The sequence below is a fragment of the Tachyglossus aculeatus genome, chromosome 5 (genome assembly GCF_015852505.1).
Source record: "Tachyglossus aculeatus isolate mTacAcu1 chromosome 5, mTacAcu1.pri, whole genome shotgun sequence".
Lineage (NCBI taxonomy): Eukaryota > Metazoa > Chordata > Mammalia > Monotremata > Tachyglossidae > Tachyglossus > Tachyglossus aculeatus.
The window spans coordinates 59,036,500-59,107,316 of NC_052070.1; the positions used below are offsets into that span (position 1 = coordinate 59,036,500).

The 70,817-nt window shown below is 46.8% G+C and overlaps 3 protein-coding genes and 1 non-coding gene across 4 annotated transcripts in view; 1 reads left to right on the plus strand and 3 right to left on the minus strand.

Moving 5' to 3' along the window:
* Nucleotides 1–1,270: 1,270 nt before the first annotated feature.
* On the minus strand, nucleotides 1,271–11,961 carry LOC119928614 (phospholipase A2 homolog sphenotoxin basic subunit B-like). Its single transcript, XM_038747022.1, has 4 exons — nucleotides 11,905–11,961; nucleotides 8,561–8,705; nucleotides 5,256–5,365; nucleotides 1,271–1,440 (listed from the first exon to the last, which is right to left on the minus strand). Exons 1-4 carry the CDS (start codon nucleotides 11,945–11,947, stop codon nucleotides 1,271–1,273), a joined length of 468 nt encoding a protein of 155 aa, XP_038602950.1. The 5' UTR covers nucleotides 11,948–11,961.
* A 4,709-nt stretch (nucleotides 11,962–16,670) lies between these two features.
* On the minus strand, nucleotides 16,671–27,663 carry LOC119928708 (phospholipase A2 homolog sphenotoxin basic subunit B-like). The gene is made up of 4 exons (XM_038747204.1): nucleotides 27,624–27,663; nucleotides 26,384–26,528; nucleotides 21,050–21,156; nucleotides 16,671–16,813 (listed from the first exon to the last, which is right to left on the minus strand). Exons 1-4 carry the CDS (start codon nucleotides 27,661–27,663, stop codon nucleotides 16,671–16,673), a joined length of 435 nt encoding a protein of 144 aa, XP_038603132.1.
* A 3,922-nt stretch (nucleotides 27,664–31,585) lies between these two features.
* LOC119928970 lies at nucleotides 31,586–31,723 on the minus strand. Its single transcript, XR_005451115.1, has one exon. It is a non-coding gene; the product is annotated as a small nucleolar RNA SNORA7 (small nucleolar RNA).
* Nucleotides 31,724–58,309: 26,586 nt separating this feature from the next.
* PLA2G2F (phospholipase A2 group IIF) overlaps nucleotides 58,310–70,817 on the plus strand; it is a 17,255-nt gene continuing 4,747 nt past the window's right edge. The window contains 3 exon segments of the mRNA XM_038747535.1: nucleotides 58,310–58,443; nucleotides 58,859–58,911; nucleotides 70,234–70,378. Coding sequence (XP_038603463.1) covers nucleotides 58,310–58,443; nucleotides 58,859–58,911; nucleotides 70,234–70,378 — 332 coding nt within the window.

Sequence of the window (70,817 nt, forward strand, 5' to 3'; positions counted from 1 at the left end):
GTGGGAATCGGACAAGGTCCCTGGCCTTCAAGGGGCTCAGGATCTGAGAAAGGAGAAAGCCAGGGTTAAAAAAAAAAGTCTCGGTTTATTAGCAGCCGAACTCCCAGGCAGGTTTCCCTGTTTCTGAAAGCTGATGGAAGATGATTTTTCAAGGACCAAGAGCAAAACTGTGTCATAACGGGAGGACTTGAGAGTCACAGGAAATAGGTTACTTACAGTCAGGGAGGAGAGAATGGAGAATTGGTGGGTTTGGGACCGAACGAAGTAGGAGGTAGACTTTGGTTTCCCCTCTAGTGGCTGAACACTCATTTTTGCAACTGAATAATAATGATCATCATCATAATAATAACAATAATAATATTTGTGGTATTTGTTAAGCACTTACTGGGTGCCGGACACTGTACTGAGCACTGGGGTGGATACAAGCAAATATATATATGTGTGTGTGTGTGTGTGTGTGTGTGTGTGTGTGTGTGTGTGTGTGTGTGTGTGTGTGTATACATATACATATACTATATATATGTGTGTGTATATATATATGTGTGTGTGTGCATATATGTATATATACATATACATATATTATATATGTGTGTGTGTGTGTGTGTGTATATATATATATATATATATGTATGTTTTTCCAAGACAAGATATCTATATATCGTGAAAGAACACAGTGCCCCTAAAACCCCTACCACTGCCCCCTGCCCAACACACACACACACTCTTTCCTCTTCCAAAGGTCTTTTGACATCAAATTCCTTTCCCAGAAATATATTTGCAGTTGGCGATCTGCCCTGTAGCTCATGACAAATAGGGGGGGAAATAAATACACACATCTGTGTTCTGCTGATAAGGACCAGTTTATTGTGAAACCAAGGAAATTCAGAGAAGGCTGGCAAGTGAAATGGAGAAATGGATAGTCCAGAAGGCTTCAGGGATGGGGCCCTGCTGGATAAGAGAAACGGAGACAGTCAGGAAGCTCTAGGCAAAGAGCGATAAAGACTGATGAACTTATAGAGGGGTATACAGAGTTAGACGGATCGATGGAGTCAGATGAACGGCATAGGGAGACAGGAGGACAGGTTGGCATTGCAGCCCAGTACCACCCTGGTCCTCCATAAGGGTGGGGACGCGGGCGGAAGAAGGCACGGCTTGCATTCTCTCTGCAGCTCCTCTGCCAGGTTGTTGCTCTTCGGGGAGAAGGAGGAAGAAGCTGAGTTCCCGGAGTCCGTCCTTTGGCCCCCTGGTCAGAGCCGTTGCCTGGTCTGGCTCAGTGCCGCACGGACTTTCTGGGGCCGAGGCAGGATGGCGTGTCGCCCCGGCAGCCAGGCTTCCAGTGGAAGCGGTATCGCCCGCTGTAGGAGTCCAAGTGGCGACGGAAACAGAGGGAGGCATCCCTGTCACACCGGCAGATCTGGGTTTCACACCAGTTTCCCAGACCTGCTCGTCCATGGAGAGAAACGCAGGGTTCAGCTTCCATTCTATTGGACTCTCCCAAGCGCTTAGTACAGTGCTCTGCACGCAGTAAGCACTCAATAAATACCATTGACTGACAGAAGATTCCGGCTTCTCGGCTACCTCTGTCTGACAAAAATTGGCTTGGAAGTTGGTTCTCCACAAATCCCCTCTTCATTGGCCCCAACTGCCACTCTGTTCCCACTTCCCCTTCCCATTCACTTTTTCGGCAGTGTTGAGCCCCCACGGAACCGGTCTGCTTTTTCCCTTCTGACCTCTTTGGGCAGTGGGAGGTATCAAAATAATAAAAAAAATTAACAATAATAATAATTACTGTGGTATTTGTTAAGCACTTACTATGTGCAGGCACTATACTAAGCACAGCTGCCGATTCAAGTTTCTCCAGTTGAACACAGTCCCTGTCCCACATGAGGCTCACAGTCTCAATCCTCATTTTACAGCTGAGGTAACTGAGGCCTAGAGAAGTAAAGTGACTTGCCTAAGGTCACACAGCAGACAGTGGCAGAGCCCGGATTAGAACCCATCACCTTCTGATTCCCAGGCCCATATCTGATCCACTACCATGCTGCTTCTCATAATAATAATAATAATTGTAATATGTGTTTGTTATTTATTATGCACCAAGGACTGTACTAAACGTTGGGGTAGGTATGAGATAATCAGGTCAGAGACCCTCTATTCTGTAAACTCATTGGGGGCAGGGACCGTGCCTACCAACTCTGTTGTATTATCTTCTCCCAAGTGCTTAGTACAGTGCTCTGCACACAGTAAGTGCTCAATTAATACAATTGATTGATTGAGACAGTCCCTGTCCCATAGAGAAGCAGCGTGGCTCAGTGGAAAGAGCACAGGCTTTGGAGTCAGTCGTCATGGGTTCAAATCCCGGCTCCGCCAAGTGTCAGCTGTGTGACTTTGGGCAAGTCACTTCACTTCTCTGGGCCTCAGTGACCTCATCTGTAAAATGGGGATTAAGACTGTGAGCTCCCCGTGGAACAACCTGATCACCTTGTAACCTCCCCAGCGCTTAGAACAGTGCTTTGCACATAGTAAGCACTTAATAAATGCCATCATTATCATTATATGGGGCTTGCAGAGCAGTGGAAACAGGTCTCAGCCTTGAGTTATAGAAGGAGAAGCGAGTCAGTGAATGACAAGGTCAACACAGGAACCAGAACTCCAGCCCCAAAACCCTTCAGATGGGGTAACATTGTGTCACTCTAAAGGATAACAACACAACCACAGTAATAATAATGGTATTTGTTAAGCGCTTACTGTGTTCCAGGCACTGTACTAAGCTCTAACCATCTGAAGAAACAGTGGCACCTAGCAATTACCCCGATGCTGGCTGGAGGTGCCTCTTTCCAACTTTCACTGTGATGAGAGTGTAACTTAGTGTCAAGAGCACAGGCTTGGAAATCAGGTCATGGGTTCTAATCGCAGCTCTGCCACTGATCAGCTGTGTGACTTTGGGCAAGTCACTTGACTTCTCTGTGCCTCAGTCACCTCACCTGCAAAATGAGGATTAAGACTATAAACCCCACGTGGGACAACCTGATTACCTTGTATCTACCCCAGCGCTTAGAACAGTGCTCAGCACGTAGTAAGCTCTTAACAAATGCCATCATTATTATTATTGTTATTATGAGAGCTCAGCTGAAAAGTCAATAATTACAATAATATAATGATAATAATCATTATAATATTATGAGCACCATGTGGGATAGGAACTCTGTCCAACCTGATAAATTTGTATCTACTCCAGGGTTTGTGGAACGGTCCTTGACAGGAAGCATTTAACACTAATAATTATGTAAAGTGCTTACTATGTGCCAACCACTGTAATAATAATAATAATGATGGCATTTATTAAGCGCTTACTATGTGCAAAGCACTGTTCTAAGCGCTGGGGACGTTACAAAGTGATCCGGTTGTCCCGTGGGGGCTCACAGTCTTAATCCCCAGTTTACAGATGAGGAACTGTAAAATGCCCAAGGTCACACAGCTGACAATTGGCGGAGCCGGAATTTGAACCCAAGACCTCTGACTCCAAAGCCCACATTCTTTCCACTGAGCCAAGCTGCTTCTCATGCTTCTCAGGTACTGAGTGCTCGGCTAGATAAAAGATAATCAAGAGACTCTGGATTCTGTTTTTGTTCTGCTTGTGTTTCAGACTTGGAGCAGGGGCGGTGGGGAAGTCCCCCTGCTTCTCCTCTAGACGAGGGAATGAATGTGTCTGTCAACTCTGTTATACTGTACTCTCCCAAGCACTTAGTACAGTGCTCTGCACACAGTAAGCACTCGGTAAATATGATTGATTGATTGATTGTTTCCCAACTACGGGATAATGCTAGGAGAGCTAATCAGTCTTAACCAATGCCTGCTGATTCATTCATTCATTCACTCAATCGTATTTATTGAGAGCTTACTGTGTGCAGAGCACTGTACTAAGCGCTTGGGAAGTATAAGTTGGCAACATATAGAGACGGTCCCTACCCAACAACGGACTCACAGTCTAGCCTTCCCATTGAAGCTCCGGTCCGGCACAATGGAGTTGGGAGGAAGTGAAGCCCTAGCCCCCTACCTGTCCTTCAGAGCCCTATCGAAGGCCCTCTCCTCCAAGAAGCCTTCCCCGACTAAGCCCCCCTTTCCTCTTCTCCCACTCCCCTCTACTTAGCCATGACTCGCTCCCTTTATTCATCCCCCCATCAGCCCCACAGCACTCTGCACATATCTGTTTTTTATTTCTGTATATTAATGTCTGTCTCCCCCTCTAGACTGTAAGCTCATTGAGGGCAGGGAATGTAAATGTGTATCGTTACATTGTACTCTCCCAAGCGCTTAGTCCAGTGCTCTGCACATAGTAAGCACTCAATAAATAGGACTGACTGACTGAATGAATGAGACCAACTCACCACAGTGGAACGACTAAGGCCCCCTTTCCTCTTCTCCCACTCCCCTCTACTTAGCCATGACTCGCTCCCTTTATTCATCCCTCCTTCAGCCCCACAGCACTCTGCACATATCTGTTTTTTATTTCTGTATATTAATGTCTGTCTCCCCCTCTAGACTGTAAGCTCATTGAGGGCAGGGAATGTAAATGATTATCATTACATTGTACTCTCCCAAGCGCTTAGTCCAGTGCTCTGCACATAGTAAGCACTCAATAAATAGGACTGACTGAATGAATGAGACCAACCCACCACAGTGGAACGACTAAGCCCCCTTTCCTCTTCTCCCACTCCCCTCTACTTAGCCATGACTCACTCCCTTTATTCATCCCCCCTTCAGCCCCACAGCACTCTGTACTTATCTGTTTTTTATTTCTGTATATTAATGTCTGTCTCCCCATCTAGACTGTAAGCTCATTGAGGACAGGGAATGTAAACGCTTATCATTACATTGTACTCTCCCAAGCGCTTAGTCCAGTGCTCTGCACATAGTAAGCACTCAATAAATAGGACTGACTGAATGAATGAGACCAACCCACCACAGTGGAACGACTAAGCCCCCCTTTCCTCTTCTCCCACTCCCCTCTACTTAGCCATGACTCGCTCCCTTTCTTCATCCCCCCTTCAGCCCCACAGCACTCTGTAAATATCTGTTTTTTATTTCTGTATATTAATGTCGGTCTCCCCCTCTAGACTGTAAGCTCATTGAGGGCAGGGAATGTAAATGCGTATCGTTACATTGTACTCTCCCAAGCACTTAGTCTGGTGCTCTGCACATAGTAAGCACTCAATAAATAGGGCTGACTAACTGAATGAATGAGACCAACTCACCACAGTGGAACTTCCCCTCCACAAAGCTGTAGTTGTACTTGTTAAATTTTGCGGAACACTGGTGGTGAACCCCCAACCTCCAGTAACAACAGTCATGTTTGTGGCAGCACCTGAGGGGAGGAAGGAAGATGGAGGTACTCACTTTACCTCGATCTTGTCTATCACACTGCTGACACCTCACCCACATACTCCCTCTGACCAGAAACTTCCTCCCCCTTCAGAGCCAAAAGACGATCGCTCTCACCACCTTCAAAGCCTTATTAAAATCACATTTCTAAGATCTCTTCCTTGACTAACCCCTCAAATCCCCTACTCCCTCGCCCTTCTGCATCGCCTTTGCACTTGGATCTTTAACCTTGAAACACTTGTTATTCACCCCACCTTCAGCCCCAAAGCACTCAAGTCCATCTCCAAAATATAGTTTGACATCTGCCTCCCCCTCTAGACTGTAAGCTCTTTGTGGGCAGGGAACGTGCTACCAATTTAGTTGTTTTATATTCTTCAAAGCGCTTAGTACAGCGCTCTGCGCACAATAAGTGCTCAATAAAAACCATTGATTAATTAATGATGGTATTTGTTAAGCGCTTACTATGTGCGAGGCACTGTTCTCAGCGCTGGGGAGGCTACAAGGTGATCAGGTTGTCCCAAGGGGGCTCACAGTTTTAATCCCCATTTTACATATGAGGTAACTGAGGCACAGAGAAGTGACTTGCCGAAAGTCACACAGCTGACAGTTGGCAGAGCCGGGATTTGAACCATTGACCTCTGAATCCAAAGCCCGGGCTCTTTCCACTGAGACACGACTGATTGACTGATGGAGACAGGACAGTAAGGGGAAAGCCCACCTTCCTTCTGCCTTGCTCTTCCCATAGAGAAGAGGAGCTCACAAGGGGATCCGGAGTTCTGCAGTTGTCTGGAGGCTGAACTTAGAAAAGCAGCATGGACTAGAGAAAAGAGCACAGGCCCGAGAGTCAGAAGGATCTGGATTCTAATCCTGGCTCAGCCACTTGTCTGCTGTGTGACCTTGGACCAGTCACTTCATTTCCCTGGGCCTCAGCTTCCTCATCTGTAAAATGGGGATCGAAACTTGGAGCCCCACATGGAACAGGGGCTGTGTCCATCATGATTTATTTGGACCTACCCTATTGCTTAGTGCGTGCCTGGAACACAGTAAGCGCTTAACAAATACCATTAAAAAAACCCAACAAGCTAAAAAGACATACAACACCAAGGGCAGCCTTGCTGAGACCCTACCTGTAATTTGTTTTAGTGCCCCTCTCCCCTGCTGGATTGTAAGCTCCTCGAGGACAGGAAGCCTGCCTACTCTATTCAGTCAATAAATCAAACAGTGGTATTTGTTGATTTATTTGGACCTACCCTATTGCTTCGTGCATGCCTGGAACACAGTAAGCGCTTAACAAATACCATTAAAAAAACCCAACAAGCTAAAAAGACATACAACACCAAGGACGGCCTTGCTGAGATCCTACCTGTAATTTGTTTTAGTGCCCCTCTCCCCTGCTGGATTGTAAGCTCCTCGAGGACAGGAAGCCTGCCTACTCTATTCAGTCAATAAATCAAACGGTGGTATTTGTTGATTTATTTGGACCTACCCTATTGCTTAGTGCATGTCTGGAACACAGTAAGCGCTTAACAAATACCATTAAAAAAACCCAACAAGCTAAAAAGACATACAACACCAAGGGCAGCCTTGCTGAGACCCTACCTGTAATTTGTTTTAGTGCCCCTCTCCCCTGCTGGATTGTAAGCTCCTCGAGGACAGGAAGCTTGCCCACTCTATTCAGTCAATAAATCAAACAGTGGTATTTGTTGACTACATACTAATTGCACCAAACCTTGTACTAAACGCTTGGGAGAGTGCAATACAGGAGAGGTGGTAGACATGTTCCCCGCCCTCAAGGAATTTACTCCTAGAGCTTAGTGCTCTGAACAGCGTAAGCGCTCAATAAATATTATTGATCAATCGACACACTTCCTTACCTAGAACAAGAGCAAATTCCACCCAGGTTGATGGGCTGGGTGGTGATTATTACTATTGTGGTACTTGTTAAGTTCTTATTGTGAGACAGATGGTGGACTAAGAACTGGGATAATTACAAATTAATCAAGTCAGACACAGTCCCTATCCCACATGGGGCTCACAGTCTAAATAGACGGGAGAGCAGATATTGAATCCCCAGTTTCAAGTGAGGAAATGGAGGCACAGAGAAGTTAATAATAATAATGATGGTATATGTTAAGCACTTACTATGTGCCAAGCACTGTTCTAAACGCTGGTGTAGATACAAGTTAATCAAGTTGGACAAAGTCCTTGTCCCAAATGTGGCTCACTGTATTAATCCCCATTTTACAGATGAGGTAACTAAGACACAGAGAACTGAAGTGACTTGCCCAAGGTTACAGAGCAGACAAGTGGCATAGCTGGGATTAGAACCCAGGTCCTCTGACTCCCGGATCTATGTTTTTTCATAGATCTAGGCCATGCTGCTTCATACTTTTTTAAAAAACGGTATTTGTTAAATAATAAGTTAATAATAAGTTAATTAGAGAAGTTAATAATAATAATAATAGTATTTGTTAAGCACTTACTATGTGTCAAGCACTGTTAATAATAATAATAATAATAATAATGATGATGGCATTTATTAAGCACTTACTATGTAGAAAGCACTGTTCTAAGCGCTGGGGAGGTTACAGAGTGATCAGGTTGTCCCACGGCGGGCTCACAGTCTTAATCCCCATTTTACAGACGAGGTAACTGAGGCCCAGAGAAGTTAAGTGACTTGCCCAAAGTCACACAGCTGACAATTGGCGGAGCCGGGATTTGACCCCATGACCTCTGACTCCAAAGCCCGCGCTCATTCCATTGAGCCACGCTGCTTCTCTTCTGTTCTAAACACTAGGGTAGATACAAGCTAATCTGGTTGGGCAAAATCCCTGTCCCATAAGGGACTCGCAGTTTTAATCCCCATTTTACAGATGAGGGAACTGAGGCACAGAGAAGGTAAGTGCCTTGCCCAAGGTCACGCGGCAGACAACTGGCAGAGCCGGGATTAGAATCCGGGTCCTTCTGATTCCCAGGCTCGCGCTGTATCCACTAGGCCATGCCGTTTCTCCAAGCAGTGGAATCCCACCGCGGCTGATATCATTTATTTGATTCCCCTCCCGTGAGGCAGGACGGTCAAACCTTCCCGGTGCTTGGTCAAGTGTTCATTATTCCACCCCGATGTGCCAAGTTGGGGTGCAACTGCCCCCTCTGCCCCTTCCCCTGAAGAGACTGTTACCTGTCCGTGGCGTCTACGGGCTGGCCTCGGCCTCCCCAACCACAGTGGCAGCCGTAGGCGAAGTAATGGGGGAAGGCCCCTCTCCCGGTGGCTTGTTTGATCATTTTCTGGAACTCGTAGAGGCTGCCCCCGGCCCGGATCACACCTGTGGGCCAGCAGAGCCCAGTGAGCGGAAAACAAGTCACAGTGTCCGCCGAAGCCCCTCACCCGCCACTCAGTGAGGGTCCCAACCCCCCTCCACATCCTCCACCCAACCCCTGGCACCCCTCATTCCCTCCCTACGGTCCCCATGGTCTCTTCTGTTGCCAAACTGTACTTTCCCAGCACTTAGTACAGTGCTCTGCACATGGTAAGCGCTCAATAAATACGATCTTCTAGTCTGTGAGCCCACTGTTGGGTAGGGACCATCTCTATATGTTGCCAACTTGTACTTCCTGAGCACTTAGTACAGTGCTCTGCACACAGTAAGCGCTCAATAAATACGAGTGATTGATTGATTGCTAAGTGCCTACTATGTGCCAAGCACTGTTCTAAGCACTGGGGTAATGCACGGTAATGTGCACATGGTAAGCGCTCAATAAATATGATTGAATGAATGAATGGTCATAATAATATGTAATAATAATAATTAAGAGGAATTGTTAAGCACCTACTATGTGCCAAGCACTGTTCTAAGCACTGGGGTAATGCGAGGAAATCTGCACATGGTAAGTGCTCAATAAATACGATTGAATGAATGAATGGTCATAATAACATTTAATAATAATAATTAAGAGGAATTGCTAAGCGCTTTCTATGTGCCAAGCACTGTTCTAAGCACTGGGGTAATGCAAGGTAATCTTCACCCGGTAAGTGCTCAATAAATATGATTGAATGAATGAATGGTCATAATAATATTTAATAATGATAATAAAGAGTAATTGCTAAGCACCTACTATGTGCCAAGCACTGTTCTAAGCACTGGGGTAATACAAGGTAATATGCACCCGGTAAGCGCTCAATAAATACGATTGAATGAATGAATTGTCATAATAATATTTAATAATAATAATTAAGAGGAATTGCTAAGCGCCTACTATGTGCCAAGCATGGTTCTAAGCACTGGGGTAATGCAAGGTAATCTGCACATGGTAAGCGCTCAATAAATATGATTGAATGAATGAATGGTCATAATAATATTTAATAATAATAATTGAATAATTGTTAAGTGTCTACTATGTGCCAAGCACAGTTCTAAGCACTGGGGTAATGCAAGGTAATCTGCACATGGTGAGCGCTCAATAAATACAATTGAATGAATGAATGGCCATAACAATATTTAATAATAATAATTAAGAGTAATTGCTAAGAGCCTACTATGTGCCAAGCACTGTTCTAAGCACTGGGGTAATGCAAGGTAATCTGCACATGGTAAGCGTTCAATAAATACGATTGAATGAATGAATGGTCATAATAATATTTAATAATAATAATTAAGAGGAATTGCTAAGCACCTACAATGTGCCAAGCACTGTTCTAAGCACTGGGGTAATGCAAGGTAATCTGCACAAGGTGAGCGCTCAATAAATATGACTAAATGAACAAATGATCATAATAGTAATTAATAATAACAACAATTATAGTAATTGTTGAGCACCTACAATGTGCCAAGCACTGTTCTAAGCACTGGGGTAATGCAAGGTAATCAGGCTGTTCCACGTGGGACTCATCATCATATAGGGCACATACGCTTAATATCCATTTTACAGATGAGGTAACTGAGGCACAGAGAAGTGAAGCGGATTGATCAAGGCCACCCAGCAGACAAGTGGCGGAGCTGGGATTAGAACCCATATTCTCTCACTCCCAAGACTGCGCTCTTTCCACTAAACCATGCTGCTTCGCTGGTAATTATCAGTGGCAACAGCCCGGGCTTGGGATTCAGAGGTTGTGAGTTCTAATCCCCGCTTCATTCATTCACTCATTCAATCGTATTTATTGAGCGCTTACTGTGTGCAGAGCACTGTACTAAGCGCTTGGGAAGTACAAATTGGCTTGTCAGCTGTGTGACTTTGGGCAAGTCACTTCACTTCTCTGTGCCTCAGTTACCTCATCTGTAAAATGGGGATTAAGACTGGGAGCCCCACGTGGGACAATCTGATCACCTTGTATCCCTCCCCTTAGTGCTTAGAACAGTGCTTCACACATATTAAGCGCTTAACTAATACCATCATCATCATTATTATTATTATACTCGTTAAGTGCTTACTAAGTGCCAAGCACTGTTCTAAGTGCTGGGGTAGACTACAGACTAATCAGGTTGGACACAGCCCCTGTCCCACATGGGGCTCACACTCTTAATCCCCATTTTTTATCAATCAATCAATCGTATTTATTGAGCTCTAACTGTGTGCACAGCACTGTACTAAGTGCTTGGGAAGTACAAGTTGGCAACATACAGAGACGGTCCCTACCCAACAGTGGGCTCACAGTCTAGAAGGGGGAGACAGAGAACAAAACCAAACATATTAACAAAATAAAATAAATACAATAGGTAAGTACAAGTAAAATAAATAAATAAATAGAGTAATGAATATGTACAAACATCTATACATATATACAGGTGCTGTGGGGAAGGGAAGGAGGTAAGGCAGGGGGGATGGAGGGGGGACGAGGGGGAGAGGAAGGAGGGGGCTCAGTCTGGGAAGGCCTCCTGGAGGATGTGAGCTCTCAGTAGGGCCTTTTTACAGGTGAGGTAACGAGGCGGGAGAGGTGAGATGACTTGCCCAAGGTCACGCCGCCTACAAGTGGCAAAGCCAGGCTTAGGTCTTCTGACTTTGTGGTCAGAACTGACCATCCCACCAGGGGTATCACCGTCAGTCTTCTTGGGCCCAGCCTTCCCGGGCCTCTTTTAGACTGTGAGCCCACTGTTGGGTAGGGACTGTCTCTATATGTTCCCAACTTGTACTTCCCAAGCACTTAGTACAGTGCTCTGCACACAGGAAGCGCTCAATAAATACGATTGATTGATTGCTTCTGGGGCTCCCCCATCCCAGGGAGACCTGACCAGGCTGGATTGGGGCCTGTGGGGCTGGCATCCCCTTTGAAGCCTGACCTTTAGCCCCAAGACTCCCTTCAGACTGGGCCCAGCTGACTGCAGAGAAGCAGAATCAATCAATCAATCATATTTATTGAGCGCTTACTGTGTGCAGAGCACTGTACTAAGCGCTTAGGAAGTACAAGTTGGCAGCATATAGAGACAGTCCCTACCCAACAGTGGGCTCACAGTCTGGAGGTGGTCAAACTGGGCCACCTTCCCCCAGACCCCCAAGCCCCCCACTCCCCACCCTACTCCCCACACTCACAGCAGCAGGCCATCAGCACCGCCAACGCCCACTGCCACCTCATTTTGGGACTGGACCTGGGAGAAGAACCCAATGCAGAGCAGTTGGGATCCCACTCAAAGTCCAGGCTGTCCTGGGGCACAGGGGACAGGAAGGAAGGGAGAGAGGGGAGGAGAGGGGAGGGATGGAGAGAGGGAAGGAAGGGGAGGAGAGGGGAGGAAGGGGAGGAGAGGGGAGGGTCTGAGCAGCTTCAGTGCTAGCGGGCCCGGGACAATGAACCTCTCTCGGAGTCGCTTTAATAATAATAATAATAATAATAATAATAATAATAATAATAATAATAATAATAATAATAATATTGATTAAGCGCTTACTATGTGCAAAGCACTGTTCTAAGCGCTGGGGAGGTTACAAGTTGATCAGGTTGTCCCACGGGGGGCTCACAGTCTTAATCCCCATTTTAAAGAAGAGGGAACTGAGGCACAGTTAAGTGACTTGCCCAAAGTCACCCAGCTGACAATTGGCGGAGCTAGGATTCGAACCCATGACCTCGGACTCCAAAGCCAGTGCTGTTTCCACTGAGCCACGCTGCTTCTCTGGTCCTTTGGTCCTTGATGGCTTTTGTGGCCAAGGGGGATGGGGTGGGATGGACGTTGTATCTGCAGGGTTGGGCCCTTCAGGGGAAGAGATCCAGTCCTGCTTTCCCTCCAGCGGGGGTCCCACCCTGCTCTCCCACCGGAGGGGGGTCCTAACACTGCTCTCCCACTTGCGGGGGTCCCACCCTGCTCTCCCACCGGAGGGGATCCTAACCCTGATCTCCTTCTTGAGGGGGTCCCAACCCTGCTCTCCCTCCAGCGGGGGTCCCAACCTTGCTCTCCCTCCGGAGGGGGTCCCAACCTTGCTTTCCTTCGGGAGGGGGTCCCAACCCTCCTCTCCCTCCGGCGGGAGCCCTCTCATTTCCCGGAGTTTTTGGCCCCAGGAGTCCGGTCGGGTTTGCAGAGAGGAGAAAAGCAGCCCAAGCAGCGGAGCCCCCAATTCACCCCCTCTCGGATCTAACAGGATCCCAGCCTCATTCCCCTGGAGAGAGAAAGAGACAGAGAGAGACCCCCCATTCCCTGCAGCGTGGTCGCGGATCTGACAGCGTCCGGCCTGGGGGTCGCGTAACAAAGACACATGACGAGGCAGGGGTTTCCGAGAAGGAGGGATCCTGGGTTCGAAGAATCTCTTGAGCAACTGAGATAGGAGGCTTGTAGTAAAACCTCACCCAGGCCTCCCTCCCTCCTCTCCCCACCCAGGCTGCTGAGACCCCCGCCCAAAACTTCAAATTTCAGCCTGGCCACCTTCCCTAGACATTGGCAAAGTGCTCAGCAGTCAGCGATCCCCTCCCCATCCCCCCCGCCTTACCTCCATCCCCTCTCCACAGCACCTGTATATATGTATATATGTTTGTACGGATTTATTACTCTATTTCTTTATTTCATTTGTACGTATTCATTCTATCGATTTTATTTTGTTAATATGTTTTGTTTTGTTCTCTGTCTCCCCCTTCTAGACTGTGAGCCCACTTTTGGGTAGGGTCCGTCTCTATATGTTGCCAACTTCTACTTCCCAAGTAAGCGCTCAATAAATACGATTGAATGAATGAATGAATGAATGAGGCGAGTTAGAACTTTGATGCCTCTCCCCTGTCCCTGCCCCCAGCTACTAACCCATTCTCAGCCCAGGGAGTCAATCGATCAATCAATCAATCGATGGTATTTATTCAGTGCTCATTATGCACTGTACGAAGCACCCGGGAGAGTACAGTACCACAGAATTAGCAGACACGTTCCCTGCCTCTAACAATGTGGAATCTTGAGGTTTCCAAGGAAGGAACAGGGCGGCCCAGCCAAGCCCAGAGGCAGCATCACCCAGTGGAAAGAGCAAAGGCCTTAAAGTCAGAAGATCTGGGTTCTAATCATGCCTCAGCACCACACCAGGAGCCCCATGCGGGACAGGAACTGTCCAACCTGATGATTTTATATCTACCCCAGCACTCAGTTCAGTGCACTTAATATTAAATATTATTATTGTTGTTATCAAATACCAAAATTATTTAGAATAGAAGTGACAGGGAGACTGGAAAACTAGGACTGATGATTTGAAAAGTTGGAGGAGAAAGAAGTGCAGGAAGATGGAGAAGGGGAGGGGAGTGAGTCATCTTTGGAGGTGGTAACTTATTGGGGGTGATAAACTCCAAGAAAAGATTTAGTGTTTCCTAATTCAAATTTCACCCACTTTGAGCAAAGATAGGACAAGGTAAGCAGGTGAAACGCCCAGGGGAGAGATAATCCTCCATTGTCTGGTGAGGGATGTTTCCCCCTTCCCCCTGAAGTGGAAGGGAGGGGGCTATCTAGGTGTTGTCTACAGAGCCAGAGACTGGGGCTGGGGCTACTGACCGAGCTCCTGTGGGGTAAGGCTAAGCCCAAATCCAGTGGGCTAGAGGTGGTCTGACTCCTGGAACTCTCCTTCCTCCCACCACCCCCAGGCTGTACAACCCTGAACATCTTGGAACTCAGACCCTCAGCTCTCCTCCAGGGCATGAGACCTGCTTCTCTTCCCTTACCACTCCCCACCACCCCACAACATCCACAATCCTCCTCTGCCCCTGCCAATGCCAATCCTCCCCTGGACTCGGGCATCATCTAGATGGGAAGCTGAGGGAAGCTGACAGAGATGCTAACCTGCCCTGCTCCCACCCCCATTTCGCCCTCTTCTCTCAAAGAAAACTCCACCCCACTGAAACCAGTTGAAACCAGACTCAGAGCAACTTGGATTTTGCTATTTTTATTTGGAATTCATAGAAAGAGGCAATTGGTAAATGTGAGGCACTTGGAAATATTCTGTTTTCCCAACACGTCATGGAAAGAGGGCTTGGAATCTCCTTCCTTGGCCAGCCTTGTGATGATGATGATGATGACTGTGGAATTTGTTAAGTGCTTACTGTGTGTCAAGTACTGTCCTAAGCGTTGGGGAAGATGCAAGATGATCAGGTCCGAAACAATCCCTGTCCCACCCAGGACTCGTAGTCTAAGCTGGAGGTGGAACAGGTATTGAATTCCCAGTTTACAGATGATGGAACCGAGGCACAGAGAAGTTAGGTGACAGCAGGTATGTGTTGGGATTAGAACCCAGGTCCTCTGAGTCCCAGGCCTGGCTCTTTCCACTAGGCCATGCTGTTCCTCATGACTAACCTTATGACTAGGAAAGAACTTGCCCCCTATCTGTCCGGGTACCCACGTCCTCCCCCTCGGCCCATGTTCTCCCCCTGGCCTGAAATGCCCTCCCTCCGCATATCCACCAAGCTAGCTCTCTTCCTCCCTTCAGAGCCCTACTGAGAGCTCACCTCCTCCAGGAGGTCTTCCCAAACTGAGCCCCCTCCTTCCTCTCCCCTTCTCCATCCCCCCACCCTACCTCTTTCCCCTCCCCACAGCACCTGTATATATGCTTGTACAGATTTATTACTCTATTTATTTTAGTTGTACATATATCCTATTCTATTTATTTTATTTTGTGGATATGTTTTGTTTTGTTGTCTGTCTCCCCCTTCTAGACTGCAAGCCGGTTGTTAGGTAGGGACCATCTCTATATGTTACCCACTTATACTTCCCAAGCGCTTAGTACAGTGCTCTGCACACACTAAGCGCTCAATAAATACTATTGAATGAAAGCATGAATGAGGCAGGGCATTAGACATGATGATCTCCAAGATTGGTTTGATGATATTGAGGGGAACAATAGTCCCGAACTTCACAGACAACCTCAGGCTCAGCTCAGCCTGTTCAGGTCGGATAGAAGCACAGTGGAGATTCCTGGTTTTGTAGCTTGTCTACTGTGTGACCTTGGGCAAGTCACTTAACTTTTCTGGGCCTCGGTTAGCTCATCTGTAAAATGATTTAGGACAGAGACTGTATTCAACCCAATTGGCTTGTATCTACCCCAACCCTTAGCAAAGTGCCTGACACTTAGTAAACGCTTAGCAGATACCATACAAAAAGGGAGAATAACAGAGAAGCAGCATAGCCTAATGGAAAGACCATGGGCCTGGAAGTGGGAGAACATGGGTTCTAATCCCAGCTTCACCAATTGCTTGCTGTGTGACCTTGGGCAGGTCACTTAACTTCTCTGTGCCTTAGGTCTCCTCTTCTCCTGTACTTTGACTGTGAGCCCCATGCGGGGCAGGCACTGTGTCCAACCTAATTAACTTGTATCTGCTCCAGTGTTTAGAACAGTGTTCGCCACATAGTAAGCACTTAACAAAGGTAATTTAAAAATAGCATTTCTGCTCTGAGCTCCTGGATCCTGCAGATCTCCTGCTTAATCATTTAATCAATCAATCAATCAGTGGTATTTATTGAACACTTAACTGTGTGCAGAGCACTGTAGCAAGAGTCAGTCAATCAGTCAATCATATTTATTTAGTGCTTACTGTGGGCAGAGAACTGTATTAAGTGTTTGGGAGGAGACAATGCAACAATAAAGACATTCCCCGCCCACAACAATCTTACAGTCTAGAATAAAGCTTAGGGTCTACAGTAAGAGCTTGGGCAGACTTGGTAGACATGTTCCCTGTCTAAACCGAATTTACAGTCTATTCCAGGTGTCACCATGAAACGGGAGTGGAGGAGAGGGAGAAACAAGCTGCCCGAAGAGTGGTGTTCCCAATGCAGAACTGGTTTCTGGATCAGATTCTTTTTCCTGCAGGTGTGGAGCAGTAAATGTGCAGGATGGGGAGGGAAAGCCTTCCCTTAGCAATTCATAGTCCTTCCTTTGCAAGAGAGCGACCAGTAGAAGCGTAATTTTGGCTGGTAAGTATGGAGGTTACGCTGCAGGCAGAGAGCCAAAGCCTTGTCACACTCACAGAGGTTTTTCTCACACCAGCTCCCAGGACCTACCCACGCAAAGAGAAAAGTCCCCAGACAGGTCAGTGAGTGACACACAGCTAAGATTCCTCAGAGAAGCTGTCTGTCACGGCCTCTCTCTCCCCTTTCCCTTCAGAACCCAGAGCATGGTGGCTAGAGCTCGGACCTGGGATACCGAAGGCCATGGGTTCATTCATTCATTCAATCATATTTATTGAGCGCTTACTGTGTGCAGAGCACTGTACTAAGCACTTGGGAAGTCCAAGTTGGCAACATATAGAGACGGTCTCTACCCAACAATAGGCTCACAGTCTAGAAGGGGGAGACAGAGAACAAAACAAAACATATTAACAAAATAAAATAAATAGAATAAATATGTACAAATAACAGCTCCTCCACCTGTCTACTTTGTGACCCTGGGCAGTGTGATCTCACTTCACTTCTCTGTGCCTCAGTTACTCATCTGTAAAATGAGGATTGAGATGGTGAGCCCCATATAGGACAGGGACTGTGTCCAACCTGATTTGCTTCTATCCACCCCAGTGCCTGACATATAATAAGCACTTAACAAGTCCCAGCCTGAGCCCCCTTTTTCCTCTCCTCCTCCCCATCCCCCCACCCTACCTCCTTCCCCTCCTCAAAGCACCTGCATATATGTTTGTACAGATTTATTACTCTATTTGTTTTACTTGTACATATTTACTATTCCATTTATTTTGTTAATGATGGGTATCTAGCTTTATTTCTATTTGTTCTGATAACTTGACACCTGTCAACATGTTTTGTTTTGTTGTCTGTCTCCCCCTTCTAGACTGTGAGCCCGTTGTTGGGTAGGGACCGTCTCTATATGTTGCCAACTTGTACTTCCCAAGCGCTTAGTACAGTGCTCTGCACATAGTAAGTGCTTAATAAATGCGATCAATTTTTTTAATGGTATTTGCTAAGCACTTACTTCGAGCCAAGCACTATTCTAAGCACTGGGATGGATATGAGCTGATCAGGATGGGCACAGTCCCTGTCCCGCATAGGGTTCTTAATTCCCATTTTACAGATGAGGTAATTGAGGCACATAAAAATGACGTGACGACCCAGGTCACATGGTAGACAAATGGAGGAGCCAGAATTAGAACCCAGATCCTTCTGAATCCCAGGTCCGTGCTCTATCCACTAGACCACACTGCTTCTCCAAGCGGTGAAATCCCACCTCCTCCAACAGGCCTTCCCAGGTCACATCCATCCAGGAGCCTCTACTAGCAGTTATATATTTGCACAACTATCAGAAGTGCTTTTGCATATTCTTGATTTACATGAACTAAAACTTATTCATCTTTTTATCCTTCCATATATCTGCGATCAACGACTGTAGTGTTGTCTCCTTCTACTCCATCTATTTGCGAGTGTCCCGTGTCTGTCTGGCTCTTTGATTGCAAGCTTCTTCAGAGCAGAGAGAAGCAGCATCATCACGTAGAAAAGGCAATGGCTTTGGAGTCTGAGGACCTGGATTCTAATTCCACCTCTGCCCTTTGCTTTCTGTGTGACCTTAGGCAAAGCACTTAATTTCTCTGTGTCTCGGTTTACCCAACTGTAAAATGGGTATTAAAAAGCTGTCCTCCCTCCAGTTAAGACTGTGAGCCCTAAATAGGATGTGGACTGTGTCCAATCTGATTGCCTTGTATCCGCCATAGTACTTAGAACGGTGTTTGACACTTAGTAAGGGTGAAACAAATATAATAATAGTAATAATAAAAATGTAGTCCTCCAAGTTCCATAATACAATTCTCTTTAGCCGCAAGCCCTCAATTAATACCATTGATTTATTCATTCATTCATTCAATTGTATTTATTGAGTGCTGACTGTGTGCAAAGCACTGTACTAAGTGCTTGGGAGAGTACAATACAACATCAGGCACATTCCCTCTCCACAGTGAGCTCACAATCTAGATTATTCACGTATTTATCTGTAGCTCCATGAAAATCTCAGAGCACTCCAAGGACATTCCCTCCAAAATATTCTTCCCTCTGCACCTTAATCAACAGGTGACTTGGTAAAGATCAGTCTTTCATGCGTCAGTTGGGAAAACTGAAGTACAGAAAGGTTAAGAGATTTATCCAATAATAATAATAATAATAATGGCATTTATTAAGCGCTTATTATGTGCAAAGCACTGTTCTAAGCGCTGGGGAGGTTACAAAGTGATGCGGTTGTCCCACGGGAGGCTCACAGTCTTAATCCCCATTTTACAGATGAGGGAACTGAGGCCCACAGAAGTGAAGTGACTTGCCCAAAGTCACACAGCTGACAATAGGCGGGGCCGGAATTTGAACCCATGACCTCTGACTCCAAAGCCCAGGCTCTTTCCACTGAGCCAAGCTGCTTCTCAACCCAAGGCCACACAGCAGGTCAGCAATAATCAAACAGTAGCATTCCCATCCCTGTACTAAGTGATTGGGCGAGCAATCATAGAGTCTCCATCCTTCAGGAACCAGAAACTGCATAAGGAGCAGTATGACCAAGTGGAAGGAGCTCGGGCCTGGGATTTAGAAGGATTTAGGTTCAAATCCCAGCTCTGCCACTTGTCTGCTGTGTGACCTTGGGCAAGACACTTCACTTCTCTGTGCCTCAGTTACTTGTAAAATGGGGATGAAGACTGTGAGAACCACGTGGGATAGGAACTGTATCCGACCTGATTGGCTTGATTCTACCCCAGCACTTAGTACAGTGCTTTGCACATAGTAAGCGCTTAATAAATGCCATCATTATTATTATTATTATTATTATTATTATTACAGTGCCTTCGCACTTAACTATCATAAAAAAAATTTGTCTGTGCTTTCACATGCCTTCTGTGTGACCTTAGCTGAGTCACTTCATTTCCCCGACCTCATTTTCCTCAGCCGTCAAATGAGGATTCAAAACCTGGTCTCCATCCTACTTAAAATCTGAGCCCAAGGTGTGCCGGAGACTGTGTCTGACCTGATGATCTTGTATCTACACCAGAGCTTTGTACAGAGCTTGGCACATAGCAAGCACTTAACAAATGCCATGATTATTATTTCATTATTAGAAACTGTGTCTCCTGATTCTCAGAGCCGCGCTTTTTTTCTGCTACACAGTATGGTCTAGTGGATAGAGCACAGTCCTAGGAATCAGAAGGATCTGGGTTCTAACCCTGGCTCCGCCACTTGCCTGCTGTGCGACCTTGGGCAAGTCCCTCCACTTTTCTGTGCCTCAGTTACCCCATCTGTAAAACGGGGATTGAAACTGTGTGCCCCATGCGGGACTCGGACTACTATGTGCAAAGCACTGTTCTAAGCGCTGGGGAGGTGACAAGACGATCAGGTTGTCCCACGGGGGGCTCACAGTCTTCAACCCCATTTCACAGATGAGGTAACTAAGGCCCAGAGAAGTGAAGTGACTTGCCCAAAGTCACACAGCTAAGTGGCGGAGCAGGGATTTGAACCCATGACCTTGGACTCCAAAGCCCGTGCCCTTTCCACTGATCCATGCTGCTTCGCTGCTAATCATCTTGGACATAGCCCACATCCCATACGGGGCTCGTGGTCTTAATCCCCATTTTACAGATGAGGTTACTGAGTCCCAGAGAGGTGAGTGACTTGACGAAAGTCACCCAGAGGACAAGTGAGGGATTCATTCACTCATTCAATTATATTTATTGAGCGCTTACTGTTTTCAGAGCTCAGTACTAAGCGCTTGGGAGGCTACAATGTAACAATAAAAGGACACCTTCCCTGCCCACAGTAAGGTTACAGTCTAGAGGATTAGGACCCAGTTTCGAGAACTAGCCCCAGCCCGCCTCTGCAGCCCTCCCAGAAACAAGTTCCTGTAGTTCGGGATTTTCACCGTGGGTGGAAGTTGAGGTTGACCCCCCAGGGAGACCTTTAAAAGGGGAGGGGGGTGATGATCAGGGAAGCCAGAGAATCCGGGAGGAGGGAGGAAAGGGGCTGCAGGGGGGTAGTGGAGAGATGGGCCGGGGTTACCAGTGAGCCCACTGATGGGTAGGGACTGTATATGTTGCCAATTTGTACTTCCCAAGCGCTTAGTACAGTGCTCTGCGCACAGTAAGCGCTCAATAAATACGATTGATTGATTGGCAAGTCCAAGTTGGCAACATATACGGACGGTACCTACCCAACGGCAGGCTCACAGCCTAGAAGGGGGAGACAGACAACAGAAGAAAACATGTTAAAAAAATAAAATTAATAGAATAGTAATTCCTGGCCAGGAAGATAGGAAGGCGACTCACCGCAACGAATCACCCCGAAAGTGTGGCTATATCTGTAGCGGTCCCAGGTGGTCCAGCAGCGATGCGAGGTGAGTCCAGCGTAACAGCAGTCGTGGATCTGGCAGCACCTATTGGGGGGGTCAGGGCAGAGGGGAGATGGCATCACGGGGAGACCTGCAGGCTCCCAGCCTGCTGCTCCACAATTAAATAATGATGATAATGATGGTCTTTAATTATAATGACAATGATGATGGTATTTGTTAAGCACTTACTATGTGCCAAGCACTGTTCTAAGCACTGGGGGTAATAATAATAATAATGGCATTTATTAAGCACTTACTATGTGCAAAGCACTGTTCTAAGCGCTGGGGAGGTTACAAGGTTTGTCCCACGGGGGGCTCACAGTCTTAATCCCCACTTTACAGATGAGGTAACTGAGGCCCAGAGAAGTTGTGACTTGCCCAAATCAATCAATCACTCAATCAATCATATTTATTGAGTGCTTACTGTGTGCAGAGCACTGTACTAAGCGGTTGGGAAGTACAAGTTGGCAACATATAGAGACAGTCCCTACCCAACAGTGGGCTCACAGTCTAGAAGTCCCAAAGTCACACAGCCGACAATTGCTGGAGCCGGAATTTGAACCCATGACCTCTGAAGCCCGTGTTCTTTCCACTGAGGCATGCTGCTTCAGGTTGTCCCACATCGGGCTCATAATCTTAATCCCCATTTTACAGTTGAGGCAACTGAGGCTCAGAGAAGTTAAGTGGCTTGCCCAAAGTCACACAGCTGACAAGTGGCCGAGGCAGGATTAGAACCCACGACCTCTGACTCTCCAGCCCATGCTCTTTCCACTAAGCCACACTGCTTCTCTATTTGTTACGCACTTATTATGTGCCAAGCACTGTTCTAAGCACTGGGGTATATACAAAGTAATCAGGTTGTCCCACGTGGGGCTCAGTCTCAAGTCCCCATTTTACAGGTGAGGCGACTGAGGCACAGAGAAGGGAAGTGATTTGCCCAGGGTCACACAGCAGGTAAGTGGTGGAGCCGGGGTTAGAACTCCCGTCCTCTGACTCCTGAGCCCGAGGCCAAGCTGCTTGTCCAAAAATTTTGCCTCCCCCTCGGGGAATTGAACCCCAGTCCCGTGCGTGACAGGCGGGGATACTAACCATTCATTCAATCATATTTATTGAGTGCTTACTGTGTGCAGAGCACTGTACTAAGCGCTTGGGAAGTACAAGTTGGCAACATATAGAGACAGTCCTTACCCAACAGCGGGCTGACAGTCTAGAAGGGGGAGACAGACAACAAAACAAAACACGTTAACAAAATAAAATAAATAGAATAAATATGTACAAATAAAATAGAGTAATAAATACATACAAACATATATACAGGTGCTGTGGAGAGGGGAAGGAGGTAAGGCAGCGGGGATGGGGAGGGGGAGACTGTACTAAGCGCTTGGAAAGTACAATTCAGCAACAGATAGAGACCATCTAGACTGTGAGCCCACTGTTGGGTAGGGACCTGAACCACTGTACTAGGGAGAAGATGCAGAGCCCTGGTGTCAGAAGGGAGGGGGCCGAAACCCGACGCTGAAGAAGGAGCCTCCTTGGGTTTGCCCATTCATTCATTCAGTCGTATTTATTGAGCGCTTACTGTGTGTAGGGCACTGTGCTAAGCGCTTGGGAAGTACAAGTTGGCAACATATACAGACGGTCCCTACCCAACAGCAGGCTCACAGTCTAGAAGGGGGAGACAGACAACAAAACAAAACATGTTAAAAAAAAAATAAATGGAATAGTAAATAAGTACTATTTACATAAATAGCATAATAAATCTGTACAAACATATATGCAGGTGCTGTGGGGAGGGGAAGGAGGTAGGGCGGGGGGGATGGGGACGGGGAGAGGAATGGGGGGGCTCAGACCTTCTTGTGGGTTGGTAACTGCGGGGAGAGGCTTTGGTTGTCCACTAGATGGTCAGCTCCTTGAGGGCAAGAATCATGTCTACAATTTCTATTTTACTGTATTCTTCCAAACACTTAGTAATAGTAGTAGTTCATTCATTCATTCAATCGTATATATTGAGTGCTTACTGTGTGTGGATCACTGTATTAAGTGCTTGGGAAGTACAAGTTGGCAACATAGAGAGACGGTCCCTACCCAACAATGGGCTCACAATCCTGCCTCTGCCACTTGTCAGCTGTGCGACTTTGGGCAAGCCACTTAACTTCTCTGTGCCTCAGTTACCTCAACTGTAAAATGGGATTAAGATTGTGAGCCCCCCGTGGGACAACCTGATTACCTTGTATCTACCCCCAGTGCTTAGAACAGTGCTTGGCACATAGTAAGTGCTTAACAAATACCATCATCATCATTATTATTATTATTATTATTAAAGACCATCATTAGTAGTTGTAGTTGTAATAGTGGCAGTAGTAATAGCAGCAGTCCAGTGCTTTGTACTGTGCCTAGCATATGGTAAGTGCTTAACAAATACCATCATTATTATTATTATTATTAAAGACCATCATTAGTAGTTGTAGTTGTAATAGTGGCAGTAGTAGTAGCAGCAGTCCAGAGCTTAGTACTGTGCCTGGCATATAGTAAGTGCTTAACAAATACCATAATTAGTTGTAGTAATCAGTCAATCAGTGGTATTTATTGAGCGCTTACTGTATGCAGATGATTGCACTAAGCAGTTGGGAGAAGACAGTACATCAGATTTGAGGGACACGTTCCCTGACCAAAATGAGCAAACGGTTTAGAGGATAGAAGTAGTAGAATAATAATAATAATGGCATTTATTAAGCGCTTACTATGTGCAAAGCACTGTTCTAAGCGCTGGGGAGGTTACAAGGTGATCAGGTTGTCCCATGGGGGGCTCACAGTCTTAATCCCCATTTTACAGATGAGGTAATGGAGGCTCAGAGAAGTTAAATGACTTGCCCAAAGTCACACAGCTGACAATTGGTGGAGCTGGGATTTGAACCTGTGACCTCTGACTCCAAAGCCCAGGCTCTTTCCACTGAGCCACATTGCTTCTCCATGCTAGAAGTAGCATGGCATGGTGGATAGAGCACAAGCATTGGAGTCAGAAGGTCATGGGTTCTAATCTCAGCTCTCCCACTTATCTGCTGTGTAACCTAAGGGAAGTCACTTCAATCATTCATTCAATCATATTTATTGAGCACTTACTGTGTGCAGAGCACTGTACTAAGCGCTTGGGAAGTACAAATTGGCAACATATAGAGAAGGTCCCTACCCAACAATGGGATCACTTCACTTTCCTCTGCCTCCGTTACCTTATTTGTAAAAAAAGGATTGAAACTGGGTGTCCCATGGGGGACAGGGTCTACGTCCAACCTGATAAACTTGCATCTACCCCTGCGCTTAGTACAGTGCCTGGCACATAGTAAGCCCTTAGCCTAGTGGATAGACCAGGGGCTTGGGAGTCGGAAGGTGATGGGCTCTAATTCCGGCTTTGCCACCTGTCTGCCATGTGACCTTGGGCAAGTCACTTCGCTTCTCTGTGCCTCAGTTACCGCATCTGTAAAATGGGGATCGAAACTGTGAACCCTATATGATTGAATGAATGAAGAGGGAAGAATAGAGCTTTGTCTAGATACTCATAACCCTCCCTCAATGGTACTTAACGTTTTAAGCCTTCTCTCTCTTCCCTCCTTTAATGTTTTGTTTTATTGTCTGTCTCCCCCTTCTAAACTGTGAGCCCGTTGTTGGGTAGGGACTGTCTCTATATGTTGCCAAGCACTTCCCAAGGGCTTAGTACAGTGCTCTGCATACAGTAAGCACTCAACAAATACAATTGAATGAATGAATGAATAATAATAATAATAATGGTATTTATTAAGCACTTACTACGTGCAAAGCACTGTTCTAAGCGCTGGGGAGGTTACAAGGTGATCAGATTGTCCCACGGGGGGCTCACAGTCTTCATCCCCATTTTCCAGATGAGGTAACTGAGGCCCAGAGAAGTGAAGTGACTTGCCCAAAGTCACACAGCTGACAACTGGCGGAGTCGGGATTTGAACCCATGACCTCTGACTCCAAAGCCCGGGCTCTTTCCACTGAGCCACACTGCTCCTCTATGAATGAATGTGGGACAGGGACCATATCCAACCCGATTACCTTGTACATAACCCAGTGCTTAGAACAGCATCTACTGCACAGTAGCACTTAACAAGTACCACAGTTTTATTATTATTATTATTATTATTATTATTATGAGTAGTAGTAGTGGGAGTAAGAGTAGGAATAGGGATAGGTTTAAGGAGTAATAGTATTCATTAAGTGCTTATTGTGTGCAGGGCACTGTACTTAGTAGCTCAGTACAGTGCTCTGCACACAGTAAGCGCTTAATACGATTGATTGATTGACTGAGAAGCAGTGTGGCTTAGTGGAAAGAGCACAGGCTTGGGAGTCAGAGGTCAGGGGTTCTAATCCTGGCTCCTCCACTTATCATCTGTGTGACTTTAGGCAAGCCACTTAACTTCTCTGTGCCTGAGTCCTCGCGTCTGTAAAATGGAGATTAAGACTGTGAGCCCCACGTGGGACAACCTGATTACCTTGTATCTACCCCCAGCGCTTAGAACAGTGCTTGGCACATAGTGTTTTAACAAATACCATTATTATTATTACAACTGAGCAGCTTGGGTGACAGGTGTAGAGGTCTTTGTCGCGGGAGGTGATTTTCCTGTCTGTGTTGTCCTCAAAGTCCAAAGGAATGTACTGCAGTACCCTCCGAGCAAGGAAATGGCCTTCTCGGATGTCAAAGTCTGTCTAAAGATTGATTGATTGAGAAGCAGCGTGGCTTAGTGGATAGAGCCGGACTTGGGAGTCAGAGGTCGTGGGTTCTAATCCCGGATCCGCCACTTGTCAGCTGTGTGACTTTGGGCAAGTCGCTTAACTTCTCTGTGCCTCAGTTACCCCATCTGGAATAACAGCCGGTTCCTTCTAGCCCAAGGATCAATGAACACAGACTGACCTAGTCCCAAACCCAAGTCTCAAACCTAACCTTAATAATAATAATAATGGCATTTATTAAGCACTTACTATGTGCAAAGCACTGTTCTAAGCGCTGGGGAGGTTACAAGGTGATCAGGTTGTCCCACAGGGGGCTCATAGTTTTAATCCCCATTTCACAGACCCCAATCTGAACCCCAACCCAAATCCGAACCTGAATTCAAAACCCACCCTTAACAGAAACCCCAACCCAATCCCAACCCAATCCAACCCAACCCAAGTCCAGAAAGCAGCCAGCCCGGACTGGAGTGAGAGCAGCAAGGTGGATTTTCCCTAACTAGAGAGGTCAGGAAGGAGAGAGAGTTACCAGTCCGTTGCATCTTTCGGTTGACCTTTCCCCCCGATTCCACAGTGGCATCCATAGAAACCATACTGGGTGATGGGGTTCTTTCCCGTGGTAAGACGGATCATTTTCCGAAGCTGCAGCACATTCCCCTGGCCTGGGATCACACCTGAGAAATGGCAAAGTGAGCTGGGAATGCCGGTCCTGAGAGAATGCATCTAGCTTTAATTGCGTATCTAGCTTTAATTCTATTTGTTCTGACGACTTGACACCTGTCTACATGCTTTGTTTTGTTGTCTGTCTCCCCCTTCTAGACTGTGAGCCCGTTGTTGGGTAGGGACCGTCTCTATATGTTGCCGACTTGTACTTCCCAAGCGCTTAGTACAGTGCTCTGCATGCAGGAAGTGCTCAATAAATATGATTGAATGAATTGAATGAATGAACGCACGCTTTCCGAGTGGCAGGTTGGGTGGTCGGTCCTGCTTCCGGCCTAGCCCTGATGCCACTGGCCCTTGGCCAAGCCAACAAACCTCTTTGGACCACCATTTCTCCATCTAGAAAAGTGGGGTTAAAGATTTCTTGCCTCTCTCTGTCTCTCAGGGATGTGTCAAGGATGAATGAGATATTAATAATAATAATAATAATAATGGCATTTATTAAGCGCTTACTATGTGCAAAGCACTGTTCTAAGCGCTGGGCAGGTTACATGGTGATCAGGTTGTCCCACGGGGGGGCTCACAGTCTTAATCCCCATTTTACAGATGAGGTAACTGAGGCCCAGAGAAGTGAAGTGACTTGCCCAAAGTCACACAGCTGACAAATGTCAGAGCCAGGATTTGAACCCATGAATTTTGACTCCAAAGCCCGTGCTCTTTCCACTGAGCCAAGCTGCTTCTCGATTCGTTCATTCATTCAATCGTATTTAATGAGCGCTTGCTGTGGGCAGAGCACTGTACTAAGCGCTTACTACAACAATAAACAGCTTTAATCTCTTAACGGCAAAACCGATAGAAGTGTTTGGTGTTTACTATGATTATTGTCTGGGCAGTTGGGGGCTGAGGGGAGGGGGCTGGTTCTTGGTTGGAACCAAAGGTTAATCCTTCTCATGCTGGGGGAGGGGGCAGGGAGGGAGGGGAGCCCAGAGGTAAATAGAGTCCCTGAGTTATGGGTTCAAAAGTTCCTAGTATTATCAGGGAGCCTCCTCAGGGAGAGACACCTCCCACCCCTCCACCGTACAGAGGACCCTGAGATTGGCAACACTTACAAACGGCAAACAGCATGGCCCACACCTGCAAAGCCTCCATCCTCAGATTGAGCCTGGGAACAATCAATCAGTCACATTTATTGAGAGCAGAGCATCATCATCATCATCATCAATCATATTTATTGAGCGCTTACTGTGTGCAGAGCACTGTACTAAGTGCTTGGGAAGTACAAGTTGGCAACATACAGATACAGTCCCTACCCAACAGTGGGCTCACAGTCTAAAAGGGGGAGACAGAGAACAAAACCAAACATACCAACAAAATAAAATAAATAGAATAGATATGTACAAGGAAAATAAATAAATAAAGTAATAAATATGTACAAACATATATACATATATACGGTTGGAAGAGTTCAGCATAACAATATAACAGAGTTGGTAGATGTGTTCCTCGCCCACAGCGAGCTCACAGTCTAGAGGGGGAGACAGAAAATAATATAAATTAGGAAATTATGGATATGCACATAAGTGCTCAGGGGCTGAGGGAGAGGTGAATAAAGGGAGAGAATCGGGGAGACACGGAAGGGAGTGAGAGGAGAGGAAATGAGGGCTTAGAAAGGTAGAGGAATAGAAATGGGGGATGAAGGGGATCGAAGATTGGCTTTCTACTTCTCCTATTGCTATGGTCCCTGATTAGTGTGTTGGCACCAGGATTCTCTACTCTTAGTACGTGTTCTGCACACAGTTTAGCACTTAATACATATGATCGAATGATTGAATTCTCTACGTGTTTCTGGACAAGGACTGTGTCCAACCTGATTATCTTGTATCTAACTCAGTGTTCAGTACAATACTTGGCACATAGTAAATGCTTAACAAATACAGGGTCCTGCAGGCTTGGGGGACATAGGCTGGAGGGTGTGGAGTACTGGGACCTTGGAAGCTGGAGGAGGTGGGATTTTAAAACCAATCAATCAGAGGCAGTGGTTGAGAGCTTAGAGTGTGGAGAGCACTGTATTAAGCTTTTGGGGGAGTACAATAGAATTACTAGGTATGATAGCTGCCCTCAAGGAGCTTAGTAGTAGTAGTACTACGCCGTCGACCCCCAGCCCATGTCCTTCCCCTGGCCCGGAATGCCCTCCCTCCACACATCTGCCAAGCTAGCTCTCTTCCTCCCTTCAAAGCCCTACTGAGAGCTCACCTCCTCCAGGAGGCCTTCCCACACTGAACCTTCTTTTTCCCTCTCCTCCTCCCCATCCCCCCGGGCCCTACCTCCTTCCCCTCCCCGCAGCTCTTGTATATATTTGAACAGATTTATTACTCTATTTATTTTACTTGTACATATTTACTATTCTATTCATTTTGTTAATGATGTGCATATAACCATAATTCCATTTGTTCTGACGATTTTGGCACCTGTCTCCATGTTTCATTTTGTTGTCTGTCTCTCCCTTCTAAACTGTGAGCCCGTAGTTGGGTAGGGTCTGTCTCTATGTGTTGCCAACTTGTACTTCCCAAGTGATTAGTACAGTGCTCTGCACACAGTAAGTGCTCAATAAATACGATTGAATGAATGAATAGTAGTAGAGAAGCAGCGTGGCCTAGTGGATAGAGCCCAGGCCTGGGAGTCAGAAGGACCTGGGTTCTAATCCCGGCTCTGCCACTTGTCTGCTGTGTGACCCTGGGCAAGTCACTTGACTTCCCTATGTCTCAATTCCCTCATCTGTAAAATGGGGATGAAGACTGTGAGCCCCATGTGGGACATGGACTGTGTCCAACCTGATTACCTCCTATCTACTCCAGTGCTTAGAACAGTGCCTGGCACATAGTAAGCACTTAAAAATACCACTAAAAAATAATAAGAGTTATGGTTGCTGCACATGGCAATGGGGATCTCTTGGAAGGATTGAGGAGAGAGGAGGTGCGACATTCAATCGTATTTATTGAGCGCTTACTGTGTGCAGAGCATGGTACAAAGCACTTAGGAAGTGCAGAGAAGCAGCGTGGCTCCGTGGAAAGAGCATGGGCTTTGGAGTCAGAGGTCATGGGTTCTAATCCTGGCTCCACCAGTAGTCAACTGTGTGACTTTGGGCAAGTCACTTAACTTCTCTGTGCCTCAGTTACCTCATCTGTAAAATGGGGATTAAGACTGTGAGCCCCCCGTGGGACAACCTGATCACCTTGTAACCTTCCCAGTGCTTAGAATAGTGCTTTGCACATAGTAAGCACTTAATAAACGCCTTTATTATTATTATTATTATTATTATTACAAGTCAGCAACAGATAAAGACGGTCCCTTCCCAACAATGGGCTCATTGTCTAGAAGGGGGAGGCAGACAATAAAACAAAACATGTAGACAGGTGTCAAAATCGTCAGAACAAATATAATTAAAGCTATATGCACATCATTAACAAAATAAATAGAATAGCAAATATGTACAAGTAAAATAAATAGAGTAGCAAATCTGTACAAATATATATACAAGTGCTGTGGGGAGGGGAAGGAGGTAGGGCAGGGAGGATGGGGAGGAGGAGAGGAAAAAGGGGGCTCAGTCTGGGATGAGCTACGTTTCAAGAAGTTGATCCGTGCAGCAATTTAGAGACTAGATTGGAGCTGGGAGAAGCTGGAGGTAAGGAAAACAGTTAAGGAAGCAGGAACAACAGTCTAGTCATGATATGACAAGAGCTTGGACCAGAGTGGTAGCATTCTGTGTGGAGAGGACTGGGCAGAGGTGGGATTATGCTGCATCGTAAGAACTGGTAGGATGTAGAAGTAGCCCCAATGGGAGAGTTAAAGATCCTGAGAAGATGAGGATAATAATAATAATAATAATAGTATTTGTTAAGCGCTTACTATGTGCAAAGCACTTTTCTAAGTGCTGGGGAGATACAAGGTGATCCAGTTGTCCCAAGTGAGGCTCACCGTCTTAGTCCCTATTTTACAGTTGAGGGAACTGAGGCACAGAGAAGTTAAGTGACTTGCCCAAAGTCATGACACCGAGTTTGGGGTCTTCTGGAGTGGGGAGGATGGTAGTCTCAAAGAGTTGGGGAAGTTGGAAGGAGGAGAGGTTTAGGAGGGAAGATGAGTTATTCAGTTTTAGACAAGCAAAATTTAAGGTTTTGGACATCTGAGAGGATAAGGCTGGGAGGCAAGAGGAGATGCAGAGATGTATGTTAGATGAGATGTAGGGGATGGGGAGGGAGATTTGGAGGTCATCTCTCAGGGCTTGCCACAAGAAGCAGTGTGGCTCAGTGGAAAGAGCACGGGCTTGGGAGTCAGAGGTCATGGGTTCAAATTCCGGCTCCGCCAATTGTCAGCTGTGTGACTTTGGACAAGTCACTTCACTTCTCTGGGCCTCAGTTACCTCCTCTGTAAAATGGTGATTAAGACTCTGAGCCCCCCGTGGGACAACCTGACCACCTTGTAACCTCCCCAACACTTAGAACAGTGCTTTGCACATAGTAAGTGCTTAATAAATGCCATCATCATTAACAAATGCAATTATTATTAATTATTATTATTAGAGGTCATAGTCAAAGCCATAATAATAACAATAATTATGGTATTTGTTAAGAGCTTACTATGTACCAGGCACTGTTCTAAGCACTGGGTTGGATACAAGCCAATTGGGTGGGACACAGCCATGTGAATGGATGAGTTCCCTGAGGAAGATGGGGTATGGCAAGAGGAGAAGGGGACTTAGAACAGCTTTGTGGAACAGTTTAAAATTTAGTGGGGGAGGCAGACACTGAAACTATGATTAGTTTGTATCTAGAACAGTGTTTGACACATCTTGTCTTATGTTGTCATCATGTCCGAGCCATAGAGATGCCATGGACACATCTCTCCCACATCCCCCCACCTCCACCTGCATTCATTGTGATAGTGTGTGTGTCCATAGAGATTTCTTGGTAAAAACATGGAAATGGTTTACCACTGCCTCCTTCCACACAGTAAACTTGAGTCTCCGCCCTCAACTCTCTCCCATCCCGCTGCTTTCCAGCACAGCTGAGTTTTGACTTGTGGCAGATTGCCTTCCACTCGCTAGCCACTGCCCAAGCTAGGAATGGAATGGATAGGCCTCTGCTTGACTCTCCCTCCCATAGTCGAGACTGGGAGAGTACTGGAAACTCTCCAGATGTGATCCTGAGAGGAGGCTTGACACATAGTAAGTGCTCAACCAATACCATTATTATTATTGTTATTATTATTATTAACTAATTGGAGGAAAAGGGAAAAAGGATTATGTATATGAGTTAATGCTTTAGAAGATACATACATATGTGCTACAGGAGGTTTTGAGAGCATAAACACTTGGGTAGTACAGAAATTCTAAAGAGTTCAGTGAATTAATAGGAATTAATTGGGAGAACAGGAGAGAATAGGAATTAATTGGGGAAAGCATCCTGGAGATGTGATTTCAGAAGGTCGTTAAAGATGGGAAAAGCTAAGGGCTGCTGGAGCTTAGTTCAGTACCTGGCATTTCGTAAGCGCTTAACAAAGACTATTAAAAAAATGTCTCGGGGTCAGAATTGAGAAGCTAGGGGAGGATTGTCTTTTTTCTGCTGACCCTTCCCTCATCCTCTTAAGCCTCCCCATCCCCTTGCATGCTGAAATCTCTTGGTCTGACATAGAATTTTTTTATGGTATTTGTTAAGTACTTACTGTGTGCCAGGCATTGTACTAAGTTTTGGGGTAGATAATAATAATAATGATGGCATTTGTTAAGCGCTTACGATGTGCAGAACACTGTTCTAAGCGCTGGGGGGGATACAAGGTGATCAAGTTGTCCCACGTGGGGCTCCCAGTCAATTCTCATTTTACAGATGAGGGAACTGAGGCTCAGATGCCAATTGGGTATCGGGTTGGGCACAGTCCCAATCCCACATGGGACTCACAGTCTTAATCCCCATTTTACAGATGAGGTAACCGAGGCACAATGAAGAGAAGTGACTTTCCTAGGGTCACACAGCAGGCAAGTTCTAATCCCCGATCCTTCTGATTCCTGGGCCTGTGTTCTATCCACTTGTCAAGAGAACAGATGAGAGGGTGAGTCCTTATGATCCCCAAGATGGAGAAGGACTTGAGGAGCACCTCCCCCTGCCTTCAAGCTCTCCTGAGAGGGAGACAGAAAGATGGATAAAGAGAAAAAGGCCTTCTCACCTGGGTGGGTTTCTCTTACCCCGGACAGGAGTCCCTCGTGGCCGCCGTAGTGGGGACCAACGTATTTATACAGCTGGCCGGCCCAGTTCCAGCCGCCTTTATGCTGGTCTAGCCGTTGTCATGGGCCACTGTGACTAAGAGAACTTTGCTTCTTCCCCTTTCTGGGGTTTCCAGGGACTTTTGTTCCTTCCCACAGCAGTTACCCAACCCAGCCAGCTGCCAGGTGACTCCCACCAATCCTGATGTCAAGGGAACAAAACGGGAAAGGGAAGGAGACTTGGGGTTCAGAGCCGCCAGCGGGCCACAAGGAGGATTCCTTCCACTAGGGAAAGAAGACTCACCTGGGAGTCAGAGGCCCTGGGTTCTAATCCCGGCTCCGCCATGTACCTGCCGTGTGACCCTGAGCGAGTCGTTCATTCATTCATTCAATCATATTTATTGAGTGCTCACTGTGTGCAGAGCACTGTACTAAGTGCTTGGGAGAGTACAATATAAAAATAAACGGACATATCCCCTGCCCACAACAAGCCTCACTTCTCTGTACCTCAGTTCCCACATCTGCAAAATGGGGATTCAGTGCTTGTTCTCCCTCCTGCTTTGACTGTGAGCCCCATGTGGGACACAAGTGGGACCTGTGTTCTAATCCTGGCTCCACCACTTGTCTGCTGCGTGACACTGGACAAGTCACTTCACTTTTCTGTGCCTCAGTTACCTCATCTGTAAAATGGGGATTAACTGTAAGTCCCATATGGGACAGGGACTGTGTCCAAACTGATATCTACCCCAGTGCTTAGTACAGTGCCTATTTATTATTTATATCCATGTCTGTCTTCCCTCCTAGACTGTAAGCTCATTGTGGGCAGGGAATGTGTTTAGTGTTATATTGTACTCTTCCAAACACTTAGTCCAGTGCTCTACACTCAGTAAACATTCAATAAATGCAACTGACTGAGTGCCTGACACATGGTAAACACTTAACAAATACCACAATTATTATAATTGTTATTATATAGAATAAAAACAGCACCAGAGGTTACAAACAACAAGCATGATCTGCTCAGTGGAGTCTTCATTTGCCCAGTGAAGTTGGGACTAAGGATCCCACATTGGCTGATTCAGTTTTACATGCACTCATGGGGGAATTTCACAATTGCTGATGTGGCTTTTTTGAGCATGAAGGACATAGATATGTAATAATAATAATGATGATGGTATTTGTTAAGTGCTTATTTGTTAAGTGCTCAGTCAGGGGTATTTATCAAGTGTTTTACTGTGTGCCAAGCACTGTTCTAAGCACTGGGGTAGATACAAGGTTATCAGGTTGTCCCAATTGGGGCTCACAGTCCTAATCCCCATTTTAGAGATGAGGTACCTGAGGCACAGAGAAGTTAAGTGATTTGCCCAAAGTCACACAACTGACAAGTGGAGGAGCCGGAATTAGAACCCACAACCTCTGACTCCCAAGCCCGTGCTCTTTCCACTAAACCATGTGCTCCTCTATGCATACGTCACTGACCACAATGTATTGTCCTTCCCAGTGCCTTCCCAGAGACACATTCATGACCCCGGCCCTTCCCGGAGTTTCCCAGAAGCCTTCAGAATTCCTAACAAAGACTTTCAAGGACAGTTTGTTCTGGACCCTTCTCCAGCACTAAGGCACCTAACAGGGAATTGGAGGAGGACTCAGCAGTACTACAAAGAGGTAGCCCTCGATCTTGAGATTTTCAGTGGATCGACAACCTTGAAAATGAAAGGCTATGGGACATCTTGGATTTGGATTCCACCAACATCATCAGTCAGGGGTATTTATCAAGTGTTTACTGTGTGCCGAGCACTGTACTAAGCACTTGGGAGAGAACAGTACACTGGTTTTTGATCTGCTCACTTCATGCAGTTCCACCCCAACATCTGAGTGGCATCATTCCCCCCTCCCACTCCCCACTGAATTTGATCGGTGGAAAATCTGCTTGTGAGAACCCACTCCCTTCTCTGAAAGCTGGTTTGACTGCCATGATACCTACAGAGCTGATGAAAGGGCTGGGGAATCAGATTCATGATCAATCGCTCAATTGAGAGGATTTATTGAGAACTACTCTATACAGAACACTATACTAAGCACTTGGGAGAAAATACAGTAAAGGTCTAAAGCATGATCACTGCTCTAAAGGAATTTTCAACTAATGGGGGAGATGATAGACCCAAAATAATGTGCAGTTGGGAGAATGAATTGCTTAAATTGTAGAGTGTGTAAATTGATACTGTCAAAAGTGCAACTAAAGATTTTGAGATCATGACATTTGAGAGGATAACATAGGGAGAGAAGAAAAATTCATTGGGGAAGATCCCACGAAACAGATGGAATTTCAGAAAGGCTTTGAAGATGGGGAGAGCTGAGGTCTGAGAGTTTTGAAGAAGGAAGCAGTAATAGAAGCTAAGGACAAAGTGGGAAGACTCAAGAGGTACAGTAAGAAGGAGATCTTGGAAGGAATAGAGAGTTCGAGCTGGCATTCAATAGGAGAAAAGAGTAGATAAGTCAGAGGGAGGGATGTGATGGAATTTTTTGAAAGCAACAGTCAGGAGTTTCTGCATTATGTGGAGAGGAATGGCAAATCATTGAAGGCTCCAGAGGAGCTGAGAGATTCACGCAGGAATACGTTTTAAAGAAATGATCCAGGCATTAGAGTAAAATGTGGACTGGAGACAGGAGTCTAGCTACGATATTACTTGTCTGGACCAGGGTGGTGACCATTTGGATGGAGGAGGAAAGGGTGGTTTCAGGAAATGTGGACAATAAAAAACCCCAACAATATCTAGTGACAGATTGAATATGAGAATTGAGAAAGAGAGAGAGGTGAGTCAAGGATAATGCCAAGGTTGCAGGCTTCAGAGACAGGGAAGATGGAGTTGTTGCTGTGGTGGAAAAGTTAGAGGGTGGAGTGGATTGGGGAGGGAAGATATATTCAGTTTTAGATAGTGCCATCAGAACAAAAAGGTAAAGCATCTGGGATTGTTGGAGAAGAGAAGGGCAATTGAATAGCACTGTTTAAACTAACCCTCCTACTCATCAAGGAAACAAAGAGAATAGTCAGGTATTAACTACAGCATGAAGGATTTCAGATAGACCCGAAGAAGTATTTCTCAATTGTGAGAAGAGGCATGGCTTAATGGAAAGAGCACAGGGTTGGGAGTCCATCTAATTCTGATTCTGTTGACTGCTTGCAAGTACAAGTCACTTCGTTTCTCTGTGCCTCAGTTCTCCTGTCCTCCCTCCGATTAGGACTCTCCCAGCAAAACAGGGACTGTGTCCAGCTTAATTCACTTGTATCTACCCCAATGTTTAAAACAATGTTTGACACGTAGTAAGTGTTTAACACATACTATAAAAAAAGTGACTGAAGGAAATCTTGGAACCTTTCCCTCAGAAGAGCTGTGACAAAGTCTGTGATGGTTCAAAGGTGGGGCATTTCTGTATGTTTGGTGAGCTCCTTGAGAGCCAGGACCATGTCTTCCAACACTGTTGAGTTATACTCTCCCTAGCGCTGAGTGTGGTGCTCTGTAAAGTGCTCAATAAATACCACTGAATGATGGTTTGATTGATTGGCATGCCCTGGACTTGAAGAAACATGGTCTAGTGGACAGAGAAGCAGCATGGCTCAATGGAAAAGAGCCCGGGCTTTGGAGTCAGAGGTCATGGATTCAAATCCCAGCTCTGCCACTTGTCAGCTGTGTGACTGGGAAAATCACTTAACTTCTCCGTGCCTCAGTTACCTCATCTGTAAAATGGGGATTAAGAATGTGAGCCCCCTGTGGGACAACCAGATCACCTTGTAACATCCCCAGTGCTTAGAACAGTGCTTTTGTTGTCTGTCTCCCCCTTCTAGACTGTGAGTCCACTGTTGGGAAGGGACCGTCTCTATATGTTGCGAAATTGTACTTCCCAAGTGCTTAGTACAGTGCTCTGCACACAGTAAGCGCTCAATAAATGTGATTAAGTGCTTAATAGATGCCATTATTATTATTATTAGAGCTCAGGCCTGGGTGTCAGAAGACCCTGGATTCTAATCCTGACTCCACCACTGTCATGCTGTGTGACCTTGGACGAGTCATTTAACATCTCTGTGTCTCAATTCCCTCAACTGTAAAATGGGGATTAAGATTGCAAGCCCCACGTGTGGCACAGACTGTGTCCAACCTGATCAGCTTGTATTTTCCACATTGTTTAATTCAATGGCTGGTGCACAGTAAACGCCAAACAAATACCATGAAAAAGGCACGTGACGTCAGGCCACTGGGGTAGGGTGGAGAAGGTGTTACTCAGTAGGTTCCCAAGAAGTGGGCTGCATTGGCCAGTGATAGTACTTCATTCATTCATTCAATCATATTTATTGAGCGCTTACTGTGTGCAGAGCACTGTATTAAGCTCTTCGGAAGTACAAGTCGGCAACATTTAGAGACGGTCCCTACCCAACAACAAAGGGCTCACAGTGTAGAAGGGGGAGACAGATAACAAAACAAAACAGATAGACAGGTGTCAATACCATCAAAATAAATAGAATTACAGCTATGTACACATCATTGATAAAATAGAGTAATAAATACGTACAAATAAGAGTGATAAATATGTAGAAATATATACAAGTGCTGTGGGGAGGGGAAGGGGGCAGGGTGGGGAAGCGCTAAGGAAGGGAGGAGGATGAGGAGAGGAAAAAGGGAGGGCTCAATCTGGGAAGGCCTCCTGGAGGAGGTGAGTTCTCAGTAGGGCTTTGAAGGGAGGGAGGGAGGGCTTTCCAGGCCAGAAGTAGGACGTGGGCCGGGGGACGACGGTGTGACAGGTGAGAACGAGGTCCAGTGAGGAGGTTAGCGGTGGCAGAGGAGCGGAGGGTCTGGGCTGGGCTGGAGAAGGAGAGAAGGGAGGTGAGGGAGGAGGGGGCGAGGTGATGGACAGCCTTGAAGCCGAGGGTGAGGAGTTTTCGCCTGATTCGTAGGTTGACAGGAAAACTCTGGAGATTTTTGAGGAGGGGAGTAACACGCCCAGAGCGTTTCTGCACAAAGATGATCCGGGCAGCAGCGTGAAGTATAGACCGAAGTGGGGAGAGTACTTGCTAGGGTGATGCCCTCCTTGGTAAAAGTTTCCAACCAAAGAACCCCCATGGGCATCTCACGTGGTGGGTGGGTTTAAGCAAGAACAGAGTGGCGCAGCGGAAGCGTGCTGGGCCCATAACCCAGAGGTCGAAGGATCAAAACCTTCCTTTTCTATCTTCTCTTTAGAGAAGCAGCATGGCCCAGTGGAAAGAGCGCGGGTTTTGGACTCAGAGGTCATGGGTTGGAATCCTGGCTCTGCCAGTCGTCAGCTGGGTGACTTTGGGCAAGTCACTTCACTTCTCTGTACCTCAGTTCCCTCATCTGTAAAATGGGGATGAAGACTGTGAGCCCCCCCGTGGGACAACCTGATCACCTTGTAACCTCCCCAACGCTTAGAACAGTGCTTTGCACATAGTAAGCACTTAAGAAATGCCATCATTATTTAAGTGAAAAGCAGCGTGGCCTAGTGGACAGACCACGGGCCTGAGAGTCAGAATGACCTGGGTTCTAATGCCAGCTTTGCCGCTTGTCTGCTGTGTGACCTTGGGCGAATTGCTTCACTTCTCTGTCTCAGTTACCTCATCTGTAAAATGGGGATTAAGACTGTGAGCCCCCTGTGGGACGGGGACTTTTTCCAAAAGGATTACTTCCTATCTACCCCAGCGCTTTGAACAGTGCCTGGCACAGAGTGAGTGTTCAAAAAATACCATTTAAAAAAAGCTGGCTACCATGGATATGCGAGACCTCAGTGACTCATGATGTTACGGCTTGGCCTTGACTCTCTGCTGCTTCACTTGGGCCATAAATACAAACACCACTGTAGTGGTGCTGTGCTCGATTAGAAGCTGTTTACGCAAGCTACCCCATAAGACTGGATCTTCACGCCCTGCTAAACAAGGGAGACACCTCCCTGAGTGTTCAATTTGCAGGGCTCTCCCTATTTACGTGGGATTAGACCCCCAACTACCTAATCGGCTTTACGGATTGGACAGACTGGCCTCCACCCAGGTGAGGTTACTGAAAAGCTGGTGTCAGACCTAAACACCGTCAATTACAGTCCATTGTTCTTTGTATTACTGATCACCGGGCTGGCCTCTAGCATCTGTCTTGCTCCATTAATACAGATAATGGGGAGGATGATGATGATAATGGTGATGATGACGACCATAATATCCTTCCCCAGGATATCCTCCCCACTTGAAAACTAACAAACTCCAGCCCAAACTAAATTCAAAGGAAGAAAAAATCAACATTGCTGAATAGCCATTCTCTGTGCAGGTGGGGTTTGTATGACTACAGCTGTGGATTCTGAGTTCTGGACTGTCTTAGACTCTTAGCTCTCCGAGGGCAGAGCCCAGGGTACCTGGGGCAGCAGAAAGCAAATCACTCATAGAGAAGCATCATGGCCTAGTGGATAGAGCCCAGGCCTCGGAGTCGGAAGGTTATGGGTTCTAATCCTGACTCCACCGCTTGTCTGCTGTGTGACCTTGGGCAAGTCATTTGGGCAACCCTTGAACGAGTTGTCTACACGCGCTGCCTAGAATTCCTCAACAACAACTCTCTCCTCGACCCCCTCCAGTCTGGCTTCCGTCCCCTTCATTCCACGGGAACTGCGCTCTCAAAGGTCACCAATGACCTCCTGCTTGCCAAATCCAACGGCTCATACTCTGTCCTAATCCTCCTCGACCTCTCAGCTGCCTTTGACACTGTGGACCACCCCCTTCTCCTCAACACGTTATCTGACCTTGGCTTCACAGACTCCGTCCTCTCCTGGTTCTCCTCTTATCTCTCCGGTCGTTCTTTCTCAGTCTCTTTTGCAGGCTCCTCCTCCCCCTCCCATCCTCTTACTGTGGGGGTTCCCCAAGGTTCAGTGCTTGGTCCCCTTCTGTTCTCAATCTACACTCACTCCCTTGGTGACCTCATTGGCTCCCACGGCTTCAACTATCACCTCTACGCTGATGACACCCAGATCTACATCTCTGCCCCTGCTCTCTCCCCCTCCCTCCAGGCTCGCATCTCCTCCTGCCTTCAGGACATCTCCATCTGGATGTCCGCCCGCCACCTAAAGCTCAACATGTCGAAGACTGAGCTCCTTGTCTTCCCTCCCAAACCTTGTCCTCTCCCTGACTTTCCCATCTCTGTTGACGGCACTACCATCCTTCCCGTCTCACAAGCCCGCAACCTTGGTGTCATCCTCGACTCCGCTCTCTCATTCACCCCTCACATCCAAGCCGTCACCAAAACCTGCCGGTCTCAGCTCCGCAACATTGCCAAGATCCGCCCTTTCCTCTCCATCCAAACCGCTACCCTGCTAATTCAAGCTCTCATCCTATCCCGTCTGGACTACTGCACTAGCCTTCTCTCTGATCTCCCATCCTCGTGTCTCTCTCCACTTCAATCCATACTTCATGCTGCTGCCCGGATTATCTTTGTCCAGAAACGCTCTGGACATATTACTCCCCTCCTCAAAAACCTCCAATGGCTACCGATCAATCTGCGCATCAAGCAGAAACTCCTCACCCTGGGCTTCAAGGCTCTCCATCACCTCGCCCCCTCCTACCTCCCCTCCCTTCTCTCCTTCTACTGCCCAGCCCGCACCCTCCGCTCCTCCACCACTAATCTCCTCACTGTACCTCGCTCTCGCCTGTCCCGCCATCGACCCCCGGCCCACGTCATCCCCCGGGCCTGGAATGCCCTCCCTCTGCCCATCCGCCAAGCTAGCTCTCTTCCTCCCTTCAAGGCCCTGCTGAGAGCTCACCTCCTCCAGGAGGCCTTCCCAGACTGAGCCCCTTCTTTCCTCTCCCCCTCGTCCCCCTCTCCATCCTCCCGTCTTACCTCCTTCCCTTCCCCACAGCACCTGTATATATGTATATATGGTTGTACATATTTATTACTCTATTTATCTATTTATTTATTTATTTTACTTGTACATTTCTATCCTACTTATTTTATTTTGTTGGTGTGTTTGGTTCTGTTCTCTGTCTCCCCCTTTTAGACTGTGAGCCCACTGTTGGGTAGGGACTGTCTCTATGTGATGCCAATTTGTACTTCCCAAGCGCTTAGTACAGTGCTCTGCACTTAGTAAGCGCTCAATAAATACGATTGATTGATTGATTGATTGATTTTACTTCTCTATGCCTCAGTACCCTCATCTGTACAATGGGGATTAAGACTGAGCTCACTGTGGGACAGGGACTGTGTCTAACCCAATTTGCTTGCATTCCCCCACCCCCAACGCATAGTACAGTGCCTGGAACATACTAAGTGCTTAACATGTACCACAATTATTATTATTCAGTGAAACGTTCCCACAAATCCAGTGTCTGCACAGCCGGATTGCCCAGCTTTGCACAGCAGTGGCCCCTGTTTCAGGAGTGGCAGGCACTTTCAGCAGGATAGATGTCTCAGAGTCACATGGGGTCAGCTCCCCAGGTGTTGCCTATTGAGCCACGGACACCCCTGGATGTGAGGAAGTGGCCATTGGAGGCTGCATGACTCATTCAGGCCACTAAGAGCAACATCTGCTTGGATCCCCCTTTAAAAAATTGGTATTTGTTAATAACAATGGAAATAACAGTGGTATTTGTTAAGGGCTTACTACATTCATTCAATCGTATTTATTGAGCGCTTACTGTGTGCAGAGCACTGTACTAAGCGTTTGGGAAGTACAAGTTAGCAACATAAAGAGACAGTCCCTACCTAACAACGGGCTCACGGTCTAGAAGCAAGCACTGTCCCAAGCAGTGGGACAAGATAATCAGGTTGGGCACAACCTGTGTCCCTCTCCCCCTCGTCCCCTTCTCTATCCCCCCCCCATCTTACCTCCTTCCCTTCCCCACAACACCTCTACATATGTATATATGTTTGTACATATTTTTTACTCTATTTATTTATTTATTTTACTTGTACGTATCTATTCTATTTATTTTATTTTGTTAGTATGTTTGGTTTTGTTGTCTGTCTCCCCCTTTTAGACTGTGAGCCCGCTGTTGGGTAGGGACTGTCTCTATGTGTTGCCAACTTGTACTTCCCAAGCGCTTAGTACAGTGCTCTGCACACAGTAAGCGCTCAATAAATACAATTGATTGATTGATTGATGTGGAGCTCACAGTCTTAAGCCCATTTTAAAGATGAGATAACTAAAGCACAGAGAAGCTAAACCCAAGGTCACGGAGAAGACATGTGGCAGAGCAGAGATTAGAACCAAGGTTCTCTGAATCCCCAAACTGGATTCTTTCCACTAAGCCTTGGTGCTTCCCTGAAAAAGTTCCATGGTCTCTGATCAGAGAGATGCTGCTCAGAGCCAGATGATACCCAGACATCTTCAGGACTTGGTTCCAGCCCACCCCAAGAAGACAAGGGAAAGGGAAAAGCTATCCAGTGCTTAGAACAGTGCTTGGCACATAGTAATCGCTTAACAAATGCCATTATCATTACTATTATTACTATTATTATTATCCCAAGACTTCTCCATGTTGTCTATTTTCTCCATGAGAACCTGGGTTCTAATCCCAGCTGCGCTACTCACATGCTCTGGGACCTTGGACAAGTTGGGGCCAGTCTGCTTCCCAACATGGAGCTGGTGTCCCCCCTGCCTCCACCCCAGTTTCCTTTCGGAGTCATGTTTTCCAAAAAAAGTTGGGCCAGGGATCCAGCATGCTTAGTCCCTGGTGGAGATTATGACATGCCAAGCTTGCAATAATAATAATAATAATAATAATAATAATAATAATAATAATGGCATTTGTAAAGCACTTACTATGTGCCAAGCACTGTCCTAAGTGCTGGGGGGATACAAGGTAATGAGGTTGTCCCACATGGGGCTCACAGTCTTAATCCCCTGCCGCTAATCTCCTCAACGTGCCTCGTTCTCGCCTGTCCCGCCATTGACCCCCAGCCCACGTCCTCCCCCTGGCCCGGAATGCCCTCCCTCCGCACATCCGCCAAGCTGGCTCTCTTCCTCCCTTCAAAGCCCTACTGAGAGCTCACCTCCTCCAGGAGGCCTTCCCAGACTGAGCCCCCTCCTTCCTCCCCCCCTCCTCCCCCTTCCCGTCCCCCCAGCCTTACCTCCTTCCCCTCCCCCCAGCATCTGTATATATGTATATATGCTTGTACATATTTATTACTCTATTTATTTTACTTGTACATATTTATTCCATTTTGTTAATATGTTTTGTTTTGTTCTCTGTCTCCCCCTTCTAGACTGTGAACCCGCTGTTGGGTAGGGACCGTCTCTATATGTTGACAACTTGTACTTCCCAAGTGCTTAGTACAGTGCTCTGCACACAGTAAGTGCTCAATAAGTATGATTGAATGAATGAATGAATGAATCCCCATTTTACAGATGAGGTAACAGGCACAGAGAAGTGAAGTGACTTGCGCAAGGTCACACAGCAGACAGGCGGTGGAGCTGGGACTAGAACCCAGGTCTTTCTGATTCCCAGGCCCGTGCCTTCTCCACTGGACCAGGTACTTCTCTGTCTGACCGGTCCCCTGAAATTTTCCCTGCCCTTCAGGTCTGCTGGGATTATTATAGCACAGTCCTACAGCAGAGTTAGAAGCAAAATAGTCTAGTGGACAGGGTCCGGGCCTGGGGTCAGAGAATCTGGGTTCTAATCCCGGCTTTCCCACTTAACTGCAAAGTGACCTTGGGAAAATTAATTTCTCTGTGCCTCAGTTTCCTCATCTGTAAGGTGGAGCTTCAATACATTGAATACATTCGCCCTCCTCCTTAGACTGTGAACCCTCATGAGGACAGGGATAGTGCCGGACCTGATTATTTTGCATCTATCCCAGTGCTTAGTACAGTGCTTGTCACATAGTAACGGATTAACAAATATCATTATTTTTTCCATTAGAGTCTACAACCTTTTTTTTCAAGGGTATTCATTAAACCCTTACTATGTGCCAGTCACTGTACTAATCCCTGGGATAGACACAAGCTAATCATGCTGGACACAGCCCCTGTCCAACATAGAGTTCACAATCTTAACCCCCATTTACAGATGAGGTAACTGAGGCAAAAGGGAAATTAAGTGATTTGCCCAAAGTCACACAACAGAAATGGCGGAGAAGTGGTGGAGCGGTGATTAGAACCCAGGTCCTTCTGACTCTCAACCCTGTGGTCTATCCACTGAAGCACCCTGCTTCTCTGCTACCTTTCTCCCAGCTTCTCAGGCTAAAGCCCTCACTTCATAGTGGTCCACCATCATTCCAAATCCCTGTTCCCACTGGGAACAGCCTGTATTTTCCACTGGACAGCTGGCATTACCTGCTTTATCGATGGGGCTTCTGACCCTAGGATCAGGAAGTAGCTACCTCCTGCGTAGGTGTTCCCTAGGGCACTGTATGCTCAGGTTTGCCTTTTGAAAGGTGAGTGGTTAACTTAATAAAATAACAAACAGGAGAAGTCAGGCACTTGGCAACTAGAACAATCGACCATTGACCATTTAACAAGCCTAGATATGATCAGCCAGCTCTTCCCAACTCCAGGCAAAGGCAAGAAGGTAGAAAAGAAAATCCAGATCAAATCCACAGGCCAGACCCCACTCTACTCTCTTTCTGCATCTGGGACCTTGGGCAAGTTGGGGCCAGTCTGTTTCCCAACACGGAGCTGGTATCCCATCTCCTTCCACCCCACTTTCCTGTCAAGAGTTGCGTTTCCAAAAAAAAAAAAAAAACTTGGGCAAGGGGTCCAGCAAACTTAATACCCAACTGAAATGATGACATGCCTAAATTATTATTATAATAATAATGGTGTTAAGAGAACTTGAAATGGAATTTTCAGTCCTGGGAACTTTTCTGTTCACACTTCATAGCCACAAATGCCCCTGTTTCCTTGGGCCTGATGCAATTGCTTTGTTTTCGTTTTCCAAGAGGCCTTCCCTGACTAAGCACCCCCTTTCCTCCTCTCCCACGTCCTGACTTGCTCCCTTTATTCATTCCCCCTCACAGCCCCACAGCACTTATGTTCAGAGCTGTAATTTATTTATATTAATGTCTGTCTCCCTCTTAGACTGTGAGCTCACTGTGGGTAGGGAACGTATCTGCTTATTGTTGTATTGTACTCTCCCAAAGCTTAGTACAGTGCTCTGCACACAGTAAGCTCGCAATAAATATGGTTGAATGAACGAACGAATTAATTTTACAGGAGAGAAGGGGAGAAAGCAGGTTTTCAAGAATGGCGTTCATTCCAGAGGGTAAGGACTCTGTTCCAGCTGCCAGAGGAATCAATATTGGGTGCAAAATAGACCAGGTTATTAATAATAATAATAGTGGTGTCTTTTAAGAACATACTATGAGTCAAGCACTACAGTAAGTGTCGGGTAGCAATAAAATAATCAGATAGGACGCTGTACTTGTACTACACTTTAAGGGGAGGGAGAACAGGTATTTAATTTGACAGATGAGGAATTAGAGGCATAGAAAAGTTAAATGACTTGCCCAAGGTCACATAGCTGATATATGGTGGAGCTGGGATTATAACCCAAGTCCTCTGATTCCCAGGCCCCTGCTCTTTCCACTGGTCCATATTTCTGTAATGTAAAGAGATAATGATAACTACTAAATTATATATTATAAATTATTTATATTAATGTCTGTCTCCCCCGCTCGCTATGGGCAGGGAACATATCTGCTAATTTTGTTGTATTGTACTCTCCCAAGTACTTAGTAGAGTGCTCTGCACATAGTAAGCACTCAATAAATAATAATAATAATAATCATAATAATAATGGCGTTTATTAAGCGCTTACTATGTGCAAAGCACTGTTCTAAGCACTGGGAAAGTTACAAGGTGATGAGGTTGTCCCACGGGGGGCTCACAGTCTTCATCCCCATTTTTACAGATGAGGGAAATGAGGCACAGAGAAGTTAAGTGACTTGCCCAAAGTCATATAACTGACAAGTGGTGGAGCTGGGATTTGAACCCATGACCTCTGACTCCAAAGCCCGTGCTCTTTCCACTGAGCCACGCTGCCACTGATTGATTGATTATTGCAGGCTAGAAGTCCCGCAGGCTCTGATCCTAGGATGAGGGTTTTTTTACATTCCCTCTAGACTGCAAGATCCTCCTCCAGACTGTAAACTCCTTGTAGGCAGGGAACATGAGAAGCAGCATGGCCTAGTGGACAGAGCACGGGCCTGGGAATCAGAAGGACCTGGGTTCTAATCCCGACTCTGCCACTTGTCTGCTCGTGACCTTGGGCAAGTCGCTTCACTTCTTTGGTCCTCAGTTTCCTCATCTATGAAATGGGGATTAAGATTCTGAGCTCCATGTGGAACAGGAACTGTGTCAAACCTGATTTGCTTGTATCTGTCCCAGCCCTTAATACAGTGCCTGGCACATAATAAGAGCTTAAGAAATACCACAGTTGTTATTATTGTTGTTAACCATCATCATCATCAATCGTATTTATTGAGCACTTACTGTGTGCAGAGCACTGTACTAAGCGCTTGGGAACTACAAATTGGCAACATATAGAGACAGTCCCTACCCAACAGTGGGCTCACAGTCTAAAAGGGGGAGACAGAGAACGAAACCAAACGTACTAACAAAATAAAATAAATAGAATAGATATGTACAAGTAAAATATAAATAAATAGAGTAATAAATATGTACAAACATATATACATATATACAGGTGCTGTGGGGAAGGGAAGGAGGTAAGATGGGGGATGGAGGGGGGACGAGGGGGAGAGGAAGGAAGGGGCTCAGTCTGGGAAGGCCTACATACCATTGATTTATTGATTAAATAAAGTCAGTGGGGACTCGGTGGGGGAATCAGGGTGTTCAGCTCTGCTAAAGGCTCCATCTCTCTAGCGGGGTCTCTGGTCAGTTGTCTTATTTCTGCCCTACTTAATGTCTCCTCCCACTAGACTGTAAACTCCTTGAGGTCAGGAATCACTTCGAAAAACAGAATGGCATTGTGGATAGAGCACAGGCCTAGAAGCCAGAAGGTCACGGGTTCTAATCCTGGCTCTGCCACTTGTCTGCTGTGTGACCTTGGGCAAGTCACTTCCCTACTCTGTGCCTCAGTTCCCTCATCTGTAAAATAGGGATTGAGACTGGAAGCCCCATGTGGGACAGGAACTGCGTCCAACCCGATTTGCTTGTATCCACCCCGGTGCTTAGTACAGTGCCTGCCATATAGTAAGTGCTAAACGCATACCAAAGTTATTATTATTACCAACAGTATCGCAGTGCTCTCTCCCAAGCACTTTTACAATGCTATGCACATAGTAAGTGCTCAATAAATACTATCGATGCGTTGATTGTTCTGGCCCGTCCCAGGACACAGTTGCCCCTGGGCCACACAAGCCAGCCTGTAGATCATGGGCTACTGGAAATGGTTCCCAACTAGGTCGGGAACAATCCCTGACCTCACTTCTGACTATCATCATCAATCGTATTTATTGAGCGCTTACTGTGTGCAGAGCACTGTACTAAGCGCTTGGGAAGTACAAGTTGGCAACATATAGAGATGGTCCCTACCCAACAGTGGGCTCACAGTCTAACACCCTGGGGGCTACTGGATTTGTAGTCCCAGTAGCCTTCAGGTATACGCTCTTGGGTCTGGACCAAAGCCATGCGTTACTGTTATATTGTACTCTCCCAAGTGCTTAAAAGCACAGCCTCGGGAGTCAGAGGATGTGGGTTCTAATCCCGGCTCTGCCACTTGTCTTCTGTGTGCCCATGGGCAAGTCACTTAACTTCTCTGGGCCTCAGTTCCCTCATCTGTAAAATGGGGTTGAAGACTGTCAGCCCCATGTGGGACAGGGCCTGTGTCCAACCTGATTACCTTGTATCTACCCTAGCATTTAGAACAGGGCTCGGCACATAGTAAGTCCTTAATAAATGCTCTCGTTCACCCCTCATGTCCAATCCGTCACCAAAACCACCCAGTCTCACCTCCGCAACATTGCCAAGATCCACCTTTTCCTCTCCATCCAAACCGCTACGCTGCTCGTTCAAGCTCTCATCCTATCCCGTCTGGATTACTGTATCAGCCTCCTCTCTGATCTCCCATCCTTCTGTCTCTCCCCACTTCAATCCATACTTCATGCTGCTGCCTGGATTGTCTTTGTCCAGAAATGCTCTGGGCTTGTTACTCTCCTCCTCAAAAATCTCCAGTGGCTACCAATCAACCTACACAACAGGCAGAAACTCCTCACCCTGGGCTTCAAGGCTGTCCATCCCCTCGCCCCCTCCTACCTCACCTCCCTTCTCTCCTCCTCCAGCCCAGCCCGCACCCTCCGCTCCTCTGCCGCTAATCTCCTCACCGTGCCTCGTTCTCCCCTGTCCCGCCGTCGACCCCCAGCCTGGGAGGGCATTCCAGGCTGGGGGTCGACGGCGGGACAGATGCCCTCCCTCTGCCCATCCACCAAGCTAGCTCTCTTCCTCCCTTCAAGGCCCTACTAAGAGCTCACCTCCTCCAGGAGGCCTTCCCAGACTGAGCCCCCTCCTTCCTCTTCCCCTCCTCCACCTCCCCATCCCCCCCCGCCTTACCTCCTTCCCCTCCCCACAGCACCTGTATATATGCATATATGTTTGTAAGTATTTATTACTCTATTTTATTTGTACATATTTATTCTATTTATTTTGTTTTGTTAATATGTTTTGTTTTGTTCTCTGTCTCCCCATTCTAGACCGTAAGCCCACTATTGGGTAGGGACTGTCTCTATATGTTGCCAACTTGTACTTCCCAAGTGCTTAGTACAGTGCTCTGCACACAGTAAGCGCTCAATAAATACGACTGAATGAATGAATGAAGGAATGAAATGTCATAATTATTATTATTATTACTGTTATTATTACAGTGCTCCGCACACAGTAAGCGCTCAATAAATACAATTGAATGAATGAAGGAAGGAATGAAATGCCATAATTATTATTATTATTACTGTTATTATTACAGTGCTCCACACGCATTAAGCGCTCAATAAATATGATTGAATAAATGAAAGAATGAATTGTAGTGGCCCAACTCCTGGGCCCTGGCCTTCTCATGCTGGCCCAAAATGGCCCTAAAGGGAAGGTTGTATTGGGCCCAGCCTAAACCCAAAGAATTTGCCTCTGATCTGTCCCAAGCCAGCCTAACACAAGCTGGGCCCTGCCCCTTCCGTGCACTGCTGTAGCCCAGGCCAATAAAAAGGACGATTCCGCTCTTTACTCGTCATTTCGGGTCTGCTCTTTACTCATAATTTTGGGAATCCTTTGATGTTCACGAGCAGAACTTTAGGTGCAGCGGAAAGCAGGAACACCGATGGAGAAGCCGCTTGGCCTAGTGGAAAGAGCAGGAGGCTGGGCGTTTTCATCCCAGCTCTGCCAACTCCTCAGCCAGTTGCTTGCTGCGTGACTTTGGTCACTTCTCTGTGCCTCCATTTCCTCAACTGTAAAATGGGGATTAAATATTTGTTCTCCATACTACTTAGACTGTGAGCCCCATGCAGGACAGGGACTGTGTCTGAACTAATTAACTTGTACTTACTCAAGTGCTTAGTAGAGTGTTTGGAACATAGAAAGCGCTTAACAAATACCAAAAAACAAACAAACCACTTGCTCCTTGACGGCAGGAAATGCATGTTCCGCTTCTGATGTTCTCTCTCAAATGCTGCCACTCGATAAATATCACTGATTGATCAACTGATTTTTTATGGCATTTATTAAGCGCTTACTATGTGCAAAGCACTGTTCTAAGCGCTGGGGAGGTTACAAGGTGAGCAGGTTGTCCCACAGGGGGCTCACAGTCTTAATCATCATTTTACAGATGAGGTAACTGAGGCACAGAGAAGTGAAGTGACTTACCCAAAGTCACACAGCTGACGATTGGCAGAGCTGGGATTTGAACCCATGACCTCTGACTCCAAAGCCTGTGTTCTTTCCACTAAGCCACGCTGCTTGTCTCCTGCTTCACCCTGCTATAGATCATTTCCCCTATGAAACAAGGCTCATGCGCCTCTGTCTACAGCCCCCCTGGCTGGTCCCTCCTAGGAATCAACGCCATATTACCAAGTCCCCCTTTCCTCAGCCACAGACAGAGATCATGCTCCCCCATTAATAATAATTGTGTTATTTGTTAAGCACTTACTATATGCACCAAGAACTGTACTAAGCACTGGGATAGATACAAGATAATCAGGTACCACTTAGGGCTCACAAAGTAGGAGGGAGAACAGATACTGAGTCCCCATTTTGTAGATGAGGGAACTGAGGCACAGAAAAGTGAAGTGACATGCCTAAGGTCACATGGCAGATAAGCGGCAGAGCTGGGAATTGTAATCCCCTCTTTCCACCAGGCTACGCCGTAAGCCTTGGTTCGGGTTACCAGCCCAAGTGACCCTGATGAATAAATCCATCAATCGTATTTATTGAGCGCTTACTAAGTGCAGAGCGCTGTACTAAGCACTTGGGAGATAACAATGCAACAGAATTGGCAGACATGTTCCCTGACAATAATGAACTTGCAGTCTAATAAATGACTATATGAACAAACTAAAGAACAAAAGAATTACTGACTGTGCCGCTTCAACTCGGATATCTGGCCCGGCCTCCCCAGGTTCCCTGCCTACATTGGGGTGCAGCTCTGAGTCACCCTGGTGATTTACCCCGGCTTCATCGCAGAATTGAATGTTTCTCCATCCCCATAATCGGTTCCTTCCTGCGGCAGACTACCCGCTTGCTTGCTGAGCCTGGCTGCTATTGCTACAACCTTTGCCCTATGGTTGAATAAGCCTGAGCTCTCTCATGAGAAGCAGCATGGCTTAGTGGCTAGAGCAAAGGCCTGGGAATCAGAAGGTCATGGGTTCTAATCCTGACTCTGTCACTCATCTGCAGTGTGGCCTTGGGCGAATCACTTTACTTCATCTGTAAAATGGGGATTGAGAGTGTGAGCCCCACGTGGGACGGGGACTGCGTCCGGTCCGATTTGCTTCTATCCACCCCAGTGCCTGGCACATAGTCAGCACTTAACAAATACCACAATTATTATTATTTTTATTAGATTGCAGTCTACTGCCTGAGTCAACCTGACCAGCCCTTGGAAAGACTTATCCTGATGATGGGTCAATAACTGTAGACTCCAGGAAGTATGGCAGCTAAGACAGAGTCAGCAAGTCACCCTCTGGGTGGGAAGGGTCAGGTACTGAAGCATTCACTCATTCATTCAATTGTATTTGTTGAGCACTGACTGTGTGCACAGCGCTGTACTAAGCGCTTGGGAAGTACAAGTCGGCAACATAGAGTCGGTCCCTACCCAACAACGGACTCACAGTCTAGAAGCAGTGTGTCTCAGTGGAAAGAGCACGGGCTCGGGAGTCAGAGGCCAGAGGTCATGGGTTCAAATCCTGGCTCCGCCGCTTGTCAGCTGTGTGACTTTGGGCAAGTCACTTCACTTCTCTGTGCCTCAGTTCCCTCATCTGTAAAATGGGGATTAAGACTGTGAGCCCCACGTGGGACCACCTGATCACCTTGTATCCTCTCCAGCGCTTAGAACAGTGCTTTGCACAGAGTAACTGCTTAACAAATGCCATCATTATTATTATTATTATTATTATGTAGGCTCGAATTTCCCTTGGAGTCCTCTGGGACTTTGAATCCCAGTATCCTGCAAAGACAACTGCACATGCCCACAGTACCAAACCCCTGTCAGGGTCACACCTGGAGAGTTTCCAGTCCTCTACCAGCCTCGGCTATGGGAGGGTCAAGCAGAGGCCTGTCCATTCCATTCCTAGCTTGGCCAGTGGCTAGTGAATGGAAGGCAACCTGCTACAAGTCAAAACTAGCCATGCTGGGCAGCAGCGGCACGGGAGAGAGTCGAGGGAGGATGCTCAAGTTTACCGTGTGGAAGGTCACTTGCAGATTTTACCAAGAAAACTTAATGGATACATCTACCAGAACGATTGCCGATGGAGAGCGGGCCACTCTGGGAGAGATGCATCTGTGGTGTCGCTATGGGTGGGAAACGACTCGACGCATAAAACAAAGACTGTACCAAAATGTAAAAGCCTGTCAATTTCCCCCTTTCTTCAAGAAGCAGTGGAAAGAGCACAGGTCTGAGGGACAGAGAATCCAAGCTCGAATCCTGACTCTACCAGTCACCTATTTAGTGATCTTGGACAGTCACTTCAGTTCTCTGGGCCTCAGTTTCCTCATCTGTAAACTGGGGATTAAATATCTGTTCCCTCTCCCATTTAGATTGAGAGCCCCATGTGGGACAGGGCCTGGGAATGATTGTACTGTCTCTACAATATGCTGGGGAAGCAGCGTGACTCAGTGGGAAAAGCACGGGCTTTGGAGTCAGAAGTCATTCATTCATTCAATCGTATTTATTGAGCGCTTACTGTGTGCAGAGCACTGTATTAAGCGCTTGGGAAGTACAAGTTGGCAACATATAGAGACGGTCCCTACCCAACAGTGGGCTCACAGTCTAGAAGGACTGGGTTCATGTGTCCATGGGTTCAAATCCCTGCTCTGCCATTTGTCAGCTGTGTGACTTTGGGCAAGCCACTTAACTTCTCTGTGCCTCAGTTCCCTCATCTGTAAAATGGAGATTAAGACTGTGAGCCCCACATGGGACAACCTGATCACCCTGTATCCCCCCAGCGCTTAGAACAGTGTTTTGCACATAGTAAGTACTTAACAAATGCCATCATTATTATTACCCCAGTTCATGGGATGTAAGGAAGCACTTTAACAAATGCTAGAATTATTATTCTTTCCTTCCCCGGGATTGGTCCAGACAGATCTGTCCAAATTTGGGACCTCATTACCAGACTAACCTCACCTACCTGCCAATCATTCCAGCAATTCTTCAACATTTGGAGAATGTTGGAGAATGTGGAGAAGCAGCGTGGCTCGGTGGAGTCAGAGGTCATGGGTTCAAATCCCTGCTCCTGCAAGTGTCAGCTGTGTGACTTTGGGCAAGTCACTTAACCTCTCAGTGCCTTAGTTACCTCATCTGTAAAATGGGGATTAAAACTGTGAGCCCATCCGGGACAGCCTGACCACCTTGTAACCTCCCCAGTGCCTAGAACAGTGCTATGCACATAGTAAGCGCTTAACAAATACCATTATTAAAAAAAAAATTGGGCATATTCCTGTGGAAATTGTGCTTTAATATATCTCTGCATCCTCGAGGATCTCTTTGAATATTGAGACATCTCTATCATTGGGGCTGCATGAAACTTTACTCATGGCTGTATGTTTGCAACCGATCTCTCTCTCCATTAATAATAAAAATAATGATAACAATAATTATGACATTTGTTAAGCACCTACTATGTTCCAGGCACTGGGGTGGATACAAGCAAATCAGGTTAGACACAGCCCCTGTCCCACTAGGGCCTCATAGTCTCAATCCCCATTTTACAGACGAGGGAACTGAGGCTCAGAGAAGTGAAGTGACTTGCCCAAGGTCACACAGCAGAGAAGTGGCAGAGCCGGGATTAGAATTCATGACCTTCTGACTCCAAGGCCCGTGCTCTCGCAACAAGCCCACGCTGCTTCTCCCTGTCTCCGTGAACTAGACACTGGGTCCCGAGCCTGGCTGGGTCCCTTACTCACTTGTCCTGGAGACAGCCGCTCTTGGCCTCAGGTTCCTCCTCCATAAAATGGGAGTAATGCTACTTGATACCTACCTCCCTGAAGCAGCCCAACTAATGATTGAGAAATGTTTGGGAAAACATCAATGCTCCAACCAGGAGGCTAGAGAAGGTCCTCTGTGCTAGTAGCCTAAAATGCTCTAAACAGGCCCACTAGTTTTGAGCAGAGGAACCCACCCCTTCCCTTCAAGAGGGGTCTTCCGAGGGACGGGGTGTTCCCCGAGCCATCCAGGGACAGCTGCTTTGGCAGAATAATAATAATAATAATAATAATGTTGGCATTTGTTAAGCACTTACTATGTGCAAAGCACTGTTCGAAGCGCTGTGGGGGGGATACAAAGTGATCAGGTTGTCCCACGTGGGGCTCACAGTTTCAATCCCCATTTTACAGATGAGGGAACTGAGGCCCAGAGAAGTGAAGTAACTTGCCCAAAGTCACACAGCTGAGTGGCGGAGCTGGGATGTGAACCCATGACCTCTGACAGCGTGGCTCAGTGGAAAGAGCCCGGGCTTTGGAGTCAAAGGTCATGGGTTCGAATCCCGGCTCCACCGTATGTCTGCTGTGTGACCTTGGGCAAGTCACTTAACTTCTCTGAGCCTCAGTTCCCTCATCTGTAAAATGGGGATGATGACTGTGAGCTCCACGCGGGACAACCTGATCACCTTGTATCCCCCCAGTGCTTAGAACAGTGCTTTGCACATAGTAAGGGCTTAATAAATGCCATTAAAAAAAAAAAAAGCCCTGGCTCTTTCCACCGAGCCATGCTGCTTCTCTTCTGGCAGAAGCCAGAACACCAACTGAGTCTCCATCCCTGATCATGCAACTGCTGTTATTCTTTTGTCAGATTTATTTTCAAATCTGCACTATTGATTGAATACCCACGGCGGGCACGAGTCCAGAGCAATAGTCCCTGCCCTTGAATAACTTCCACTCTAAAAGCGGACTCCTGGACAGAACAGTTTAAGTCCTTTCCCATGTTTGACTGCTCTCAGGAAGAGCCTGCAGGTACTTCTGAGTGCATATAGTCAGTCAGTCGGTCGGTCAGTCGTATTTATTGAGTGCTCACTGTTTGCTGAGCACTTGGAAGAGTACAACTGAACAATATAACAGATACATTCCCTCCCCACAACAAACGTACGGTGTAGAGGGGGAGACAGACATTAAAATAAAGAAATTACAGCTATGTAATGAATGAGTGACTATGTAGATAAGTGCTGTGGGGCTGGGAGGGGGGGATGAATAAAGGGAGAAAGGGTGGGTGATGCAGAAGGGAGTTATTCAGGTACACAGATTGTCCAAAGAAAGGAAGAGTCAAATCTCAGGAATCTGGAAAACAACAGACCTGAAAGCCTGGTTAGTCTGGATACTGGAATTCATTTTGTTCCTGACATTATTGGAGAAGAAGAATGATGGTATTTGTTAAGCATTATACTAAGACTATAAGTCACTGTCAGACTTGAGAAGGGAGGGCATTCCAGGCTACAGGCAGGATGTGGGCCAGGGGTCGGCATAGAGATAGGTGAGACCGAGGCATGTTGAGAAGGTTAGCAACAAAGAAACGAAGTTTGAGAGCTGAATTGTAGTAGGAGAGAAATGAGGTGAAGTAGGAGGGGGCAAGGTGATGGACTGCTTTAAAGCCAATGATGAGGAGTTTTTGTTTGATGCAGAGGCGGATGGGCAACCACTGGAGTCTTTTGAGGAGCAGGGTTGACGTATCCTGGACATTTTTATAGAAAACTGATCCGGGAGGCAGAGTCAAGTATGGACTGGAGTGGGGAGAGAGGCAGAGGCTGGGAGGTCAGCTGGGAGGCTGATGCAGCAATCCAGGTGGGGTAATTGTATTTACATGGTAACAGTTTGGATGGAGAGGAAAAGGCAGATTTTAGCGATGATGTGAAGGTGGGAATGACGGGATTTGGTGATGGATTGAACATGTGGGTTGAATGAGAGAGAGGAGTTAAGGGTGACACCAAGGTTACCAGCTGTGGGACAGGAAGGATGGTGGTGCCATCTAAAGTAGTAGGAAAGACACGGGGAGGACAGGAGGTTGAGTTGGTGCCTTTTTTTCATGGAGGAAGAACAAGGACAAGTCAGATAAACTGATTAGGTTAGAAGCTTCTTGAGAGGGCAAGGCTAGATAAAAGACAATCAGATTCATTCATTCATTCATTCAATCGTATTTACTGAGTGCTTACGGTGTGCAGAACACTGTACTAAGTGCTTGGGAAGTACAAGTTGGCAACATATAGACGGTCCCTACCCAACAGTGGGCTCACAGTCTAGAAGGGGGAGACAGACAACAAAACAAAACACATTAACAAAATAAAATAAATAGACTAAATATGTACAAATATAATAAATAAATAAATAGGGTAATAAATACATACAAACACATATACAGGTGCTGTGGGGAGGGGAAGGAGGTAAGGCTGGGGGGATGGGGAGGGGGAGGAGGGGAAGAGGAAGGAGGAGGCTCAGTCTGGGAAGGCCTCCTGGAGGAGGTGAGCTCTCAGTAGGGCCTTGAAGGGAGGAAGAGAGCTAGCTTGGCGGATGGGCAGAGGGAGGGCATTCCAGGCCCGGGGGATGACGTGGGCCGGGGGTCGATGGTGGGACAGGCGAGAACGAGGCTCGGTGAGGAGATTAGCGGCGGAGGAGTGGAGGGTGCGGACTGGGCTGCAGAAGGAGAGAAGGGAGGTGAGGTAGGAGGGGGCGAGGTGATGGACAGCCTTGAAGCCCAGGGTGAGGAGTTTTTGCCTGATGCGTAGGTTGATTGGTAGCCACAGTGGAGACTTTTGAGGAGGGGAGTAACATGCCCAGAGCGTTTCAGGACAAAGACAATCCGGGCAGCGGCGTGAAGTATGGATTGAAGTGGGGAGAGACAGGAGGATGGGAGATTGGAGAAGAGGCTGATATGGTAATCCAGACAGAAAAGGATGAGAGCTTGAACGAGCAGGGTAGCGGTTTGGATGGAGAGGAAAGGGCGGATCTTGGCAATGAGTTCCACACTTTCTGTTCCACCTGGGGCTCACAGCCTAAGGGAGAGAGAGAGCAGGTATTGAACCCTCTTTATATAGAAAACTGAAACACAGAGAAGTTAAGTGACTTCCCTGAGGTCATACAGCAGATAAGTGGTGGAGTCAGCATTCAAACCCAGATCCTCTGACGTCCAGATCCATGCTCTTTCCACTTTTATTTGATTCTCCACAAGGCACTTATAGATGTATCCATAATGTATTTATTTATATAATAAATAAGCAGTTTGGCTCAGTAGAAAGAGCACGGGCTTTGGAGTCAGAGGTCATGGGTTCAAATCCCGGCTCTGCCACTTGTCAGCTGTGTAACTTTGGGCAAGTCACTTCACTTCTCTGGGCCTCAGTTACCTCATCTGTCAAATGGGGATTAAGACTGTGAGGCCCCCATGGGACAACCTGACCACCTTGTAACCTCTCCAGCACTTAGAATAGTGCTTTGCACATAGTAAGCACTTAATAAATGCCATCATTATTATTATTATTATATTAATGTCATTCTCCCCCTCTAGACAGCTCACTGTGGGCAGGGAATGTGTCTAGCAACTCTATAGTATTGTACTTTCACAAGCCAAAAGTACTGTGCTCTGCACACTGTAAGCACTCAGTGCTTACTCAGTGCACTGATTGATCGATTGATTGACTGATTCTCCCAAGTGCCTATTTCAGTGCTCTGCACGCAATGGGTGCTCAGTAAATGCAGACTGTAAGTTCACTGTGGGCAGAGAATGTGTCTATTGTTGTACTGTCCTCTCCCAAGCTCTTAGTACAGTGCTCCATACACAGTAAGTGCTCAATAAATATGAATGAATGTATGCAGGGAATGATTCTTCTGAGTCCCTGCAACCCCGATGTTGGGAGCAGTGGGAATTAGGGGAGCAATTAGAATTGATCCTCGGTGGAGGTCAATAACATGCCTGGGAAGGTTTTACCATATTTATTGTTATCCTTCTAATTATTATGTAAGCAGGGGCACTGTGTCAGATATGGACGGGAGCACTGTGACTGATGTGAACACACAGCATTCCCTATCATGTGCACAGAGACTTCCTAGCAGATTCAGGTGAGGGTGCCAGTTAATAATACTTATGGCATTTGCTAAGTGCTTACTATGTGCCAAGCACTGTTCTAAGCACTGAGGTAGGTACAAGGTAATCAGGTTGGACACAATCCCTGTCCCACATGGGGCTCGCAGTCTTAATCCCCATTTTACAGAGGTCACTGAGGCCCAGAGAAGTGAAGTGACTTGCCCAAGTTTACACAGCTGACAAGCGGTGGAGCCGGGATTTGAACCCGTGACCTCTGACTCCAAAGCCCGTGCTCTTTCCACTGAGTCACGCTGCTTCTCAGTTTTGGTCAGGGGCGGCAGGTCTGCTCTTGGGAGTCAAAGGACGTGGGTTGCAATCCCAGCTCTGCCACTTCTCCATTGTGTGACCTAAGGCAGGTCACTTCATTTATCTGTGCCTCAGTTACCTCATCTGTCAAATGGGGATTAAGATTGTGAGCCCTGTGCGGAACAGGGACTGTCTCCAACCCAATTTGCTTGTATCCACCCCAGCTCTTAGTAAAGTGCCTGGCGCATAGTAAGCGCTTAACAAATACCGCAATTATCATCATTATTAGGTCCGGGCAGGGTTCGGTTCCTAAGGTGGGCAAGTGGTGGGCACGCCTCTGTCTGGGGGGGGGGCGGGTCCATGGGAGGAGCTTCCTTCATAGGACATGTGTCACCCGGGCCTCTCTCTCGCGCTTAGAAGCAGGTCCTGTCAGTGTGAGAAGAGGAGCAAACCTGGGGCCTGCTCCCCGGAGACTTCCTAGTGGATTGTGGACTGAGCGAGCCCTATGTTGCTGGCCCCCCAGAACCCAGAAGATGGAAGATGGGGCGCAGGCCAACCCCAAAGAGTTCAGGAAGAAGGAGCCGGTTAGCCAACTGGCCCGGAAGGCTCTGGGACGGAGGAAGAGTGCCCCAGATCAATACCTCCCTTCTTTCTGGAGGTCCACCAGGTACGTGCCTCGCTGTGCTGGCGAGGGAGGGCAAGTGGGGGTTTCTGATCCCTAAAGTATGTGCTGCCCCATATCACACCCCCCCAAATTTTCCAACCACCCCTACACCCACCCGATTAGATGAGTCTTGGGGGTCCAGGTTGGAACAGGGGGCGATTCTTGACAAGAGTAGAGCTTGGGACACTCCCTCCCCGTGCACACCATCCTTCTGCTCCTTGGAGGGCAACTTCAACTGCCCCCATTACTCATCACTGAGGCTGGGGATGGGGTGTGGGGGAGGCTTCGGAGTTGAGCGGGGTGGCGAGGGAGGAAAGAGGGATTATTATAAGAGTCTGTAAGCGTTATCGGCAGGTCACAGCAGGCTTGGGCTTTAGCCTGGAGGGGCCTTCACGGGGGATATCGGTTTGTCTCTCAGGACCATTCCAGGCATGAAGAAATTCTTTACGTTTGCCATCCTGGCGGGCAGTGGTGAGTGGAGGGGGGCTTCTGGAGGGAGGAAGAGGGGCAGGAGTGGGCTTCGGGGACCGTCCTCAAGTACCAGACATCACCCCAAGCCCCGCTCTTGGCTTCCTCCTGCTTTCCCCGACTGTTTACACTCACACCCGGTCTGTGTACAAACACCACCAGGCCCCTGATCGCCCAGCATTTATGAGAGTCGGGATTTCCCGGGAGCCGGGGCTGAGTAAGAGCTATCAAACTCGGGGTTTATAGAGCGTCTCTCGGCCCATGACATCCATGCCGGGCCTTTCTGGGGGGCTTGTCAAAAAAAATCACCAAGGTAGGAGGCAGGTATCCAGCCCAGGGCACCCTTGAGGTTCTTTTTTCCCCTGGAAACTTCTTTCTGAACCCTGAGGTTCATTGCCCCGTTCAAGTGAGCAGGAAGATTGGCCCGTGCTGACAAGCGTAATGTTTCTGGAGCCCTCAGCCCAGTCTCAGATCCTTCCCCAGAATCCCTGGGTTCAGCATATCTGCCTGGCAGAGATTCATTCATTCAATCGTATTTATTGAGCGCTTACTGTGTGTGGAGCACCGTACTAAGCACTTGGGACGTACAAGTTGGCAACATATAGAGACAGTGCCTACCCAACAACGTGCTCACAGTCTAGAAGGAGCAGACAGACTACAAAACAAAACATGTGGACAGGTGTCAAGTCATCAGAATAAACAGAAATAAAGCTAGATGCACATCATTAAAAAAATAAATACAATAGTAAATATGTACAAGTAAAATAAATAGAATAAATCTGTACAAACATATATACAGGTGCTGTGGGGAGGGGAAGGAGGTAGGGAGGGGGGAATGGGGAGGAGGATGCTCCTGTCCTGTTCCATCCTGTTGGGAGGAGCAGCGTGGCTCAGTGGAAAAGAGCACGGGCTTTGGAGTCCGAGGTCATGGGTTCAAATCCCGGCTCCGCCAATCGTCAGCTGTGTGACTTTAGGCAAGTCACTTAACTTCTCTGTGCCTCAGCTACCTCATCTGTAAAATGGGGATTAAGACTGTGAGCCCCCCGTGGGACAACCTGATCACCTTGTTACTTCCCCAGGGCTTAGAACAGTGCTTTGCACATAGTAAGCGCTTAATAAATGCCATTATTATTATTATTATCCCGCCCACACCAAACCCGCCCCCACCCCTGCTCTGTCCCTTTCCATGCTGCCGCCTCAGGTGGGTTAGGAATAATTCCCCAAGTTCCGTACCGACCACAGTTTGGGAGAAAACAGGCAGGATAGAAGGTGGCTTAGTCAGCCCTTACCAAATACCCGAAAAAAAGGGGGCTGCCTAGTTTGATCAATCAATCAATCAGCCCTTAGAACAGTGCTCTGCACATAGTAGGCGCTTAACAAATGCCATCATTATTATTAATCCGTGGAATTTATTGAGTGCTTACTCTGTACAGAGCATTGCACTGAGCACTTGGGAAAGGGCAATAGAGTAAGTAGACATAATCCCTGCTCTGCAGGATGGGGTAAGTGCCCTTGGTGTAAGGGGATGCAGACTACAGTACACAGGTGACACACGAGGAGGAGAAAATAGACTTTGGAGGAATGAGAGCTTAGTCAAGGAAGGCTTCCTGAAGATGTAATGGTAATAGGACTTTAATTCATTCAGTCGTATTGATTGAGTGCTTACTGTGTGCAGAGCACTGTACTAAGCGCTTGGGAAGTAATAATAATAATAATTATAATGGCATTTGTTAAGTGCTTACTATGTGCAAAACACTGTTCTAAGCACTGGGGGAGATACAAGGTGATCAAATTGTCCCACATGGGGCTCACAGTCTTAACCCCCATTTTACAGATGAGGTAACTGAAGCTCAGAGAAGTTAAGTGACTTGCCCAAGGTCACCCAGCAGACATGTGGTGGAGTCAGAATTCGAACCCATGACCTCTGACTCCAAAGTCCGTGCTGTTTCCACTGAGCCACGCTGCTTCTCGTGTACAAATCAGCATATAGAGACGGTTCCTACCCAACAACGGGCTCTCAGTCTAGAAGGGGAAGACAGACAACAAAACAAAACAAGTAGATGGGCATCAATAACATCAGAATAGATAAACAGAATTATAGCAATGTGCACATCATTTATAAAATCAATAGAGGAATAAGTATGTACAAGTATAGACAAGTGCTGTGGGGAAGGGAAGGGGGTAGGGCAGAGGGAAGGGGTGGGGTGATCAAAAATTAAATAGGATTATATAGACACATCATTAATAAAATAAGTAGAAAAATAAATATGTACATACAGCAGTGCTGTGGGGAGGGGAGGGGGGAGGGGATGAGGAGAGGAGGAGGAGGAGAGGAAAAAGGGGGGCTCAGTCTGGGAAGGCCTCCTGGAGGAGGTGAGCTCTCAGTAGAGCTTTGAATGAGAAAAGAGCTAGTTTGGTGATCAGCTGTGTGACCTTGGGCAAGCCACTTCACTTCTCTCTGACGCAGTTTCCTTATCTGTAAAATGGGGATGGAGACTGTGAGCCCCCCATGGGACAACCTGATCACCTCGTATCCCCTCCAGTGCTTAGAACAGTGCATGGCATATAGTAAGCGCTTAATGAACTCCAAGGATTTTTTATGGTATTTGTTAAGTACTTACTAGGAGCCAGGCACTATACCAAGTGCTAGGATAGACACAAGACAACCAGGTTGGTCACAATCCCTGTCCCACATAGGGCTCACAGTCTTAATCCCCATTTTATAGCTAAGACAACTGAGGCACAGAAAAGTTAAATGGTCACACAGCAGATAAGAGGCAGAGCCGGGATTAGAGCCCCAGTCCTCTGACTCTTCAGGCTGATGCTCTTTCTACTAGGCCGTACCGCTTCTCGCTAGGCCATCCTGCTTCTGTATCTTTAGGCTTCAGTTGCCATAGAGACCAAATTTAAATTGCACTTGTCTAGAAATGTTTAGCAGGATCCCCCCCAAAGCAGTTACTAATCAGGCAGATTCTTGGATCAATCAGGAGCAATACTGGAAAACACAGTCTTCCAAAAGAAAACTCCGTGCCTGACCTCATGTTGTGGGCTGAGGGGATGGAGGAATTTGGATATCCCCCAACACCACAGCAACGAGAAGATGTGAAAGAATTTGGTTCCCTTTGGGAGAACGCCAAAATATCCTCAAAGCAAACCAGCGTGGGAACAATAGAATAGTAGTGGTGGTAGTAGCAGTATTAATCCTCTAGACTGTAAGCTCGTTGTGGGCAGGAAAAAGTCTGTTTATTAATAATAATAATGATGGTATTTGCTAAGTGCTTACTATGTGCCAAGCACCGTTCTAAGCACTGGAGTAGATAAACATAATCAGGTCGTTCCATGTGGGGCTCACAGTCTTAATCCCCATTTTACAAATGAGGGAACTGAGGCACGGAGAAATTAAATGACTTGCCCAAAGTCACACAGCTGACAAGTGGCGGAGCCGGGAATAGAACCCGTGATATTGTTCACTCCCAAGTGCTCAATACAGTGCTCTGCACACAATAAGTGTTCAGTAAATACATTTGACTGTGACTTTTAGACTTTTAGACTGTGAGCCCACTGTTGGGTAGGGACTGTCTCTATATGTTGCCAACTTGTACTTCCCAAGCGCTTAGTACAGTGCTCTGCACACAGTAAGCACTCAATAAATACGATTGGTTGATTGATTGATTGATTTGAGTAGTAGTAGAGTCTAAACCTTCTAGACCGTAGACTCCTGGTGGATAGGGAATGTGGCTACCAATTCTGTCATATTGTACTCTCTCAAGTGCTTAATACAGTGCTCTGCACACAACAAGTGCTCAATAAATGTGCTAGCTTTACTGATTGATAGAAGTAGTGGTAGAAGCAGCACAGAAGCAACGTGGCCTAGAGGAAAGAGTATGGGCCTAAGAGTCAGAAGACCTGGGTTCTAATCCTGGCCCTGCTAGTTGTCTGCTGTGTGACCTTGGCTAGTGACTTAACTTCTCTGTGCCTCACCTCATCTGTCATATAGGGATTAAGACTGTGAGCCCCATGAGGGACAGCGACTGTGTCCAACCTGATTATTCGTTCACTCATTCATTCAGTTGTATTTATTGAGCTCTTACTGTGTGCAGAGCACTGTACGAAGAGCTTGGAAAGTACAATTCAGCAATTGAGACAATACCAGCTCACAACGGGTTTACAGTCTAGAAGGGGGGAGACAGGTATCAAAACAAGTAAATAGCTATCAATAGCATCAATATAAATAAATAGAATTATAGATATAATCATATACACATCAAAACTGGTAAACAGGCATTAATATAAATAAATATATATTTATATATTTATTTATATATATATATATATATATATATATATATACAGGTTCTGTTGGGTGGGGAGGCGGAGTAGAGCAAAGGGAGCGAGTCGGGGCGATGGGGAGGGAAGGGGGAGCAGAGAAAAAGGATTTTTATCTTGTATCTACCCCAGCACTTAGTACAGTAAGTGCTTAGCAAATATCCCAATTATTGTCATTAGTACCAGCAGCGATAGTAGTAGACTGTGAGCCCACTGTTGAGTAGGGACTGTCTATATATGTTGCACTTCTATTGTACTTCCCAAGCGCTTAGTACAGTGCTCTGCACACAGTAAGCGCTCAATAAATATGATTGATTGATAGTAATATTATTTATTAAGTGATTATTATGTGAAAAGCACTGTACTAAATTCTGGAAAAGAAATGAATGGATGAGACATAGACACAGTCTCTGGCCCTAAGACAAAGTCAACAAGCAGTGATACTAAGCTCCCCTTTTCCTCTACTCCTCCTTCCCTCCCCATTATCCCAACTTGCTCCCTTCGCTCTACCTCCCATCCCCCCCAAACAACACTTGTGTATATATGTACATATTTATAATTCTATTTATTTATATTAATGATGTGTATCAGCTGTGGGACCTTGGGCAAGCCACTTAACTTCTCTGGGCCTCGGTTCCCTCATCAGTAAAACGGGATTAAGACTGTGAGCCCTACATGGGACAACCTGATCACCTTGTATCCCCCAGTGCTTAGAACAGTAATTTACACACAGTAATTTGCACTTAACAAAAGCCATCATCATCATATATCTATAATTCTATTTATTCATATCGATCCTACTTGTTTTGATGCCTGTCTCCCCCCACTTCTAGACTGTGAGCCTGTTGTGGGCAGGGATGGGCTCTCTTTGTTGCTGAATTGTACTTGCCCAAGCATTTAGTCCAGTGCTCTGCACACAGTCAGCGCTCAATAAATACGATTAAATGAATGAATGAATGAAAGTAGAAGGATTTCAGGCTCCTCATTACTCAGACTCACAATCCCCCAAATCCCAGAATCCCAGAGCCTTCTAAGATGCTGGAAACGTTGCTGTTTGAGCTCCTTCTGGGCTAGAAAAAGGGCTGTTGGGAGCAGCAAAGAGAAGGAGGAGGAAGAGGAAATTGCATTTCGGATTGAGGAGAGAGCAAATTTAGGGACTCCACAGACCTACAAAGATAGTGCATGGCTGCTCATACATCTCTGCTTGGAGAAAATCCATTTTTGTACATTCATCCATTCATTCAGTCGTATTTATTCATTCAATCGTATTTATTGAGCGCTTCCTGTGTGCAGAGCACTGTACTAAGCGCTTGGGAAGTCCAAGTCGGCAACATATAGAGACAGTCCCTACCCAACAACGGGCTCACATTTATTGAGTGCTTACTGTGTGCGGAGCACTGTATTAAGTGCGAGGGAGAGTACAGTATAACAATAGACACATTCCCTGCCCTCAACAAGCATACAGTCTAAAGCTCCCCCTCTTGACTCCTTTGTGACCTTGGTCAATTCACTTCTCTGTGCCTCAGTTATCTCATCTGTAAAACGGGGATTGAGGCCTTCAGCCCCACGTGGAACAGGGACTGTGTCCGGCCTGATTTGCTAGTATTCACCCCAGCGCTTGGTACAGTGCCTGGCACATAGTAAGCACTTAACAATTACCGTAATTAACAAATACCACAGTTATTCATTAGGGGGGAGACAGGCGTTAATATAAATAAATTACAGATCAATACGTAAGTGCTGTGGGGCTGGGAGGGGGGAATGATAAAGGGAGCAAGTCAGGGCGACGCAGAATGGAGTGGGAGAAGGGGAGAGGAGGGTTTAGCCAGGGAAGGCTTCTGGGAGGAGATGGGCTTTCAATAAGGCTTTGAAGGGGATGGGGAGTAATTTGCCTGCTGAATTTGAGGAGGGAGGGTGTACCAGACCAGAGGCAGGACGTGAGTGAGAGGTCGGTGGCAAGATAACTGAGACAACCTGCTACCCCCGCTCCCCAGAAGGGCCACAGTTCAGTGCCCAGAGGATCGGCAAGCAGGGAGAGGGTGGAGTGAGATGGGAGTGGGGGTAACACGTGGCCTTCAGTACCCCCAGCCAGCAGATGCCAGTTGGTACGACCTTGCAGAAAATAGGCCCTGCAAGAACCTAGCGATCTCCAGCTCTGAATTGCTACCTCATCTTTTAGAAATGAATTATTCTAATGTCAGCTGGCTCAGATAGGGTGGAATCAGTGAAAACACGCACCCAGCAGCGTGGCTCAGTGGAAAGAGCCCGGGCTTTGGAGTCAGACGTCATGGGTTCAAATCCCACCTCTGCCAATTGTCAGCTGTGTGACTTTGGGCAAGTCACTTCACTTCTCTGGGCCTCAGTTCCCTCATCTGTAAAATGGGGATTAAGACTGTGAGCCCCACGTGGGACAACCTGATCACCTTGTATCCCCCACCCCCCCCCAGAGCTTAGAACAGTGCTTTGCACATAGTAAACGCTTAACAAATACCATCATTATTATTATTATTATCCCCCTGTCCTACCTCCTTCCCTTCCCCACAGCACCTGTATATGTTTGTACGGATTTATCAGTCTATTTTTAGAGAAGCAGCGTGGCTCAGTGGAAAGAGCCCGGGCTTTGGAGTCAGAGATCATGCGTTCAAATCCCACTCTGCCAACTGTGTGACTTTGGGCAAGTCACTTAACTTCTCGGGGCCTCAGTTCCCTCATCTGTAAAATGGGGATTAAAACTGTGAGCGCCACCCCCCCCCCCCAACCCGGACAACCTCATCACCTTGTAACCTCCCCAGCACTTAGAACAGTGCTTTGCACGTAGTAAGCGCTTAATACCATTATTATTATTATTATTATTATTATAGTGCAGACTCCATGACATTTCTTTCTGTGGTTTTAGACTGTGAGCCCACTGTTGGGTAGGGACTGTCTCTATATGTTGACAGCTTGTACTTCCCAAGCGCTTAATACAGTGCTCTGCACACAGTAAGCGCTCAATAAATATGATTGACTGATTGATTGATAATGTGGTATTACTAAGTGCTTGCTATCCCCCCTCCTTCCTCTCCCTCTCTTCCCCCTCCCCATCCCCCGGCCTTACCTCCTTCCCCTCCCCACACCACCTGTATATATGTATATATGTTTGTACGTATTTATTACTCTATTTATTTATTTATTTATTTTATTTGCACATATTCATTCTATTTATTTTATTTTGTTAATATGGTTTGTCTTGTTGTCTGTCTCCCCCTTCTAGACTGTGAGCCCACTGTTGGGTAGGGACCGTCTCTATATGTTGCCAACTTGTCCTGCCCAAGCGCTTAGTACAGTGTTCTGCACACAGTAAGTGCTCAATAAATACGATTGAATCAATGAATGAATATGTGCCCAGCACTGTAATAGACTAGACTGTGAGCCCGCTGTTGGGTAGAGACCGTCTCTACATGTTGCCAACTTGTACTTCCCAAGTGCTTAGTACAGTGCTCTGCACACAGTAAGTGCTCAATAAATATGATTGAATGAATGAATGAATGAATAATAATAATACTAATAATGATGGCATTTGTTAAGCGCTTACTACAGTGCTTCAGCGCTTAGAACAGTGCTTTGCACATAGTAAGTGCTTAATAAATACCATCATTATTATTATTACTATGTGCAAAGCACTGTTCTAAGCACTGGGGGGGATACAAGGTGATCAGGTTGTCCCACTTGGGACTCACAGTCTTCATCCCCATTTCACAGATGAGGTAACGGAGGCTCAGAGAAGCGAAGTGACTTGCCCAAGGTCACACAGCACACATGCAGCAGAATCTGGATTCGAACCCATGACCTCTGACTCCAAAGCCCATGCACTTTCCACTGAGCCACACTGCTTCTCAAGTACTGAGGAAGAATAGACAAGTGGGAATAAGACCCGAACTCTGTCCCTCGAGCGGCTCACAGTCTAAGGGGCTTTGTACCCAATGTCCATTCTCTGTCTGCTGTGAGCTATACTGACAGGAGCTAATGGCTATTTGGGCATTTTTTATGGCATTTATTAAGAGCCTACTATGTGCAAAGCACTGTTCTAAGTGCTGGGGAGGTTACAAGGTGATCAGGTTGTCCCACGGGGGGCTCACAGTCTTAATCCCCATTTTACAGATGAGGTAACTGAGGCACAGAGAAGTGAAGTGACTTGCCCAAGATCACACAGCTAACAATTGGCGGAGCCGGGATTTGAACCCATGACCTCTGACTCTAAAGCCTGTCCTCTTTCCACTGAGCCACGCTGTGAGTTACAGGATGTCCGGGAGGTTGAGACAGGAAGGGCAGGGGCAGGTATCCCTTGATCTCTACCCCAAATGCGCACATTTTTGCTATCAACCACCGTCATTATGTACACCATCATTATGATGATGACGATGGCATTTGTTAAGTGTTTACTATGTGCAAAGCACTGTTCTAAGCGCTGGGGGGGGATCCAAGGGGATCAGGTTGTCCCACGGCGGGTCTCACAGTCATTCATTCATTTAATCGTATTTATTGAGCGCTTACTGTGTGCAGAGCACTGGACTAAGCGCTTGGGAAGTCCAAGTTGGCAACATATAGAGACGGTCCCTACCCAACAGCGGGCTCACAGTCTAGAAGGGGGAGACAGACAACAAAACATATTAACAAAATAAAATAAGTAGACTATGTACAAATAAAATAAATAGAGTAATAAATGCGTACAAACATATATACAGGTGCTGTGGGGAGGGGAAGGAGGTAAGGCGGGGGGATGGGGAGGGGGAGACTGTACTAAGCGCTTGGAAAGTACAATTCGGCAACAGATAGAGACCATCTAGACCGTCGTCATCCCCATTTTACAGATGAGGTAACTGAGGCTCAGAGAAGTGAAGTGACTTGCCCAAGGTCACACAGCAGACATGTGGCAGAGCCGGCATTTGAACTCCTAAGCCCGGGCCCTTTCCACTGAGCCATGCTGCCATGCTCTGCCACTCGTGTGCTAGGTGACCGTGAACAAATCACTTAACTCCTCTTGGCCTCAGTTTCCTCATCTGTAAAATCAACCAACCGTATTTACTGAGCTCTTATGATGAATGGCGCAGTGCAAACCTTCATTACTCCTACAAAATCAACTCCCACAAAAGCCCCGCTGGTGGCCTTTCCCCTCTGAATCATCGGTGTGTGAGCAGCACACCCCCCAAATAGCGAGAGGCCAAGAAAGGTGCACAAAGTGTGCAAGTGTGTGAGAGATTTTCTCTCAAGGACAACCACACTCAGGGATGTAGGCTCACCATGGGCAGCACCATCTTTGAACCAAGGGACAATTTTACTACTACCTCTCCCTGACTTCCAGTCCCTCCCTCCAGGGATGTCAAACAAGATGTCACCCATCCCAGTAAATCCCTGCCAAGAAAGCCATTCCCACAAAGAGCTCTGCCCACAGGCTTGGCCAATGGCGGACTCTCCAACTCTAATGGGAGCTCCGCCCAGAGCCCACCCTTCAGTCAATCGATCGATCATATTTATTGAGCGCTTACAGTGTGCTGAGCACTGTAATAAGCGCTTGGGAGAGTACAATATAACAGAGGTTGTAGACACACTCCCTGCCCACAACAGGTTTACAGTCTAGAGGGAGAGACAGACATTGATATAAATAAATAATATACGGATATAGACATAAGTGCTATGGGGTCAGGGCAGGGGTGAAGAAAAGGAAACAAATCCAAGTGTGAGAGATGAGGGCTTAGTCGAATCTCACTGACATTTACATAAATCAATTGATCAATTTATTAGCAGAGCACCGTACTAAGTGCTTGGGAGACCACAGTGTAACAGAGCTGAAAGACATAGTCCCTGTCCACAAGGAGCTTGCAGTCTAGACAGGGAAATCAAGTGGGTGTCCGTTTCTACCCTATTTGTGCCTTTAGATTTCTTTTTTAGTACCTTCTCTTTTAAGACGCTATTCCTATTCATCATCATCATCATCAATCGTATTTATTGAGCTCTTACTATGTGCAGAGCACTGTACTAAGCGCTTGGGAAGTACAAATTGGCATTTGTACTATTCTATTCCATTCCTTTCTATTTCTTCTGGTTTGTTCTCATTACTGTCTCGCTGTTTCCTCTCCAACTGCCCAGGTGATAGCACTGCCTCCGCTGTACTCTCCCAAGCGCTCAGTAAAATGCTCTGCACAGAGTAAGCAATCGAAATACATTATTAGTCGATTGTCTTGGAGCCCCTAATCTCTCTTTGACTCCCACACTGGGGAGAGCCCTTAAATCTCAGAGAGGCAGTGCTGCCTAGTGGAGTCAGAGGCTCTGGGTTCAAATTCCAGTTCTGCCACTTGCCTTCTCTGTGACCTTGGGCAAGTCCCAACTTCTCTGTGCCTCAGTTCTGTCAGCTGTAAAGTGGAGATTAAATACATGTTCTCCCTCCCCCTTTGCCTGTGAGCTCTTTGTGGGACAGGGATTGGGTCTGATCTGACTGTCTTGCTTCTAGCACAATGTTTGGCACATAGTAAGCACTTAACAAATACCTCGATTATTGCCATTACGCTAAGCGCTGTGATTCTTCTGAATCCTTCCAATGAACCCAGAGAAGCAGCGTGGCTCAGTGGAAAGAACACGGGCTTTGGAGTCAGAGGTCATGGGTTCAAATCCCAGCTCCGCCACATGTCAACTGTGTGACTTTGGGCAAGTCGCTTCACTTCTCTGGGCCTCAGTTACCTCATCTGTAAAATGGGGATTAAGACTGTGAGCCCCATGTGGGATAACCTGTTCACCTTATAACCTCCCCAGCACTTAAAACACTGCTTTGCACGTAGTAAGCGCTTAATAAATGCTATTAAAGAAAACCCACATTCAGAACCCCAAAAGGGGCAGCTTCTGCCATCTCACTTGGCCTTGGCAGAGGACATGGGGGCCCGGGTTGGTTCTGGGAGAGAGCAGCAGGAGGGAGGAAGCGGGCTTCGGAGAGGCCTGAAGTCGACACGTCCCTTCCTCCTTTGCCAGTGTTGCCAGTGGTGCACGGGGGCCTCCTCAACCTGAAGTCGATGGTGGAGGCCATCACGGGGAGAAACGCCATCCTCTCCTTCGTGGGGTACGGCTGCTACTGTGGCCTGGGGGGCCGAGGGGTGCCCATGGATGAAGTGGACTGGTAAGTGTGTCTGGACTATGAGCTTCTGAATCCGGTATTATGGTAGGAATCTGAATGTTCTCAGATATGGGAGGCTAGTCCCGGAATCACTTGAGTCAAACCGACTTCCTCTCGAGACAGTCTAGGGCCACTCTGAGGCTCGGGGGACTGACCATCTGGAGCTGGTTTGGCTTGGTGTGGCTTCAGCGGAGGGAGGATCTCTCTGCAGGTAGGCTCAGCCCCAGTCCTGGGACAGTCCAGTGAATCTCAAAGCTACTTGAGAGTCTGGGGAGTGGAAGGCCGTTAACAAGGGGGCAATCCCCTGAGCTGGCCAAAGGGTCAGCTCCTGTTTTTACAACTGTTCCTGCCGGGAAACTCCCCAGGATACCGAGAAGATTTAATTAGGGGAGATTTCCCATTCATACTGTATCCTAGTGCCTCCTCCCTGACCCCTGACCCC

Bases quoted from the DNA above. Each gene is read 5' to 3' on its own strand.
- LOC119928614 (XM_038747022.1), bottom strand. From the start codon at position 11,947: ATGAGGTGGCAGTGGGCGTTGGCGGTGCTGATGGCCTGCTGCT. The intron at 8,706-11,904 runs GTGAGTGTGGGG...GCTGGCCCACAG, and splicing joins GGTGCTGATGGCCTGCTGCT to GTGTGATCCGGGCCGGGGGC. The intron at 1,441-5,255 runs GTGAGTTGGTCT...ATGGACGAGCAG, and splicing joins GGAGGGGAAGTTCCACTGTG to GTCTGGGAAACTGGTGTGAA.
- LOC119928708 (XM_038747204.1), bottom strand. From the start codon at position 27,663: ATGGAGGCTTTGCAGGTGTGGGCCATGCTGTTTGCCGTTT. The intron at 26,529-27,623 runs GTAAGTGTTGCC...GCCATTTCTCAG, and splicing joins GGCCATGCTGTTTGCCGTTT to GTGTGATCCCAGGCCAGGGG. The intron at 21,157-26,383 runs GTAACTCTCTCT...CCCCCCCAATAG, and splicing joins CCGAAAGATGCAACGGACTG to GTGCTGCCAGATCCACGACT.